This window comes from Lotus japonicus, chromosome 2 (assembly GCF_012489685.1).
Source record: "Lotus japonicus ecotype B-129 chromosome 2, LjGifu_v1.2".
NCBI classification, from domain to species: Eukaryota; Viridiplantae; Streptophyta; class Magnoliopsida; order Fabales; family Fabaceae; genus Lotus; species Lotus japonicus.
Genome location: NC_080042.1, coordinates 22,495,421 through 22,562,492, shown reverse-complemented (window position 1 = coordinate 22,562,492; position 67,072 = coordinate 22,495,421). Strand labels below are relative to the sequence as shown.

The 67,072-nt window shown below is 40.0% G+C and overlaps 1 protein-coding gene and 1 long non-coding RNA gene across 2 annotated transcripts; one reads left to right on the top strand and one right to left on the bottom strand.

Annotated features, from left to right (window-relative positions):
- Positions 1-7,276: 7,276 nt before the first annotated feature.
- LOC130736235 (putative F-box protein At1g67390) lies at positions 7,277-8,973 on the top strand. Its single transcript, XM_057588079.1, has 4 exons — positions 7,277-7,554; positions 7,630-8,233; positions 8,441-8,581; positions 8,665-8,973. The coding sequence occupies exons 1-4, from the start codon at positions 7,277-7,279 to the stop codon at positions 8,971-8,973; spliced, it is 1,332 nt and encodes a 443-aa protein (XP_057444062.1).
- Positions 8,974-29,559: 20,586 nt separating this feature from the next.
- On the bottom strand, positions 29,560-31,541 carry LOC130735308 (uncharacterized). The gene is made up of 2 exons (XR_009018378.1): positions 31,232-31,541; positions 29,560-29,816 (listed from the first exon to the last, which is right to left on the bottom strand). It is a non-coding gene; the product is annotated as an uncharacterized LOC130735308 (long non-coding RNA).
- Positions 31,542-67,072: the final 35,531 nt, after the last annotated feature.

The window sequence follows — 67,072 nt, the reverse complement described above, 5'->3', positions numbered from 1 at the left end:
ACTCCTAGACGAAACATTACATTGGAATCTAATAATCCATTAATGTCACTTCCAACTCCGTAAATATCGTCGCCCGCACCATGAAATCAATCTTCTACTTAGTCATCATTCAAATTAAAACTCGACCATGAGTCTTAATACCTTGTATATGACAAGACTCATCCCCTTTATCATCAATTCATCGACCACTCACAAGCTAATCATCCTCTTATTATCTAACAATCCATTATTGTTGTCTCCGTCCTCAAGACCTTCCTTACTCAAACCAATTTAGACTTACTGAAATTCCTAACGCTTCGCATAAATCGAGACTTATCCTCTAGAAGATCAGTTCATAACTGTACCCCAAAGGTCTTAACTAGTCATTTTATCATCCGATCCTCCAACCTTCTGAGGTTCAACTACTATCGTAACTGCTATCACCACTACATCCCTTATTCATACATGATTTTCAACTCCCTAAGTCAATCTTAATCATAGGATTCTTATTCAACTGAGCAAAATTCACTTGCTAACTCTAGCATGCATCACCGAAATCCATGACAAAGTTCCATTCACTATTAGACTCTGAGTAGCCTGTCCCAATATGATAACTTCAAGTATTCATCTTAATACTAACACTTTCCTTCTTGTAACTTGATTACCATCTCGTCGATAAACTTCTTAATCCCTCAATACTCCTTAAGTGAATATCCATTTCTTAAAACTATAACTCCTCCGCTTACCCAAACAACCTGATAAGTGTCGTCACGTTCTCACACTCATAACTGGATCTTGATATCCATAGTCATAACTTGTTATGCTAACATCATTCAAATCTTATCACATGGTTCATTATGTCCGCAGTCTCATAATCAACATCAATCGATTACCAACTTATAACCAACTTTAACACTCTACACAACTCAGAATTTCTTTACTTCAAGATCTCTCTTATACTATACCTCAAGGTCTTAATCCGCAACTCATCTTCAGATCTCCAATCTCCTACTCGTACGTGATTCTCAACTCTCAAGGTCAATCTTAACCCTAAGATTCCAATCCAACTTAGTAAATCTCACTTAGTAATCTGAGCATATTTTCTTTGAAATCCATATCAACAACCTAAAGGATTTCAACTTATGCTAAAACTTTCTTTTTCTACTTAATCATTGATTCAACACTTAGTCACTCCCGAAAACTCCTGACGATTCTCTAAGTCTTACACATTCAAGTTAAACTTCCTGGGCTTAAAATCTAAACTTTTATCTAGTTTGCATCGGTAATGTCCTTTGACCCTTTAACACTTTTCAAGTGAAAATTCATTTCTTAAGACTATAATGTCTCCACAAATTAATCATGTACTTAGCAAAACTTATTCCTCGAACTCGACTACAACAATCTAGTTCCAAGTTAATTCTTCTCCATCTTGCTACTTATCAAGCTATCATCTATAACCTGATTAAATCCAACCTATTTGGTCTCTAACAATTCCACTCTGTAATCACATAACCTATGACTTCATAACTTCCGAGAAAATACCTAATATGTTTCCAACATTAAATCTTTTGACTGAGTCTACTTCTACTTGGAGTAATCACACGAGCCAACCAATTAATGTCTATACGACAATCATCAACTTCCAAAGGTTCAATTCTTAATCTTGTACAATCAAGTGCTTAACACGAACTTTCCTCCCAAATTCAACTAATCTTCGATCAGATCAAGTTAATCTTACCAATCCTTCTATCAAAGTCCATAGCCAGCTGTGATTCCGAATATCACCCCCTCAATATTAAGTTGATCAGACCTAATACATCGAAGGTGGAAATCTAGAAAAACCTACTGGATCAGTCAATGAGTTCCTATCATCCAATAGTCACAAATATCTTGATATTAAATCCTCAATGATGTCGCTTCGGAACTACACACTCCCGACATCATAGGTATAATATCCATACGAAATCTCTCTAAGATTCATTCCTTAGCTTCTAGCTTCTGGTCAGACGCATCGGTACAAGACGACTTTCTAGGCTTAACGTGTTATCTTAAACCTCGGGTACTTCTATAGCTAAAATACGAGCTACGTTCAAATAAGGTATTAGTAGGCGTAATAACTATAAGGTCAAAGCTTAGACAGTATAAATAAGTTAGGTGTGTTTGCACACGCTACGAGAGTAATGGAATATATTATACTGAAATGAGAAAGAATGGTTAGAATGTTACCATCGTCCTTGCGCTCTCCTCTGACAAACCCCTCAGCTCTCTCACCGTCCATGGTGTAAACTCTTGCTTTAGCAGCAGAACGCTTACCACAAGCAGTGTTGACAGTTGGTTCAGCCTTGGGTGCTCTGCACCGACCGGCAGTATGCCCCATTTTGTTACAATTATAGCATTTGGGCCTCGCGTCGGGACAAGCATTGGCATAGTGCCCTGGCATCCCACATCTGAAACAGGTCACTTGTTTCCTTGCCCCTCTATCTATGGCGGAAAACTTGTCCTTCATCTTGTTATCAGACGGTCCCGCCTGGAACGTCCTACAGTTCACGACCAAATGTCCACGTTGTCTGCACTTCCAGCATTTTGTTCCAGCCACCGAGCACTGAAAGGCGTAGTGTCCAAGCTTTCCACAACGGTAGCATGACACAGCCTCCTGGCCAATGGTTGCGGTCGTCGACTTACGTGATCCCGGAATAGGGTCTCTTCCCTCAAGATGCTGGTATGGCTTCCACGGTTGGTACTCCTGAGAACCTGACCTCACTGGCCCTCCAGTTCTAGCTCGGTCCAACCTGCTTTGCTGGTGCTTGGACGCCTCGATTAGCGGTTGAGGTTGCTCACGTGCCGCCTCCTCAGCGCGTCTGTAAGCGTCCTCAGCAGCCTGATTCATCATTGCCTCAATCATGGTAGCTATTGCCATCGCCATTCGATCAGGGCTTACCATCCTACGCTTAGTCAAACAAACAGTTAGTACTCATCATAAGATAGCATTTCCATAACTATACAATATGATTAAGCAATAACTTCAATTAATTTTTAAGCGAAAAATCGCTTGCAGACAATCAATTTTCACTCTTTGCAGAGTCACACAACCTAGCACAGAAGACCTATTCCCCAACAACTCCCGAAAGACTCGACCGTGCTCTGATACCACAATGTAACACCCCGATTTCGGTGGCGTCACTTTAGTAACCAAAATAAACTTAATGCGGAAAAACGTGAATATTTTTTTTCGATAATAACTAAGACAAGACTGAATTAAATAAAACCCAACAATAACAATAATCAGAACTAATATACAATATATAAACAGCCCCCGCTGTAGTAGTAACCTCGTCACGAGTAAACCTCCAGTGACGGAAAGAAAAGTGTAACGCCCGAAGGCAAAAGGTACAATCCACAAGAAAGGTCAAGTGTCCGCAACACCATCCCTCAAAACTGAGAATAAGCTGGCCCATCGGCCTGAAGCAAGACCTCCTAAGTCCAACCAACTCTCTGTGATTCTCGTAAAGAACCACACAAAAAGCTATAGGTGGGAAACTACCCTGTCCCAAAAGAAACAAATGATGTTCAGAGCCAAGACTCTACTCCTACACTAATCCCATCTCGAGGAGCTCACACCAGCACTAAGACCTACATGCTAGCGTGGTCGTCGCCCGAATCTGAATTCAGAACGACCTAGTCTAAGTACACCATCCGTCCTCCTCTCGCTACCGCGATACGCTCCAGTTTCTGCATCTCAACCCTAGTTCCTCCCGAAGGATGAACCATCATGAATCAGCCCGCCAAAGACATCTGACAAAGGGCGTTTGTTCGCCAAAGCACACACAGAAGACGCGAGGGTCAACTCCAAAGAATTATGTAAATAATAGCACCAATAAATATAAATAAGATAATAGCCACTTAGGCTTATAACTAGGGATAACATCCTAGGGTTGCATATTTCCACAAAGAATATAACGACTGTAAATCACAGTTAACATGCATCAAGTAGAACTAACAAGTATCAAACACACTCATCATGTAGTCAGATCAGCATAAAACCCGAATAACGTCACTCTGCTTGGCGACGGAACAAACCGACAACGTCACTCTGCTTGGCGACGGAACAAAACAACAACGTCACTCTGCTTGGCGACGGAACAAAACAACAACGTCACTCTGCTTGGCGACGGAACAAAACAACAACGTCACTCTGCTTGGCTATGGAACAAAACAACAACGTCACTCTGCTTGGCGACGGGACAAACCAAAGGTATTGCCACTTATAGGCTGGGCACCTCGAGACGGTCGTAACACTAGCCTCGTGTTTAACCATTTCTGCTCGGGCGTCACTTATCACCTTTGGCTATAGTCAAGACGGTACAAACTCTACATGGTTTGACCATTTCTGCTTGCTATGCCGAACATCAACAGGCACGATACAACTCTACATGGATGATCGTTACCTCCTGTTGTGCCAGGTATAGTCAGGACCGATCCAACTCTGCATGGCTGATCGTTACTTCCTGCTATACCGAAGTACTCTGCTTGGCACTTCATCGCGTATATGCATGGGTGCAACCACTCACGATGACTCTTCGGGTCACCAATGCTCTCACGAAGTCTCACGCTTCAGTGAAGTTTCATGCTTTCCACAAGGTCTCACGCCTCAATGGAGTATCCCGCATTCACAAGGTCTCACGCCTCAGTGAAGCTTCTCGGCTCATCCCTTGGATGGCTATCAAACTGCTCAACGAGCGAAGGAGTACCAACATACTCAGAACTTACCAAACTCCTCAACACTTGGATCCGACGACACTCCTCGCTTTTCCAAAACTATGATTTGACTTCCAATGCCTTCCTTCGAGGTTGTTATCATTACTTAAAGATTTTGAGGTTATTTAAGGTCTTATGAATTTTCTTTATAAAATAGATTCCCTTTTGTCTTATCGCAAGTCTTATACATTTTGCAGGATCTCCCAATCCCAAGTCGCTTCCAGAGGATGTCTCGATCCACTAAACAAAATCAAGGCCCGAACCTCGTTCGTCCTATCAACTTTCTCAAAACTCTCAAAATAAAATCGGCATGACCTGCCCGCTATTCTCACCATTCAGAATCTCAGATTTCCAGTGTAAAGCATATTTAAATCATCACAATCAACAACATGTCATATATCAAGAAATCTCAACATTAACATTTAGCACTTAGCATATAAAGCATGCACCACACATCCTAGATTACCCACATAGCACATAGCATGTAAGTCAATCTTCAAAAACATTCAGTAGATGAATCATCTACATTGTCAGCCGAAGCCTCAGAAAACATTTTCAATCACACACAATCCAGTGCATAAACAGTAACAATGTCGAAACATCGACCCTAAGCATTAACTAGAGATTCAGTGAGAAGCCCTCACCTGCAGATTCTCCAGGATCATCTTCTAACTCTTCCTCACAAGCAAAGCGTTGCTCCTCAGGAAATTCCTCAAAAGTTCCTTTAAAGCAAAGTCACAGAAATACTATCAGAATCTATCGAGAACTAAGCTATCGATACTTACTAAGGTTACACGAAGTAATCTATACTCTAAGGTACGATAATCTAGCGCGAAAGACAAGTTTTCGGAAAAGGAAATTTTCCTCCTCCCCCTTAATAGGGCTCGGCCACTTTAGGTAATTATGGGGCTCGATTTTTCTTCGATCAAACTTGGTTCCTATGCTATCATAAGCCGTAACTAAGGGTATTCTGAACTCGGAAAAATTATCGGATCAAAAACTGTCGCAGGGGTATTTTGGTCATGATTTTTAACTTAGGATTTTCAAAACTGAAATCCCAAAAATAAAATTTTGCAGGGACGTCACCAACGACGTTTATGACAACTAATCCTACTAACACTAAGCTAAGGCGATAGTTTTTAGCCTAAAGGTTGAAGCTTTACCTCAAAAACTCCAAAAATGGGTATTTTAGGTTCAAATCGATTCCGACGGAATTCCGGCGACATAACGGAAAATCTAATCCGGCAGAAGTGATCTTGGGCACATATAGAAGAGGTTTAGAATCAGAAATGAAAGATTCAGGATAGTTTTGCAAAAACCCATAAACTATCCACTCAGAAAACTCTACAGAAAAGCTATGGAAAAAGCGATCAGAGGTAAGGATTAGCGACTATACCTCGAAGCCTTGAAGTAGCAACTGATTGATCGACGATCAAGCAAGAAATGAAGAAAATCTCTCCTCCTCCTCTCCTATGCAAACTCGCGGCCTTGAATGGGTTGAAAATGGTGGAGTTTTGTGATTTCTTCTCACTTGCTTGCTATATATAGAAAATGGTAATTCGCGGGAAAATGAAAGTTTCGCGAATCTGATTTTTCCGGCATCATTCTCCATGAATTCTAAGATAGGTTTTGGCAAAGGAATTCCTAAGCTAAGAAGATGTCTCCTTGTATTTTTGGCAACTAATGCAAAGTCGGTGCAAAGTCGGTGTAAAACTATTTTACCCGATAGGTTGCTTTTTGCATCGAATGTCGGAATGGAAAACTTCCTTCTGAAGAAAGATTGAAATCATCAAGAGAAATGGGTGTACGCGTGTAGAATATCCATTTGAAGCTCTGAATAGATAAAGTCTTCATTGTCGAGAAATTCTAGGGTTTTGAAATACCAGGGATTCGGTTTCGGCAAACTTCCGATGATTGGAATCGGACGTTCGTAGATCCTAGAGTTTCGCCTCGAAACGATTGTGATATATGGAAAAAGAGAAGTTCTAACATTTCTCTGAAGATTTTTGGAATTAACTTCCGTCGTGCCTAAAAGTGAAAATTAGCTATATACTAGGGTTTCTGACCTAGGTTTAAGCGTAAAACGTTCGTGCTATAACTTTTATCGACATCCATACGATCCTCAGACTTTTCCTGAACTTTCTCCTTCATAAATTTATTTCATTTGGTAAACTCTAGTTCAGGTTTCCCTTCACGATACATCAACCCTAATCGTGAATAAGAAGTTTATTCACTTAGCATAAGCTTAAAAACTTGGGTCTTACAAATATTTTCTCAAATTAATCCTAAACATAATAAATGAAGATATTTTAAAGTTTTATGAGTTCTTCGAAATGAAGATGAAGACAAATGACAAATATGAAAGATGCTTTTCTGCATTTTTCCCGGCATGCAAACTTGTGTCTTCATGCGCTTGTTCTATCGTTTCACCGAAGATCAGGATCTCACAAGGAAAAGCAAACCAGGAGAATCCGAAGCAACTCTCGCATTCTTCTCTTACAACCCTTGAACACAAGAGCCGGAACCCAAAAAGAGTAAAAAGATGAAAGATAGGGTATTGAAAGCTGAAGAGAAACAAGATTTTATCAGCAAGCTTCCTGATGAAATCTTGAGCATCATAATTTCTTACCTTCATGTTGATGAAGCTGTTAGATGCAATGTTCTCTCTAAGAGATGGGAAGGTATGTGGAAACTAGCTCCACACATGGAATTCGATGCAAAGCAAATGATCAAGCCATTATCCCAGCTTCTTCATAAGAGGAAATCTCACAAAGTACCTTGTTTCCATCCTGATCCATCCAAGAACAAACAAGTCTCAAGGTATGGTCTTAAGATACTCTAGCTGATGTCTCATCACTCCGGTGACATATCAAGTTGTCGTTTCGTGCACTTCAGAAAGAGTATTTTGTTTGGGGGAGTGGAGGCTTGGGTTGAGTTTCTGGTTGAAAACAAGGTAGGGTATACAAATCTGATCCTTCAGTGTGAACCTGATCACTATGGAGAAATTGCTGAAAAATGTTTCTCCAGAGATGAAATTTGTAAGCCTGATTTCTCACCCGGGGTGTTTAGTGGTTTGTGCTCACTTGAATTGGTTAATTACACAATTGATTCTTGGGCTGCATTTGAGGGCTGCATCAACCTCAAGAATCTTAAATTGGAGAGGATTTACTTGAATGATATAAGCCTAAGTGGGATTTTAGATTTTAGTTTGGTTGAGTCCACTGAGTTTCAGACACTCATCATTGTGAAATCAAGCCTTAGAGTTTTACAACTCCAAGCTTTATGTTTGGATGAGGTAGAAATTAATTGCCCCAATCTTGAAGTGTTGCAGCTTGATTCTGTAAAATGTCCACTGCAGCATTTAATTATTAATGCTCCAAGCCTGAGGACTTTTCATTCTTACTGCTACTCCATTTTTGCAAGACTTCTTCCCATTAATGAAGGTAGATATGTTCTGAAAACCCATGAAATTCTTGCACACTGCAGCAGTTCTCTTTCGGTCAGTTCCCTTCATTATAACTCTCTAATTTCTCCATTTTCATGTCAACATTTGCATATATAAATGTCGATTCAAAGTTGAGGTGTTTTAAAACGTGTGCGATTCTAGCTAGTCTGGATGGAACATGTTTGGGTTTCTACTAGTAGGATTGATTCATGCTATTAAACTGGTTTTTATACTAATTATCCATTCTTCCTTGTTCCGTAGGAATCTCCAAATGGTAATTTCCTTCAAAATTTGTCAAACATATCAATGGATTTGAATTTGAACTGCATAAGTGAAGTCATGGATCTATCTTTGGTCTTGAGATTTTGTACCAATTTACAAACACTGGAAGTTGCTCTGCCGGTATGTTATGTAATGTTTGATTGAAAATTTTATCTCAATGTTTCATTGTAAATGAATCTGTAACACAAAGTTCTACTTTACAGACTTTGACTCATAAAAACTCTGACCATGGTAGCTCTGATGATTGTGCAACACCATACCCTATATCGATGCTTTTTGAGTCGTGCCATTGTATTCATAAGATGCTGAAGTCTGTGTACATAAGAAGGTTTAGAGGGAAAGAACATGAAATGGAATTTGTGAAGTATATAATAACAAGAGCAACCATGATGAAAAAGATTACAATAGAATCAAAGAACTCAAAGAGAGAGGCTGAAAGTTTGCTATCACTTCCCAAACCTTCCCGCAATCTCTGCATCAATTTGAAGATTAATGTCAATCCTATGAAATAGTTTGTTGATGAAGGTCAAAATAGGCCATATATGTAAACAATTGTCAAGTTTATCTGTCTTGTACGTTAATGTCTAAATTGTGAGCACTGTTATGCATGTAAAATATGTTGTCAACTACTTGCAGGATCTTGCTTAGCTTAATGTGTGTAAAATATGTAGTCAACTACTTGAAGGATTATTCTTGCTCAGCTTTTCTTGAAACGTTAATGTATGGCTGAGTTTAATGTATGTTAATTTCACTTCTAGATCTGTGTGATTGATCTATTGAATAGTGTTGTGATTACTGTTTTATCCGACGATATATTTTTTGTTAGTTTTATTCACAACTTTTTTTATTGTAATAAGGTGTATTACAACTGGTAGATAGTTAGACTCTTTACGCGTTACCCACTTAATGTCATGAGTTGCGCACTGTGAGAATACATTGAAAAATCCAAACCATTTTTTTTTATTGTCGTCACACAAATATAATTTGATTGTAGAGTAGTTGCAGTACTCTTATATTTTTTAACATTTAATTTTTATAAATTTCTTCCTAATAGGCTGGTCTTCTATATCTAAATATATATAGTAAAACTTACATGAGCAATTTTATTACATACATTTCTAAACAATATATTTTTTTGAGAGCAAAAAGATATGATTAATAATTAAAGACGAGAAAAAGCCCTCTCGACAATGGGCGATACAAAGAGAACAAGAAAAGAAACAGAAAACAACAACGGAAACTCAAATAGGAAACAATATTATGTAGATAAATGAGAGATTTAATACTAATTTTCAGTCGGATAAGTTTATTGTTTTTCTGGTTGAATTTAATACGGAAAGTCAAATAGGAAAATTAAAAATCAATAATTAGTGAAAATAAAAATTTTATAATTGTGTAGATTTCAAAAAAATCTACACACAGAACTATTATGGTATTATTGAAGATTTTAACAAGTATTTAAATGGATAATTTTTATTAAATATTATTAAAATATAAGGCCTGACACTACAAGAAAATAAAAAGACAATTAGATGATTTTTCGTGGTAGGGAAATTAATGGAGGAGTTTAATTTTCCAATACTTATAATATTTATCTTAATTTTCCAATTTTAATACTAATATTCATTAATATTTAGACTTAATTACACTTTTAATTCCTGACCATCACGATTATGCGATTTCTTTTTTAAAAGCGATTAGGAAAATTAGTAGCATATCGATGTCCATTATCATAGCACCACCCTTCGCAACTACCACCATCGTTGTTGTCTTTGCCAATGTCATTGCCGCAACCACCACGCTACAACACTACCATTATCACTACAACCACTACCGTTGCCGCACTACCACAACCGAATTACCTCTTACAATTGCTTCCACTACCACAACCTACCTCCACCATTCTATCACGACCACTACTGCCACAACCACCACCCTCACCACCATCGCCACTGTCGCCATCACTTCCCTTCACCACTGCCATGCCATAGTTTCCACTACTGCCCTTTATATTATATTATCACTGCCACCACGACAAACAACTCCCTAACTCCTTAACAATCGCATCATGAACAACTATCAGTAGCACATCATTGACACAACATAAACAACAGCGGATACATGAGATCGCAAGATCATATCTATTGATTGATTCTCCTTCCTTGGTGTTGTCCATGAAACCCGAATATATTCCCCGGAACACACCCAAACAGAATAGGGTGCCAGCTCTGATACCAATTGAAATTCTGGTCCACGCTCAGGACAGATGTCAAACACAATGTCGAGGACAACGCGTACAACATATAGCACTGGATAAATCACAACAACAACAACAACAACAACATAGTAAACCCAGTAAAATAATAAAGAAGAACATAGAGAATTGGTAACCCAGTTCGGTACAACATCACCTACATCTTGAGGGTTTTCACCCAAAGAAAGGAAATCCACTATCTCAAGACTTAGGAACTACAGACACTCATAAACTCCTCAACTAATAGTTCTTTTCCTAATCTACCCAATGTATTTCTACTTAGTATTTCTCCCTACCTATGAGAGCCCCTCTCACTTTCTCTCAATCACTGTCATAGTGATTGGTAAAAACAATAAGCAACACAGGTTTGAAGAGATTACAACTCTACTAAAACAAACCAACTAAACCAGTAACAAATCTAAAGGCAATCCTCCAAAGATTTTATTGCATTACAAAACAAGCTACCATTAAACAATAGAAACAAATCTTCAATCAGAGAGTTAACTCCAGCCCAAATTAAATGCAATCACGGTACAATTGTTTGAACCGCAAGTTAACACAAAACAAATCTTCACAGAATCCTCAATATCAGGTCTCAATCCATTCACAAAACGCTTACACATGTAGCGCTCATCCACATGGTTGTTGAAGAATTGGAAGTGTTTGGCCAGAGACTCCTGTTTAGAAGCATAGTCAGGTATAGACATGCTCCCCTGACGGAGTGTCAGAAACTGTGCCTCCCGCTCATCCCGAGCACTAGTTGGAAAATACTTTTCCATAAGTGCAGTTCGAAAGGAGTTCCAATTAATCTCCTCATTATTAGCTTCCATAATTCCTCTGGTTCCTCTCCACCAGTACTCAGCATCACCAAGCAGCAGACATGTGGCCATGCCTACCTTGGCACCTCAGCAGTCTGCAGCACACCGAAAATCTTCTCAATCTCTTGGATCCAAAGATCCGCTTTATCAGGATCAGTTCCACCAGTGAACTTAGGAGGATCTTGTCTCCTAAATTCATTCAGCCCCTTGTTCTGGTCCAGAGTTACTTCTCTCTGACGCTGGTGTTGATCACGTGCTTCCTCAGCAGCACGCCTCATAGCATTGTCATTAGCCTGTGTAGTCACAGCTTGGGCCATAGTGGCCATCATCTCAACTAGTTGGTTAGAGTTCACCATGTTCTGTTAAGTCAAACAAACAGTTAGTACTCATCATAAGATAGCATCTAGCATAACTATACAATATGATTAAGTAGAAACTTCAACCAATTCAAAGCGAAAAATCGCTCGGCAGACAATCAATTTTCACTCTTTGCAGAGTCACACAACCTAGCACAGAAGACCTATTCCCCAAAGACTCCCGAAAGACTCGACAAGCTCTGATACCACAATGTTGAAGGTATGAAAAACGGTAGAAAGGGGGGGTTTGAATAACGTTTTCAGAATAAAACTTCCACCTTAAAGATTTTGACAAATCTTTCAAGAACTTAAGTGCTAAAGATAAGAGATAGAAAAGCACACAAGGATTTTATCCTGGTTCACTTGATAAATCACTCAAGCTACTCCAGTCCACCCGTTAAGGTGATTTCTTCCTTCTTAGAATGAAGGCAATCCACTAATCAGGTAAGAGTTACAACTGCACTTGAAACCTACAAGTGACTAACAATTACACTGACTTAGCTCACACTAAGATTCACTCTCTTAGTCTTCTCTAGGATCCGATCAACCTTGATCTCCTAAAGGAACTAAACAAACTGTTTATCAAAGAATTGTTTACAAGAGATTTGCTTCTAAAAAGCTAATAGTAAACTCAATGAATTTCAGATGAAAGAAAACTTAGAAGATTTTGAATATGTCTTGCGTATGTGAATGCTTCTTACTTCTTGCCGTTTCTTTCAGTCTTCAGCCTCTATATATACTCCAAGGATTAGGGTTGAGCGATGCATGGGAAATGCTACCGTTGGAGGGCAGTTCTGGAAAATCCAGCTTCTGCTGTGGCTGAGAACGTTAGGTAGGACGTCAGGAAGGTACAGTAGCTTTTGTACTTGGATAGCGACGCGACCTTTAAACCTAGGAGACTTCTAATCAGAGGAATGCTTCGTATTGGAACTTGTGAAGCCGGTTGATCAGAGTCAGAGGGAAAGCACAGATCCTCTGACCATTGTATCTTCTGATTCTGATCTCAGAGGGAAGAACATGGCCTTCAGAGTTTCTTGCTTCTGGACTTCAGATTTTCCACTATTCAGCTTCTGGATCTTCAGAGTCTTCTACACCATCAGAACATCTGAACCTTCAGTGTTTCTTGGTTGTCAGAACTTCTGGATCTTCAGAGCTTCTAGTGACTGAGTCCTCATCAGAGTTTGTATAACTTCAGAACTTCTGAAGCTTTTCCACTGTTCATGCTGAACATGGTGAATGCGAAAGCGTTGCTTGGGTCACTCTTTATACACAGTGCTTCTGATTTGTGTGAGATTGAGTTGAGGTCAGAGCCTGTAAATAGCACACTCAGAAAAACACGTTAGAGTACCACAATTGTTCATATCAAAAGGTTAACTTGTAATCATTAAAACATAGAGTTGTACTACTAGATCAAAACTTGATCTTACAATCTCCCCCTTTTTGATGATGACAAAACTAAGATTTTTGATGAACAATTCTTAAACATTAAACTGAATTCACTCAGAGTTTAGAGATATAGAATAAGACTTATCCTGATGTGAATAGTTTATCTTGCTCATTCTGAATTCAAGTCACTGCTTGATTCTGAGCTTAGCTCCCCCTGAATCTAATACTTGATGAAAACGTTAGTAAAGTCTAGATTCTGAGCTAAATAATATAAGAGTTCAGAGTGAAAAACTTATGACATAGATGAAAAACGAGTAATCAGAGCGCATAAGTAATCAGAGTCATGGACAAGGTATCAGAGTCTTGGGTATTAGAGTCAACTTATAATCACTTCAGAAGAAGTGAAATGTATTCCTTGTATTTGCCCAGTGACACATCTATGGTCATGAAAGTGGAACTCTTAAAATCTCCAAAAGAAAAATAAATCACACTAACACATCTTACACATCAAAAACTGGGTTTACTCCCCCTTTTTGTCATAAGCAAAAAGCTTGGGGTGTGAAAAACTTAGCTTGAAGTACAAGGTACTCCCCCTTAGAGAAGGTCTAAGTTTAAGGAAAATTGAAAATGATGCATGAATCAGAGTTAAGCGAAATAAATAGAAGAGTTAATGCAAGAGAAGAACGTTTACCACCGGTCAAGTGAGTAAAGAGGAGGGTCAGTTACCAAGAACTTAACCTCGAGAAACCGTAGGAGCATTAACTTTCAGAGAGAAAGTGAAGCCTATATAAAGCGTTGGAGAGAGAGGTAAGCTTCACACCTCGAACAATTTTCAGTAAAAAAAATGGCATCATACATCGTAGCACTAGAAGAGCTGAGGAAGAAGGCCTTTGAAGAGGACTTGTTCCTTAACATCAGGCATCCAGAGGGTGCAACTACCATCGCGGAGCTGACACGGACACTGCTGGAAGAGGACCTGCGTCCAGAGTTGGAGAGAGACCTGAAGGAATTTCTTGCCTTCGTGGAGGAGGTGCAAGAACTCAGCCAGCTTGAACTCAAGCTGCTGGAAGAAAAAGAAAGATTGGAAGAGAAGCTCAATACCGCAGAAGAGATTCTGGAGAGGGATGAGCTAAAGGTCAGACTCAGCAACATCCAGCATGTACTGGAGCGTCTGGAGAAAGATAGGTCAGAGCAGCGCCAGGAGTGCAGAAGAATGAGGAGGGATCCTCCATTCTAGATTTTATGATGTAAAGAAATATGATGTAAACATAGAAATATGATGAATAAAAAAGATTTTGGCAAACATGTGTGACACAAATATATATATATATAGATATGCATAGAATCACAAACGAATAAAGTAGAACAAATAAATAAAAAGAAACAGAGTTTAATTAAAACAACGTTAAGGAAAAAGAAAGGAAAAAGAAGAGATCCTAAAACTAAGGTTTGTCAGATCGTCGCAGAAGTTCCATCATCATGTGCTTCATCTCAATCAGCATGGATTCATGAATGTCAAGACGTTGTTCCATGATGTCGAGTCTGGATGAGCTTGTCTGAGTAGAACCGGAAGGAACATTCTGAGCAGCTTGAGAGTCTGGAATGGAAGCAGAAGCAGCAGGAGTAAACACAACTGGTGCAAGTGCTTGGCATCTAAGAGCTTCAGCCTCAGCTTCAAGTCGCTCTGCCTCAAGTCTGGCTTGTTCAGCTTGAGCTGCTGCGAGACGTGCAGCTTCTTCTGCTTGAGCCTTCTTTCTCTTGGCTTCTTCAATAGCTTCAAGAAGCTTATTTCTCTGTTCTTGTTCGTGAAGAGCCACCCTTCGAGCAAACCTTTGCTTTGCAGCCTCAATGCTCTGACTTCCCTCTGCATGCAGGAGCTGCATCATAATTGGAACTTGAGCCACTAGCCAAGTGCCCAGATTGTTCCACTCATCAGCCACATATTCAGCATTCTCACTGAGGTCAGTCTGACCGTGCACATTGCGGAGCCTCAAAGAGGCTTCATGATAGAAAATATTGATGCACTCAGAGAGAGATGTGGGTTGGAGGTGAGTATAGGGAATTATGGAGAGGTTGGTTTCAGGAGAGGCTGGGTGATTGCTGCTATGAGCTTCAGAGGCACCTTGTGGAGAACCAATGTTAATCAGTTAAGCATTGGGTTCAGAGGTTCCAAGGTGAGGGTCTGAAGTTTCAACCAGAGGGTGGGGTGATCTAACCGAGGATTGGTTAGACACTGAATGTTCGGGTTCAGGTTCTGGTTGAATAGGCTCTTGTTGGTCAGGGACAGGGTGAGCTTGTTGAGCCAAAGGGTCTGCCTCTTGGATAGGATTGGCCAAGATAGGTTCATCTGGGTCAACTAGACGTTCAGGTCTAGGGCCAGGATATCTCCTAGGGCTTGGACAAGTTAGGTAATATTCCTCTAAGGTAGACACCTTTTCTTTTCTAACCTCCATGAATTTTCTAATAGATTCAGAGTTATTGGAGGGAGAAGAATCAGCAACATTGGTTGGGAAACAGGTGTAAGGGCTGTTGAAGAGTCTGTATCCGTGGTTCTGGCAGCAGGACGTTCTGATGCTCTGGGAACAGAGTGATCAGACGTTCTGGGTTGTGGTTCTGTTTGATTTGGCTCTGGTTGTTCATGGATGATGGGTTCAGAAGATAATGGGTCGTACGGAATGGTGAGGAGAGAGGTTGGTTCTTCTGACCTAGAGGGTTGATTCTGAAGCAAATTCCAGAGAGGTGCTTCAGTAGGGGAAGGTTGAAAGAAAGAAGATCTTGGGGAATGTGGTGGAGAGGTGGTTTGTGCGGCTGGTTGGGATTCAGGAATAGGAGTGAGGGGATTTGAGGAGTGTTGGAGCAAGGCAGAAATAGGGAGTGCATCAAATAAATTCAAATCATCATCAGAAGCAAGTGCAGGCTTACTTGGATGTGCTGATGATCGAGTCACTCTGGCAGGAGGTTCAGTCCTTCTGACCACTTCAGCAGCTGGTTCCACCCGAGTAGGCTTCACCACGATTCTGACCTTCTTCTTCTTCTTCTTGGGAGGACCATCCTCATTGTCACTATCATCACCATCATCAGGCTTTCTCTTCTTCTTTTGGACCAGAGGGACATCGGATTCCTCAGAAGATTCGTCCAGTAGCATCTTCCTCTGAGCTTTCTTCTTGGGAGGAGAAGGAAACTCTGGAGCTGGCGGTAGTCTGCTGACGAAATCATCAAGGTCAATTTCGAATCCTTGAGCCCGGAGGTCTTCAACATAGCATCTGATGGCGTCAGGATTGTCTGCCTGAGTCCACAGAGGGTAGTCATTCAGAGGCATCCTTCTACCTCTGATCTCAGAAGATGTGTCTTCATGAGCAGGAGCAATCTTCTTCTGGACCAAACCCATCTTCTTCAGAGAGTTTGCAGTGAAGACATCACTGACTATGGTGCTCAGATCTTCTACACATCCAGCATTAACCAGATCTTGCACCAGGTTGCTTTCAATCAGAAAGTCTGAGAGCAGCCTCCCAAAGGGGATATATTTGATTGCAGACTTGATGGAGGCAGTGGTGCGAGACTTCCGGATGCATTCCTTCAAGTAGGAGAACAGGAAGTAGGGAAGGCAGATCTTCTTCTGATCTTGGATGAAGAACAACATCACCTTCTGGTTGAAGTTGATGTAGTCTGGAGAACTGCCCTTCGGTCTCTGGTTTATGCAGTGAAGCAGGATCTTGTGCCAGATCCTGAGTTTGGGGTGAAGGTCCATCACCTTGTAACTCGTCTTGCCGGGTTTGAAGGTGGTGTACAGGGCCTGGTTGATTGTATCCTTGGTGCTGGGTTTCAGCTTCGATTCCGTGAGTTGGAAACGATACCCATAAGCAGTGTCTGCACCTAGCAAGTTCACGAAGGACTTCTCCGTGATGATGATCTTTCCGCCAAGAATATGAGATACCACCTGAGTATCATCGCAGTCGGCGTGCTTCCAGAATTCCTTGACCAATCTATCATACACCGGTCCTCGAAGTCTGTTGAAGTAATTTCCCCAACCTTGAGCTTGGACTTCAGGACGAAGATCATACCCATTTGTAGCCAAGTTGTCGAGGTTGAATCTCCATTCTGCCAGGACTTGGAGTTCCTCAGGAGGATAAACACAGTGAACGGCACAGCCCCGTTCTGCAATTGGAACACTCTGTTCTTGAGCTTGAACTGGATCTGGTGTCGGATTCTCAGGGCCCCTTTGACCCGTTGCAAGACCAACTACCATGTGAGGGAACTGAGGTGCATCTGCAGTAGATCTTCTGGTTTGTCTCACCATTCTTGAAGAGGTTGAAGGTTTGAGGTAGAAGATGAAGGTTGAAAGATGAAGAGAGATCGAGAGAGAAATCGAGAAAAGGCGGTTTTGAAAAAGCAGAGAGAGCGAGAGTAAAAACCGGAAGTGAAAGAGAACGTGTGTGTATAGTGGGTTTTATCAAATAACCGTTGTTGATTCAAAAAGCACTTTAAGATCAACGGTTGAAAATTAAAGATAGATAGTCAGTAAATACACTCATCACACACAGGAGAGAAGCACATCTACACGCAATCATAACAGACTGTCACACGGGCACAAGGAACTATGCATCAGAAATACTGACACACGTGTTGTTGTCTCAGCTTCAGAGTCAGTACCAGTGGGTACACACACTCTGATTGAGTTACCTTCTGGACTAGACATCTTCTGATCAAGAAGTATCATAGTCAGAGGTTCTGATCCATCTTCACTCTGGACAAAAGTCCATGTTTAGATTTTTCAGAATAAAATTAAATCTATCCTCTGCTAAGGGCTTTGTAAAGATATCTGCCCATTGATGGTCAGTATCAACAAACTTCAGAAGAAGTACGCCCTTCTGTACATAATCTCTAATAAAGTGATACTTTACCTCAATGTGCTTTGCCCTTGAATGCAAGATAGGATTCTTACTCAATGAGATTGCAGCAGTGTTATCACAATAGATTGGGATATTGCTCTCAAGGATCTGATAATCCTCCAGCTGATGTTTCATCCAGAGCATCTGAGTGCTGCATATTGCTGCTGAGATATATTCTGCCTCTGCAGTTGATAGTGCAATGGTTGATTGCCTCTTGCTTGCCCATGAGACTAGATTGCTTCCCAGAAATTGACAATTTCCAGAAGTACTTTTTCTCTCTGTTCTATCTCCAGCATAATCAGCATCACAGTAACCTGAAAGCTTATACTCTGATGTTTTCTTATACATCAAGCCAAGGTTAGTGGTGCCTTTCAGATACCTTAGGATCCTCTTAACAGCAGTTAAGTGGGTTTCCCTTGGATCTGATTGGAAACGAGCACATAAGTGAACACTAAATAATATGTCTGGCCTAGATGCAGTTAAGTATAGAAGTGAACCTATCATGCCACGATAGAGCTTCTGACATACTTTACCACTTTTATCTTCTTTCTCCAGAATGCATGTAGGATGCATTGGAGTCTTGGCCACTGTAGATTCCAGCATATTGAACTTCTACAGAAGTTCTTTAGTGTACTTGCTCTGATGGATATATGTTCCTTCTGGTGTTTGATCAACTTGTATTCCCAGAAAGTACTTTAATTCTCCCATCATACTCATCTCAAATTCAGCCTGCATCATCTCAGAAAATTCTTTGCATAGAGATTGATTAGCAGAACCAAATATAATATCATCAACATAAATTTGCACAATTAAGATATCATCTTTATAAGTCTTGCAAAAGAGAGTTGCATCTACTTTACCCCTTACAAACTCATTCTCCAGAAGGAATGAGCTAAGTCTCTCATACCATGCTCTGGGAGCTTGCTTCAGACCGTAGAGTGATTTCTTCAATTTGAACACATGGTCTGGTTTCTTCTCATCTTCAAAACCTGGGGGTTGATGAACATAGACTTCCTCTGAGATATAACCATTTAGGAAGGCACTCTTTACGTCCATCTGATGTAGAACTATGTTGTGATTTACTGAGAAAGAGATCAACAGTCTGATTGCCTCCAGTCTTGCTACTGGAGCAAATGTTTCAGTGTAGTCTATTGACTTATAGACAATAAGTTATGTGTTAAGCCGTCTACCAATAACACATTATCAATGCATGGACTACTATCTACACAAATAGTACCAGTACCAACAATTTTACCCTTTTCATTTCCTCCAAAGCCAACTTCGCCTCCAGGCTTAAGTTTCAGCTCTCGGAACATACGCCTTTCTCCCGTCATGTGACGCGAGCATCCACTGTCCAGATACCATGATTGGTGTTTCAGTGGAGCTATCAAGGATATCTGCAACATAGATAATCTTGTCCTTAGGTACCCACTTTCTGGGTCCTCTCTTGTTAGTTACCCCAGAGGTTCTGATCACCTTGGGTGTCTCAACATGATATTTTAAAGGAATATTTGCATGATATTTAGTCATAGAGAAAGATCCCTTTTTAAGAGGATGTTTAGCAACTTTAGCAGGTACAGGATCAGGCAATATGGTACCAGAGGGAACAAAGCATTCATACAAGGATTTAGCTTTAGACACAGAGGGCTCATTTCTAATTGGTTTAGAATAGCCAATGCCATGCATTCCATTTCTTCTTACGCCATAGATCATTGAAGCCATTAAGCTTCTATCCACGCTTTTAGCTAGGAATCTTTGAAAGGACTTTTCATACTTAGATTCATTTCTACAATCAGAGGCATCACAAGCAACAATTTCTTCTAACTTAGCAATTTGGTTCTTAAGCACAGAGTTAGAATTGATCAAGGCATGATTATCATTTTTCAAATCAGAAATAATTTTCTCATGTTCAGAAGGAGTCTTGGAAACAGCAGATAAGTTCTTTTTCAGCTTCTTATGCTTAGACAATAAGGAGTTATACTTATCCATGATATCAGACAATGCATGTTTCAGTTCAGAGGTAGAGAAAGAAGCGAATACCTCATTTTCATCGTCTGAGTTAGGATCTCCTTCTGATTCTGAGTCAGAGTCAACAGCTTCCTTTGACTCTGCTTCCTTGTCTTTGACAATCGCCATGAGTCCTTGGACTTCACCATCAGAGTCAACATCCTCTGACTCTGATTCATCAAATGTCACCATCAGACTCTTCTTCGTCTTGAAGTGCTTCTTTGGCTTCTTGTCCTTCTTCAACTTTGGACAATCACTTTTGTAGTGCCCAGATTCTTTGCACTCAAAGCATGTGACTTCCTTGATTGATGACTTCTTCTGACCTGAGGATTCAGACTTTCCTCTTGCCTTTCCAGAGCCTTTGTATTTGCTCTGCCTGTGCTTCCAGATGCGATTGAGTCTCTTGGAGATCAGAGTCAGCTCATCTTCATCAGAATCTTCTGATGCTTCTTCAGATTCCTCTTCTTCAGCTTGAAGTGCTTTTGACTTCTCAACCTTAGCCTTTTTCAGATTTGGATTTCAAGGCTATGGACTTTTTCCTCAGATCTTGCATCTCTGAGCGCTTCAGCTCATGGCATTTCAAAATGCTGATGAGTTCTTCTAAACTCATATTCTCAACGTCTCTCGTGAGCTCTATTGAAGTCACCAAAGGCATCCAACTTTCAGGAAGACACCTGATGACCCTTATGACATGATCTTTTGTTGTGTAGCTCTTGTTGAGAGGTCGTATGCCAGCTACAAGCAACTGAAATCTGGAGAACATTTCTTCAATGGACTCATTTGGCTCCATGATGAACGATTCATACTTTTGGATCAAAGACAATGCCTTTGATTCTTTGACTTTCTTGTTTCCTTCATGAGACATCTTCAAAGATTCGAAAATGCCTTTTGCAAACTCACGATCTGTAATCTTCTGGTACTCTTCATAGGAAATAGCACTTAGAAGAATTGCTCTTGCTTTGTGATGTTGTGAGTACAGCTTCTTTTGATCTGCAGTCATCTCTGACCTTGGGATCTTCTTGCCATCTGCATCAACTGGACGCTCGTAGCCATCCACAATAATATCCCAGAGATCTGCATCGAAACCCAGAAAGAAACTTTCCAGTCTATCTTTCCAATATTCGAACCTTTGACCGTCGAACATACAAGGCTTTGCATTGTAACCATCTCTTCGAGTTTCACTGGTGGTGGCAGCCATTGTTTTTCACACCGGCCCGGATCACTGAACACTGTTAGGAGTGGTAATCAGAACTTGCACTCTGATACCAATTGAAGGTATGAAAAACGGTAGAAAGGGGGGGTTTGAATAACGTTTTCAGAATAAAACTTCCACCTTAAAGATTTTGACAAATCTTTCAAGAACTTAAGTGCTAAAGATAAGAGATAGAAAAGCACACAAGGATTTTATCCTGGTTCACTTGATAAATCACTCAAGCTACCCTAGTCCACCCGTTAAGGTGATTTCTTCCTTCTTAGAATGAAGGCAATCCACTAATCAGGTAAGAGTTACAACTGAACTTGAAACCTACAAGTGACTAACAATTACACTGACTTAGCTCACACTAAGATTCACTCTCTTAGTCTTCTCTAGGATCCGATCAACCTTGATCTCCTAAAGGAACTAAACAAACTGTTTATCAAAGAATTGTTTACAAGAGATTTGCTTCTAAAAAGCTAATAGTAAACTCAATGAATTTCAGATGAAAGAAAACTTAGAAGATTTTGAATATGTCTTGCGTATGTGAATGCTTCTTACTTCTTGCCGTTTCTTTCAGTCTTCAGCCTCTATATATACTCTAAGGATTAGGGTTGAGCGATGCATGGGAAATGCTACCGTTGGAGGGCAGTTCTGGAAAATCCAGCTTCTGCTGTGGCTGAGAACGTTAGGTAGGTCGTCAGGAAGGTACAGTAGATTTTGTACTTGGATAGCGACGCGACCTTTAAACCTAGGAGACTTCTGATCAGAGGAATGCTTCGTATTGGAACTTGTGAAGCCGGTTGATCAGAGTCAGAGGGAAAGCACAGATCCTCTGACCATTGTATCTTCTGATTCTGATCTCAGAGGGAAGAACATGGCCTTCAGAGTTTCTTGCTTCTGGACTTCAGATTTTCCACTATTCAGCTTCTGGATCTTCAGAGTCTTCTACACCATCAGAACATCTGAACCTTCAGTGTTTCTTGGTTGTCAGAACTTCTGGATCTTCAGAGCTTCTAGTGACTGAGTCCTCATCAGAGTTTGTATAACTTCAGAAGTTCTGAAGCTTTTCCACTGTTCATGCTGAACATGGTGAATGCGAAATCGTTGCTTGGGTCACTCTTTATACACAGTGCTTCTGATTTGTGTGAGATTGAGTTGAGGTCAGAGCCTGTAAATAGCACACTCAGAAAAACACGTTAGAGTACCACAATTGTTCATATCAAAAGGTTAACTTGTAATCATCAAAACATAGAGTTGTACTACTAGATCAAAACTTGATCTTACAAGTCAGCCCTAACACCAGCCACGGTGGGACCATTTCTGCTCGGGCGTCTCTTATACCAAACAAAATGTAGGAAGACTGTCATAGTGGGACCAGTGAATATTTTTTTTTCCATTGTTTAAATAAAAAGACTTGTCGAAATAAAGACTCCACATCGAAAGATTTACATAACTAATGTACAAATATATTTACAGTCCCCGCTGTAAGTAGCAAGCCACGTCACGAGTAACCTCTAGTGACGGGAAAGTAACAGAATGTAACTGAGAGTAGTGCCTGTGGGCAAATATGTACAAACCAAAGTAAAGGACAAGTATTCGAAATATAGTCCTCCAAACGAAAGTAGGTCAGCCCAAAACGGCCTAAACAAGACCACCTTGTCTGACCAACTCTCTGTTATTCCCATCAAGAGAACCACACAAAAAGCTAAAGGTCGGGGACCTACCCTGCCCCAAAATGAGAACATGACGACCAGAGCTGTAACTACGAAACCCCATATACTACACCCCTAACATCGACCCTCATCCGATCCAGCATGAAGTCCGGGTCCATGTCGAAGGCTCAGTAGTAGTCATTTCGCACCGGGTCCTCCTTGAACGACGAACCATCACGAATCAGTTGTTGGACGTCTGGCAGCAGGCCGGGTGCCCAAAGACAAACATACACACAAAGCCACAGCGCGAGGGTCAACTCACCAAATATAATAGACAATACAAGCAACATGTTAAGAATAAGGGGTATATATATATGTTGTATATATACATATAAGTTATGTATTGCCTACCCTAAGGTATATACATAGCATGTTTATCAACATCAAATCGTCAAGATACATATCAATGTTTATCAACATCAAATCACAAATAACAATTAGATCTTCAACACATCAACAAATATAGTTAGGTGCATGGCGTGCCAATGCAATGTCATGCTCAAAAGATGATCCGGATAAAATGTCACCATCTCGATGGATGGGACAAGCCAAGCATCTCGCTTCGCTAAAGCATCTCGCTTTTATGAAGCATCTCGCTCCTGTGAAGCAGCACGCTCCTGTGAAGCATCTCGCTTCAATGAAGCATCTCGCTCCAATGAAGTCCATTCTGAAATCGTCCTTCAGAAAGCAGCACACTTTCCAAGAAATGTATGCATGGATGCAATATGGTTAGCCAAACAACGAAACGTCCTCACCAAGGTACGCGTGTCTAGCTAGAGTACATTGTCTCTACAATACCCTAAGGTAAACAACGAAGTGCTAGTCGCACTTGGTAACTTTTCTAGTCACTTTGGCTCACCGTCTCGATGGCCAACCAAACTGCTCAACGAGCAAAAGAATGCATCTCGCACTCAGTGACCTTTCAAGTTACCCTGGCTCACCATCTCGATGGCCAAACAACTGCTCAATGATCAAGGAGAATGCTGCTCGCACTCAGTGACATATCAATTTAATCAGGCTCATCAGCTCGATGGCCGAAAGGCTGCTCAATGAGCAAAGATGGTGCACTCGCACTTGGGGACTTTCCAATCATCCCTGGCTCATCCTTTGGATGGATAGATAAACCGCTAAAGGAGCAAAAGGTGCTATCGCACTCAAGGTTTTCCTCACACTTAGATTGTCGACACTTCCCATTTTTCAAACCATTTTCAGATCCTAAGTCTTTTCCAAGAGGTTATCATCATTATTTAAAAGTGTTCTATCTTTGATTAGTGTATTATGAATTTCATTTACAAATCAAGTTCTGGATTCGTTTGTTTCAAAACTCTATAAGTCGAAAGATCCCAATAAACCCAAATAATTCCCGAGAAGGTCTCGATCCTAAAATGGCAATGGCTTAGACCTCAGGTTAGAGCCTGCCTAACATTTCCCAAACCTCGTCATTAGTAATGCATAACATCACGTTTTCCCACACTCCGAAATCATATAATCATGTACTTTCTCAAGTCAGTACAATTCAATAGAGCATATGCAAGACATCGTAAACTCAACAGAAATAATGACATATAGCTCAGTTCAATATTCAAACATAACAACAGTCAAATCATAAACACATATATCAACACATCCTATGATTAACCATATAGCACATAGCATGTGAATCAATCAACAACAATCAAAACGATAAGTAAATCCCAATCGACAATGTCAGCCGAAGCCTCAGAAAACAGAGACACACGTCTCAATTAGTTCACTCGGCCGAAGCCACCAGAAAACATTTCCCAGTCAATCAACAATCAAGTGCATAAACAATAAATTAAGTCGAATTGATTGACGCCTAAAACATTAACTAGCAAGGTAAGTTTCCCTCACCTCTAGTTCCTCCAGAATCACGGTGTAAATCAAGCTCACAAGCTTGCTCAGTCAAGCCCAAGGTTTCCACAAACGAACCTTAGAGCAAACAAAGCAAAAATCAATCAAAATAAATCGGTACAATCGAAACAATACTAACTAACGTTAGACAAAGCTCAAGTAGCTTCAGAGTACAACATTTAGGCACGAATGGAAGGCTTTCCCCGAATGGATGAGTTTTGACTCGATTCAAGTTTTGTACAAAAACACTTTATTCGCTAAAACGTGCATAACTCAAGCTACCGAACTCGGAATGACACGAAACCGACGCCAAAATTTCGACAATAGAACTCAGGTCATACCAAATAAGTTTCAGCCACTATCAAAATAGGGTTTCCCGAACTTTTTCTTCGATCGAATTCAATTCCTAGGTATTCTTAGGCGATATCTAGGTCAGGGAAACTCTCAGAAAAATTTTAGAATTCGAAATGCAACTAGGGGTATTTTGGTCAAGATTTTTAGCTCGGAAACTCAAAGTCTAAATTTCGAAAAACAAATTTGATGGGGTTGTCCCTAACGACGTTTATGACAACTAATCCTACTGGCACTAAGCTCAGTCGAGTGTTTTTAATCCAAAGAACGAAGCTTTGGTCAGAAAATGGGTATTTTCACAGAATTGAAGCTCCGCAACGATTCGGCGAGATTCGGCGAATAACAACTGGATAATCGTGCTCTTGGGTTAGTAGAGAATAGGTTTTGACAGAGAAATCAAGTTATTTGGACAGTTTTACAAAAAGATCAAACTTTGAGCACAGAAAGACATAGAGAAAAGCGACAAAATTTACGATCAGAGGTAAGGAATAGCATCAGTACCTCGAGGTCTACGCGTAGCAACGAACAGAACGACGATTAGGCAAGAATCGGTAAAAAGCTCCTTCTCCCTCCTTCTTCTTGAGCTCGCGGGTTTGGCAATGGGAATGGTGAGAAAAATTGATTTTTCTTGCTATTTATAGAAGATGGAAAACGCGGGAAAATGAAAATTTCGCGATTTCGATTTTTCCTGTGCGTTCCTCTATGAATTATAAGATAGAATCTGGCGACAGAATTCCAGAACTCGAAACAGGTCTCTTGGAATTTAAACAAACGATTCACTAACGGTGTAAAACGATTTAACCCGAAAAGTTACTTTTTGCAGTTGGTGTCGGATGAGAAAACTTTATTCTGAAGAAAGATTGGAAACATCGAAAGAAATGGGTGTACGCCAGTGGAATCTTCGTTTGAAGCTCCGAATAGAGAAAGTCTTCATCAACAGTTTACTTTAAGGTTCATGATGACCCGAATTTAGTAGTGATTTTAGTGTCATTTCTTTGCTAGTTTTGAGTCTTTTCGTGTGTCTCATGTAGTGTTTCATGCACTCTCATGCACTTTTACTTTTATTTGTGCATTTGCATTAGTTTAGTAATTTCATAGATTTTAGGGACTTTTATTGCATTTTCGGAAAGATTGGGAGTCTTAGGTAATTTCCACTTGTCTTGGAGCCTTTGTGCTAATAACCCTTTGAGTTTCTTGATATTTTTCCTTGAGCTTTGATGAGAATAAGCAGGTGAAAAACTGAAGAAAAGGGAAGGTCAAGAGGCGTGGAGTCATGAAGAAGGCATTAAAGTGGAGTTAAAATGAAGTTGAAGGGGTTTTTTGGGCGAGCACGGGCGCTCAAGCGCCCCTGTCTGGCGCCTGAGCGCCAGCTAAACAGTAGGTGTTTTATGCCAGCATCTGATGCTGGCGCTTGAGCGCCCTGGTCTGGCGCTTGAGCGCCCGTTGGCAGTAAACTCACCCCTTTTGCCTATAAATAGGTTTTTAGTGGTTTTCTTTTGTAATCTTTGATACCCATTCCATTTTTACATAAGTTTAGAAGGAGAGGAAAATCTAGGAGAGTGAGAGAAGGCTTCCAAGCTTGTAATTCAGGTTCTTAGCCAAGCATGGCTCTTACCATGCTTGGCTAATCTCTCTTCTTATGCTTTGGTTTTCATGTAAGACTTTTCATATTTGAGTTATAATCTTAAGTTCTTTCCCACATGATCTTCTTCTTTCCTTGAATCCCATTCTCTGAATTTCAATCTAAGCTTGTATGCATGCTTGCTTTATGCTTGTCTATAATCAGAATGGAAGTTTGTTATAGATTAGGGAACCGATTTGGGATTACCCCTTCAATCTTGGCTACTAGGAATAGAGGAAGGGTTGGGGTTTGTTGGCCTGAAATTGCATGATATAAAACCTCATATAAATGACTAAGTACACAATGAATTGGGCTTAGCTTTTAGTATGGGAGAATTGCTTATGTGAGGAATCAATAAGTGAGTAATTAGGCTATAGCATCAAGGAGAGATCCATGAGAACATGTGCTTAGGATGATGTGCTTAAATTGACTAGTTGAGCAAGAACCCAAAGCATGTTCTTTTCTGAGTTTTTGTTTATTTTATCTTTGCTACTTCGACATATCTTTGATTCAATAAAACAAACCTTCATACTCAAGACTTGAACTGAATTTTGTCACTCACAATCCCTGTGGTTCGATAATTAAAACCGGGTGGATTCGTACACTTGCGGATTTACCAACAAGTTTTTGGCGCCCTTGCCGGGGATTGTTTGTGGTTTTTGGTTTGAGTTACGAGTTTGAAGTATAGTCTACCTAAGACTATACTTAGGGCTGAATGGGAGACAACCCATGTTTTTTTTTTCTGTTTTACGTTTTGTTTCTTCTGTTTTTTTTTTCAGGAAATAAAAAGGATACAATGGCGCTCGAGCGGTGGCAATAAGCTCTTGAGCAACTTGTTTATCAGCATCTGAAAGACCAGAGGAGAACACTTGGAGGCACTCAATCACTAGAAAGGAGGTTCTTTTCTTACTCTGAGTTTAGTCCATGCATTTTTGCATATTTTTCTTTTATAGATTTTGTTTATCTTTTTTATCATGCATTGTTATATAGAGTCTTTTATACCTTGGTCTTTATACCCTTTACTCAATTGACATGTTCCCAAGTCTTGCTCACTCACATGATGCTGGTTTTGAAAATGTTTTTAAGTGGATACTTTGTGCTTTCTTTTGGGGAGTGATTGTATGTTTGGGAAAGAGAGGGAGAGACTTCGGTCTTCTATGTGTTGTCTTGATGATAGAGTTGAAGTGAGTCCACAAGGGTCCATCTTTGACCCTTCACTATATAAGTTCCCTGGAGGATCCTGACTCACTTGCACTTCTTGGTTCTGTGTTTCATTTCTCTAACCCTTGAGAGTAGTTCTATGAGACTTGCATTTTTGAGACTAGTAGGTTTTCTTGGAGTTCAGAATTTGTTTATAACATATTTGTCCCTAGTTGACCCTTTTGAGCCTTATGGAGAATTCTTTGTTACCTTTGTTATTTGGGCTGGTTGTTTGGTTGGATTAAATGGGGAGTTGTGGTCCTTAAATCTTAATGGAGCTAGTTTATGAAAAGTGCAATTGTCTCTTGCCCCAAAGAAAAAAAATTGAAAGAAAAAACTCAAAAGAGAAAATGAACTCCATGGCCTGGATGGAGTTCCAAAAAAAAGATAAAATGAGAAAATGAACTCCATGGTACAGATGGAGTTCCAAAAAAAAAAAGAAAAAAAGTTCTAAAATAACAAGGGGTTGAGAGACTTGTGTGCTAAGTATCAATTGATTTAAGCTCCGGTTTTCATGTAGGACCACACTCAGATTTTTGTGCAGCCATAGTCTTCCTTAGGGACCACCTACCATGTGCTTTACCTAGCCAACATTACAACCCTTTTCAAGTCTCATTGAATAATGCATTGTCAATTTTAGATGCTCTTAAGTGAATGATTCCCAGAACCTATGAACTTGCTTGTGTGCTCAGTGCACTAAATAATTTTCTCATGCTAGGATGTTAGCTCTAAATGCTTCTCATAGTGGACTCTAATTCTTCTTTTTCTAAGAGTTGCACAAGGTTGATTATTGAATCTTTCTCTTGGAACTAACTGCATTTACTTGATCCCCCGGTTTTCTGAAAATGTATCCCTCTTTTGGCATATGTGTTGGGAGTAATTCTTTGTGCTTGAGGGCAAGCTAATCTTAGTGACGCTCGAGGGCGAGCTGTCGTTGAGTATAGTGGTGTGATGACCCGGATTTAGTAGTGATTTTAGGGTCATTTCTTTGCTAGTTTTGAGTCTTTTCGTGTGTCTCATGTAGTGTTTCATGCATTCTCATGCATTTTCACTTTTATTTGTGCAGTTGCATTAGTTTAGTAATTTCATAGATTTTAGGGACTTTTATTGCATTTTAGGAAAGATTGGAAGTCTTAGGTAATTTCCACTTGTCTTGGAGCCTTTGTGCTAATTGTAACACCCCCTTTTTCCCATTGTTTTATTTAAAAACGTTTATCAGAGTTTAAAAACATATCAAGGGAGTATTACACTTCTTCACGAAAACTCAATAAAATTAACACTGATTGTGTTTGAAAATTTATAAGTTCATATGCTTTTCAAAGAATGAATTATTCCTGCCAATGAAATTTCTAAACCAGTCAGATAATCCTAAGATGCATAAAATCACTTATTTAAATAGGTTTATCTTCCATGATATTCCAATAAAATTCATCATACTCAGAACTGAATTTCATAAGCACTTCGGCCGTCAACAGTACGACATCGCCATCATTTAGAAAATTATTCAACAACTTCCATAAGAAGAGATTATAAAATCCTCTCAACATAAATGTAAAAGTAACGTAAAATATCTAACCAGTGTTACATTACAGAGCAAAACACTTATTTTATAATAATAATAATAATAATAATAACATAAACTAAGACTCTCCAAAGCTACTCCTCATGAGCCACATCTCTACCTCCAGTACCTGAGCGATGTCGCATAGAACATCATTCCAACAGAAGGGTAAGAACTTACATTGTATAAAATATAGCGTAACAAAGAGCAAGTAAACAATTCAGATCCAGCTTTATAAACTCTTCACATTGTCTTTAAAATCTGAGTGATTATAATATTTGCTTTCAAGACAGTTTCATAATTCTTATTGTTGTTTCAGAAAATTATAAGTTTTAAGAAGAATAATAATTCGACTTTACCACAACAGCAAAATAATTCACCAACGATTCACCAAACACATAAAACCACTGAAAACGTGAAACTTAGTGTGTGAGACTCTAATGTATGCATGTGGTACCAATTGTTAACCTTAGCGGTATCACCGCGTCCACTCCAGACAGTTAACCACCAATGAAGTCCACTCCAGACTTCCAGAACCACGCCAGTTCTGGGACAAATCTCAGTTTTCCGATGAAAACCGACACGTTGCCTCTTGACTAAATGAAGTGTATTTCGTGCAAAAACTCATAAATTAAAACATGCAATTTTGAGACCACTCCAGCCCCAAATATATAACATATTTTCTCACCAAATTCCATAACGGAAATCACACCAAAATTGCACAAAATAACACTTCAATACAATTATCAAAATAGCAACACAAAATCATCAAATGTCTCATATCAATTACTAGAATCAGTTTCAGAATCAATCTCAGAAATAAGCAGAAACATAGCAAACTTGCATATAATCCTGGTACTAAATGAGCAGTCCAAAAATTATGAAAATTTTACCAAACATAGCCTTATACGTTAGCTTTCATATAAAATTGGTTTCACCCAATTTGGAATTCTGTAGAGAGAGTTATGGTCTCTACAGCACAGGCTGTTAGGGTTTCTGCGAGCAGAAACAGAGTGAACTTGCAGATAATTCTGGTATTGAACCAGCAATCTAAAAATTATGATAATATTACCCAATATAGCCCTATGAGTTAGCTTTCATACAAAATTGGTTTCACTCAATGCGGAATTCTGTAGAGAGAGTTATGCTCTCTATAACACAGGCTGCTAGGGTGTCTGCGGGCAGAAACAGAATAAACTTGCAAATGATTCTGGTATTGAACCAGCAATCGAAAAATTATGAAAATATTACCCAACATAGCCCTATGAGTTAGCTTTCATACAAAATTGGTTTCACTCAATTTGGAATTCTGTAGAGAGAGTTATGCTCTCTACAACACAGACTGTTAGGGTATCTGCGGGCAAAACATAACAGAACCAAATTTTCCCCGGAACCTCAATTTCGCTCAAAATCAATTTTTCTCACCACATGTTAACACTCAACACAGTCTCTCAGTTCTGAATTTTCAAAAAAGATGAGGGTTCCTTCATGTTAAACTCAACCTCTGTTATTCTACAATTATACAAGATAAATTCAAACCCTTACCTCTTGAAGATCAAATTCTAGGTTTTTTCTTCTCTTTTCTCCCCTTCTCTCTTTCACGCTTCTTTTCTTCTCCTCTGCTAACTTCTCCAATTCTCAAATTCTGATTTCTCTCTTTCTAATTCACTCATATCCCTTAAATAGTCATACTAATGGGCCCCACTCTCAATTACTCACACAAAAACCTAACAAACTTATTTATCTAAATCTTATTCTATATCACATGAGATTTAAATTATAATCACATAATTCATCAAATTACCATATAGCATAATAATAATTAAGATAAAATAATAAATAACCTAATAACGAAAAGTGGGGTGTTACACTAATAACCCTTTGAGTTTCTTGATATTTTTCCTTGAGCTTTGATGAGAATAAGCAGGTGAAAACTGAAGAAAAGGGAAGGTCAAGAGGCTTGGAGTCATGAAGAAGGCATTAAAGTGGAGTTAAAATGAAGTTTAAGGGGTTTTTTGGGCGAACACGGGCGAACACGGGCCCACATGATCTTCTTCTTTCCTTGAATCCCATTCTCTGAATTTCAATCTAAGCTTGTATGCATGCTTGCTTTTTGCTTGTCTATAATCAGAATGGAAGTTTGTTATAGATTTGGGAACCGATTTGGGATTACCCCTTCAATCTTGGCTACTAGGAATAGAGGAAGGGTTGGGGTTTGTTGGCCTGAAATTGCATGATATAAAACCTCATATAAATGACTAAGTACACAAGGAATTGGGCTTAGCTTTTAGTATGGCAGAATTGTTTATGTGAGGAATCAATAAGTGAGTAATTAGGCTATAACATCAAGTAGAGATCCATGAGAACATGTGCTTAGAATGATGTGCTTAAATTGACTAGTTGAGCAAGAACCCAAAGCATGTTCTTTTCTGAGTTTTTGTTTATTTTATCTTTGCTACTTCGACATTTCTTTGATTCAATAAAACAAACCTTCATACTCAAGACTTGAACTGAATTTTGTCACTCACAATCCCTGTGGTTCGATAATTAAAATCGGGTGGATTCGTACACTTGCGGATTTACCAACAGTTCTTGAGCTATCAGGGATTCAGTTTCGGCAAACTTCCGAGAATTGAAATCGATCGTTTGTACATTCCAGAGTTTCGTGTCAAAACACTCGTCGTGGAAAGGAATAAGAGAAATAATTATATTCCTCTGAGTATTTTTGAATTCCGCTTCTACAGTGCTTTAAGAGCAGATTAGCCCTTTACTACCGCTTTCGCCATAAGGCGGTAGTGAATAAGACTCGTGCTACAACTTATAGCGACTTTAATATCATTCTTAGTCTTTTTCTAAACTTTCTCCTTCATAAATTTATTCCATTCGGTAAACACTTGTTCAGGTTTCCTTCACGATACATCGAAACCTAATCGTGAGTATGAGTTTAATTAATTTATTCTAAGCTTAAAAACTTGGGTCTCACACTCGGACTTCCGACGGTGAACGAATTTCATTAAAGTCCCCCAACGCCATCCAAGGATCACAACAACGAGTTCGAAATTCCCCAAGGTACACCCATTATGCAAGTCTCCTGAAGGGATTCGCAGAGGTCGTAAAAGGTTGTACAAACCCATTTCTTTCCTCTGTGTTGAACATCAATAGACATTGTTTGGTCAAACATTTCCACCACTTGAATATTGAAGTCTAGAGTTACCGAGGCCAATAGCCATATACAACCACTATGTCCCACTACCTCCACTTCGCTGATAAATTCGTAGCCAAGCTCATGCCAGAAGACGAATACACCACAAAACTCACAATGTGTCTCACAAAAAGCAAAAGTAGACGGCTGGAAGGAATGCACAAGGTCTCTCACCCTTCGATTACCTCTAGCTTATGCTCCACCCCGTATATTCCAAGAGATTACTTTGAGAGTTGTATTATCCATAGAATATCGCAAGGTAGCGTCCATTGTGCACGCATCAATTGTGTGCAACCCCCTTACACCACCATCATATCCAAGGTCGATAGGCTGACTCGATGTTGCACCACCATCCCTAAAACGAAAATTAGCCTCCCGTAGACACCATATCCATGATCGACATCGGACCTTCCCACCAATAAGTTTAGTCTTTGAGCCCTCCGTCCCTACTCCCTTCTCTGTCGCTGATGTTGGTTGGGTAGCATGAGGGAGCTTATGGAGTGCCTAAATACGCACAGGCAGTGTTGACGCCACAACTTTCCTTTCTTCCTATCTCCTGGTTCTTTTCTTTGCATTTATTTCCACATTCAAATGTTTCCTGTCATTAACTCCCTTTGCATCCTTGTCTGGTCTGTTTTTCGAATTTCTCTCTCATTCTGGTATAGTAGCTAAAATTTTGTATATGCTTCTCTTCCCCCCCTAATGACGCATTTGCTACTTCCTTATGAGGACTATTTTCCTATTTTTCCTCTATACATTAAATCACTTGCCATGACTGGCCAATGGATAGAAAATTGGTTGTTTTGGTGCGTTTTACACTACCTGTCCCTTGGACGTTACTACAACTAAATCTTGCACTAGATTTTCCATTTGCATTGAGTGCGATGTCTCAACCTTATTAATTCCCTTTAGGGTTTCCTCTTCTGCAATATCGCCTTAGCCGTCATTGGTACCTTCTCCATGGCCACCATCGTCGTAGGCATCACCGCCTTACAATTGCGCGAGATATTGCCATAGTACCCACATTTCGAACATAATAGATGAAGTCCATCGTACTCTATGTTATACCATGTTCTTCTAAGCCAAATAATGCCAACCACCGGTTTGTCCAAGTCGATCTCCATACAGATACGCGCAAAGCATCCTCGACGCATATCAGTTGTACTCATATCCACTTTGATCAGAGTTCCTAGTCTAGTAGTTAGGGTAAGGAGAAAGTCTTCATTGTAGAACTGCATGCACAGGCTTAGTATACGTATCCACACCATCATGGTATTAATTTTTTCATTCGCTGCAACGAAATCGTTATGATATTGTGTAACTGATAGATAATGATTATAAATCAACCACGACACCCCCTTGATTGCTTTCTCCCGATCTGTGTCACATTTGAACTCAACAGTAAAATATCCATGATGGATATCTGCTACCTCAAATCTTTCACTGGCTTCCAGATCAACCGCAACTTCTCACACAACATCGTGTTGGCAGAACTTCTCATTAGCCTCCTCATCTATATCAAAGCTAGGGAGTAAACGTCCCTATCAACCAATTCCTTTAGCATCACACCTTTTTTTCACCAGGCCTTGAAATTCCCTTGGCTCCTTATTTTGAGTAGCCTTTTTGCCCACTACAATCTCTTTGAAAGTAAGATTTCGGGTCCCCCCACCCCACCTCTATCATCCGGCGGTGGAGGTGGTGATAGCAGTGGTTCGGCATTGAACATGAATGTATCCTCTCCAGAGCTCCCCATATTTATCTTTAACAAATTTGTAATCTTAAAAAAGCATTTGAATGTACCATTTTAAATCATATTTAATTTTCTTATTTTTTTTTATAACAGCAACAATGAATCCATGTAAGATTTATCTCTATTAATTGTAACTAATCTATCTATATTTATTTATTTTTTAACTATATATTTACTGGAATAAATAGGAAAGAAATGAAATTGAATAGTTGATTTAATTTTGTGATCAGTACCAACCTTTACCCCTCTATTACGTTTGGCTAGTAGTGAATTAAGGGTTAATCATCAAATTTTGTCCCTGTTTTTGTGAGATTGTTTGCGTTTGGTCCATCGCTGGAAAATATTATGAATATTGTCCCCATGATTGCACCATGTTTGCCTTTGGTCCTTGCCGGAGGACGGAGCTCCGGCGAGCATGCTGAGTGTCAGGCCGGAGATGAGGTGACCTTATCCACGTCATTTTAAATTAAATTTTAATTTCCACATATTTAACTACAAAGCTAATTTGACTAAAAAATTAATTTCTAAAATTAAAAACCCAACAAACCCAGATTTAAGAACATTCACCATTCTCTTCACCCTTCTCCGTTTCTTTTCCTCTTTCTCTTCTAACGACATTTCCACTCCATTTCTTCCTCTCACCACTATTTCACAGTCCAGCCTAAATTTACGGAAGTCAAAACCTAGAAAAGACATAACAAAAATTAGAACATACACAAATTCTAACAGCTAAGGAAGGCAATAAAGGCACTATCCTCTTCCTCATACTCCCTTACTTTCCCTTTAGACACTCTATAAATTCTAATAGCTAAGAATGATCGAAAAGCTTTTATGGCAAAGGAGAGGAACTTTATGAGTGCAAATTTTGCTCTCTTGAAGGTGGCGGCTCCGGAAGAAATACCCAGACGACATTATATTTGGTTGCTCCTCAAGAATGTGCCAATCGCAGCTTGGAATGAAGATTTCTTTGTAGCTGTGGCGCAAACAATGGGTCAGTATGCGGGGATGGATGAAGCTACCAGGAATAGGGATAGAATGGATGTTGCAAGGGTACTCATTGTGTCGTCTTCTCCCTTGGTGAGCCACAAACTACTAAGGGTGAACATTGATGAAACAATCAAGGAAATTTCGATTGAACCGGAATCAAACATGGATTTCTCAATTCCCCAGAGGATAACGATGGAAGAATCATGGTATACCATGTAAGACCCGAAATTAAATAGAACGTTTATTTAATTTCCTTAATTCACGACAACAAGTATTTTGTTATTAATTATTTGTTATTTTTATATTATTCGCGCCACGACGGCGGGAAATACCTTAAGGAATATTTCACTTATAGTTAATTAATCGCGTGTTTATATGGATTATTTTTATATTATTTTCTTAACTCGAATCTAATCGCGATTCGGGAAAATTAATTAAGTAGTAATTAATTTCAATATTTTGATTTTATAAAGTTATTTAAAAGTAAGGATTTAATTATAATCATTTTTGTGTGTATTATCTTATTTTAATTTTAATAATTTCTATTCTTTAATTATCTCTTTCTTTTATGAAGAGATGACCTGCTCTAAAAGGTCACCTTTGTTATTTACCTATGTTAGCCTATCAAGCATTACAAAGGAATATTCTTTATTCATTTTTCTTCCCAACCACTCATTCAAAATATCAATATTTCCTCTCATCCTCACCACACATTCAAATTTCGGATCACACTCTCTCTCCACATGGGCCCCACCCCACACCAATCAGAATTCAATACACTCTCTCTCACCCATTCACTCTCTCACTCACGCTCTCACTCTCTCATTCTCCCCTCTCATTCGACATCTCTCTCCCTGTCTCCTCCTTCACTTCTTCTTCCTCCATCTCTGCAACAAACACTTCCCTCCATGGCTGAGCAAAACGCCGCCACCCAAGGCCAAGCCGCCACCACCGCGAGCCTTCTCCTCTCCTCACGCGAGCCAAAGCACCACCACCTTCTCTCTCACGAACCAGCACCATCAAGCCATCATCTTCCTCTTTTCCTTACCTCTGGTTCAGATACGAGCACACCACCAACGTCCAGCACCACCGCGAGCACCACCACCACCAGGATCGACCAAAAACGGCGCCAAACATAGGAGCTTGAAACCCTAACTTCAGCCACCTTCAAGCTTCGATCTCCAGCGAACCCCTTAGCTTTTGGAGAAACGAATACTACCACTGAACTCCCCTCATCACCAGCTTCAAAACCCCTAAAGAAAATTCTCCATTCCAACAACCTCCGCCGGAAACCGCCGCCAGCAGCCGCCATCCACCGTCTTCTCCGGCCATCCCTCGCCGGAGGACTTACTGAGCTCAGAACCGTGGAGCTCTCCGTCCCCTCTTGTCAAATTAATAATCAATTTTTGGTAAGGAACTCTAATTTCTTCCAATTTTGGTTTGCCCTTCCAAAACCCTAACTCTATTCCTCTAATTCATCTCCTGACTTCACTTCTTTGGGCTACATGCCATGGTTGTGCAGCTTGATGATCACACATGGAGAGGGCAGCCATGACCAGCCAACGAGAACCCTACCACTGCCTTCAACTTTGATAGGGTTGGCATTCTTATCTAGATCAATTAATTCTAGGGTCTTTATGCTCCTCTAAGTCATATATCATTGTCAATTTTGCTGTCCATGTACCTTGTAAAATTAATGAAAGAATATAGAATAGTGTATGTGTGTGTGGTGTGAGTGATAGTGTTATGGTTGTTGATTTCTGAGGGCATGAGGGTTCAGCCCTTAATGTGCTTGAAAAGCTTTTGCGAAAACTCACATAAAACTGTTGTTGTTTTCAAAAGTAGTAGCCACTGTTCTGTTAATATCGTATGTTTCGGTTAAGATTTTCGAACTGTGCTCTTCATAAAAGTTGTAGCTTTTTCCGTTAGCAAACGTTTGCCACTGGTTTCGTGTCGTTTCGATTTGTCTAGCTCAAGTTATACGCATTTTGGTGAGCACGGGTTAAGCTGTCCCGTTTCTCACGAACTGCTGTAATATTCGATTTTTCTTTAATTTTGTACTTTGAATTTAGACTTGAAAATTTATGAGGATTTACAAAACCTGTAGATGAAGCCAGGATAAAAATATTAGATTTTTCGGAGTTCATTTGACGTATTTAAAAATTAGCTAAAGTCGCTGTACAGTTTATAATCGTTTGACAAAATTAGTTATTTCAAGTGAAAAGAATTGCTTTGGGAAAAAGATGAGAAAACCTTTTATTTTAATCGATATTGCAATGCTTTGGAGTAGGAAAACATATTTTGAAACTTACTTACGTACGTTGTTTATCCATTTATAAAAATAGGGAACATTTTAGTTTTACGCACATTTATTCGTTAAAAAGCGATTGCGAAAAGTTTTAAAAGTCGAACGAGTCTTTGGAGTGTGATAGAATAAGTGTTCGAATATTACCTCGTTTGAATGGATTCTTAGGAATAACAAGATTGGATAGAGTTAGAGCAATTAAGTTTGGATTTCCGAGTGAGGAATTAGACTCCGAAAGGTATTAATTAGAATGGATTAAGTTGTGATTGCAATCTTGATGTTGGAAGATGACTTAGGATTGAATCTTGAATTTCAAGAAGTCTATGAGCTTTACCATAAATACTTGATTTTAGAAGGTCTAGATTTGAAACTTTGGAAGTTCGAGGACTTAGAAGTAATTAAGGGATTTATCGAGGACTAGAACCCGTTTCTTAGAGATTGAGGACTAATCTATAAGTTTGGGATTTTTGTAGAACCAAAGTGGAATTTCAAAGAGACTAGGGTCTTTGTCTAACGAGATATCACGAGTTTAAGTTTAAGAGAAATGATTCGATCGTTTTGAAGGAGATTATGAGTCTTGAATAAGTACATAATCATTAGATAAGAAGAGTTGTTTGCCTTTGAAGTCAACTATGGTTTATGGATTACTTGATAAGAGTTAGTGGTTTTGATAAGAATTGATAATGATACAACGTCGGCTTGAGGAATAGATAGTGAGAGCGAGTTGCGACATTAAGTTGTAAGTGACTCGATAAGTAAGTATTCTTTATTTGCTCTTTCTATTTTAACAAAGATATGAGTATTTGGTTTTAAAGCTGATTCACTAAGTCAAAAGCTTTTGAAGCATTGTTATTGTTTTGTTGTCATTATGATGACTTGTCTTAATTTCAGCGATTGATCCTAATGGTTTATAACCATTGCGAAGATTCAGTTTAACTTGTGTTTTCTTTGAGTCTTTTGCTTGAGGTTGTAGCTCTAGACTTAAGTAGTAAGTAGCGCGATTAGTGATTTCGTTCAGTATGCTTATGAAAGGTACGAAGAACGGAAGCACCTTGCATCGAAGCTACACAATGGAATAAAGCGAGTCTACACGGGGAAAGCAAATATGTGATTGGATTGGAGTTGCAACTTAGTAAGGGAGTTGGCTAAGGTGAGGGCAACTTGCTTACTAGCTATTGCTTTGTAGGCGTCGATTAATTCGACTTGATTATTGTTTTGAATATTAAATATTGCCTTGTTAGGGAATATTGCTTGGATATTGTTTATTGTCTTGAACTGGGAAATGTTTTTGGAGGCTTCGGCCGAGTGAACTAATATGAGACGTGTGTCTCCGTTTTCTGAGAGGCTTCGGCCGTTTTCTGGTTTCTGTCTTATGATTCCCGCACCGTATTATTGTTTTATCGCTTATTGGAGCATGATATTGTTGAATTGATATTGAATTGTGCGTATTGACGCGAGTTCGGAGCGATGAATCACTGAGCTGATTACTTTTGATCTTTCGGGTTGGAGGAACAACCCTAGGCAAGTCCAAACACGGGGTTTGAGACCTGGCCGTTCGTTTGTATACTTAGACTTTCCCCAGGATTTACATTTGGTGGGCTTTTGGATAACTTAGAAAGAAAATAGAATTTTGAAAACTAGAGACTTTAGGAAACTTAGACTTCAAGAAATAAACTCATAACTTGACTAATTCAATTCGAAACGTTTTAATTAACGAATAAACCATAGGGAATTCTCAATGGGAAAATGATTGCGAAAGACGGGGAAAAGTCGACTTTTGTTGTGGGTTCTGGAGAATTGCTGGACACCAGGGGGGTGAGCCACGGTGACAAGGGGAAGTTACCGAGTACTTTAGTACTCTTGTTGTTGGAGTTGTGTTGTATTGACCGACACTAAACTCTTGGGTTTTGAAATTGGGTTTTAAGCTAAACACTTGTGTTGTGAGGACGATTCGATGTTTGGCTAACCATATTGCATCATGCATCATTCGAGGTTTGTACGATCGAAAGATTGGGCCTCGGTGAAGAGCGGGAAAGCTTCATGAAGGTTGGGAAATTGCCTTCATCGAAGAACACATAGATGTATCTTCGACATAGCGGGCAGAGTGGCACGACCTAGGGTGGTTGGGGCTGATCCGACTATGCATGGGTTTGTAAGCGACACCCGAGCAGAGTTGGCGACACTAGGCCTGTGTCGTGCGGTCTCGTGGTGCCCATCCCAAATTGAACTATCCGGATCATATTGAATTGCATTTCACGCATACATTCACTCTAACTGGAATTGTGTGATATTGTCTATTGAATTGTTGATTAGAGCCTTGATAACATGCTAAGTATATACCTTAGGATATGGAGCTGAGAACGTATATAAGTATATACCCCCTTTTGTTGCATGTTGATTGTATATCTATTGTATACTGTGAGTTGACCCTCGCGCCTTGGCTTTGGTTGTATGTTTGTGTTTGGGCGGTCGGCCTGCTGCCAGACGACGAAAGTAGGTGATGTGAGCAGACGCTACTCCACGTGGAAGGACTATAGAAGACTCGAAGAATAGAGTCGGGTGTAAGGCTAGAGCCTTTGGGTAGAATAAGCTTACCGTTATTGGTTTAAGCTTGTAGGATAATTTTATGATTCGCATTTGAGGTTTTGGGTAGGTTCCGGTGCATTGCTTTCCTATGGTTACCCGGTGTGGAAATCATAGGGAGTATATCGGATCTATGGAGTCATTGCATAGTGGGTCTGTTGTTAGATCTTATTTTATTTGTCCTGTCCTTTATGTTGTGCCTTGGTCAAGGCCAGATGTAAATTATTTACGGTTAGGAGTATGCATTGCATGTTTTAGAAATGCTTCGAAAAGGAAAAAAAAAATACTCACATTTATAAATCCCTTTTGGAAAATATTGCATATTTACTTTAACATGTTACTACTGTGGCACCCGAAAATCGGGGTGTTACATTGTGGTATCAGAGCTTTGGTTGCGATAACCAGAGCTTGTTGGGGAATAGGTCTTCTGTGCTAGGTTGTGTGAACTCTGTAATCGATCAATTGGGTTTTGATGGATTGACTGAGTGTTACTTTATAGATCATTTGAATTGTTTCCTAAGGAAACAATGTGTAGTTATTAGGGCATCATTTGAGGGTTGCTTGCTGAGGGCAATCCTGTTGACTGCTTGTTTTCTTTCTTTAGCATAGTAGAAAGCTTCTTGCTTGCTATCACTGCTTTGAGCACTGACTGCTTGCTTTGACTTGGTGGTTACTGCTTCCACCAAAACTTTAACCGTTATTGTTAGTTTCCTGCACTATCATGTGGTATTTCAGGTAGAGATTGCTATTCTTCTGATAGTAATAGGGTATAAGTATGAGACCCATTCCTTCGAACGTTGTTTGTATTTAAGTATAGAAGTTATATAGGGTTTAGAGGAGTTCGTTAAGCCTTGAAGTTTGTCATAGACTGGTATGAGTTAGTAAGGAGATATAGATTCTAAGAATGAATCCCAGTGGAATGTCATATGAGTTTTAGAAGTGAGATGTAAAGGTTATGTAAGTTATAAGGTGGAATTGTTAGAGATTGAATAGATTAAGAGATGATCTCAGATTAGATGCGACTATTTGATGAGATAGACTCATTGTCCTTACTAGTGGGTTTTTTTCTGAATTTTCATCGCCAAGATATCGAGCCTGATCAACTTAATATTGAGGGGGTGATATTTGGAATTACAACTGGCATGGACTATGATAGGAGGATTGAATAGATTTGATCGATGATTAGTCAAGTTGGTAGGTAAGTTATGTTAAGCACTTGATTGTAGAGGATTAAGATTTAAATCTTTGGAAGTTGATGATTGTCGTGTAGTCATTAAATGGTTAGTCCGCGTGATTACCCTGAGTAGAAGTAGACTAAGTCAATAGATTCAACGTTGGAGAGTCTTAGGTATTCCTTCGAAAGCTATGAAGCTATAGGTTATGTGATTTTGTGCTAATTTTACTAAGAGACTAGACTTAATGGATTACCGCCTAGTTAGACTCTAGAGGTGTAAGTGTTGATCAAGCAAAGATTCTGGATGTTGGGGAAACATGTTAAGTTGGCAACTGAGAGTTACTAAGTTGAATTGAAACCTTAGGGATTAAGACTGACCTTGAGAGTTGAGGATTTGGTATGAATAAGAGATTTAATGGTTTTAGTAATAACGATAGCAATTAAATCTTAGAAGATTAAAGATCTGAAAATGAGTTTCAGGTTAAGTCCTTTGAGGTATAGTATATGGTTTGATCTTAAAGGGAATGAATTCTGAGTTGTATAGAGAGTTCAGACTTAAGAAAAGTTGTTATTTGATTCGTGACTAGGTAGAAGATTGATTGTGTTGTTTGAATGAAGATAGTTTCGAATAAGGAGATGACAATGATGGATTGTTAGATATTAAGATGATGATTTGCTTCTAAGCTGTTGATCGAATGATGTTGGATATGAGATAGTTGGCCGATGAGCCATGCGATGAGATTTGAATGGTACTAGCATGATGATTTATGGACTTTATTATGGTTCAGCTGTTTTTGTGAGAGCATGACGACACTGTCAGGTCGTTCATGTAAGCGATGGAGTTAGGATTTGGATTTTAGTGCCAAGCGCACTAGCATAAGCGAGGTATCTAGGTTTATTTGGAGATGAATGCAAGATATATAAGCGTTGTCGTTGTTTTGTATGTCACCTTCGAGGTGAATTTGTTCGACGTCTCCCAGGTTTTGGGATGCGTACTGACGCTACTTTTGAGTTTGAGGAAAAGTAAGGGAATGATATTCCTGAACCTTCTCTGACTTCGAGTTTCGAGGACGAAACTCCTTTTAGGAGGGTAGTATTGTAAGACCCGAAATTAAATAGAACGTTTAATTATTTAATTTCCTTAATTCACGACAACAAGTATTTTGTTATTAATTATTTGTTATTTTTATATTATTCGCGCCACGACGGCGGGAAATACCTTAAGGAATATTTCCCTTATAGTTAATTAATCGCGTGTTTATATTGATTATTTTTATATTATTTTCTTAACTCGAATATAATCGGGATTCGGGAAAATTAATTAAGTAGTAATTAATTTCAATATTTTGATTTTATAAAGTTATTTAAAAGTAAGGATTTAATTATAATCATTTTTGTGTGTATTATCTTATTTTAATTTTAATAATTTCTATTCTTTAATTATCTCTTTCTTTTATGAAGATATGATTTGCTCTAACAGGTCACCTTTGTTATTTACCTATGTTAGCCTATCAAGCATCACAAAGGAATATTCTTTATTCCTTTTCCTTCCCAACCACTCATTCAAAATATCTATATTACCTCTCATCCTCACCACACATTCAAATTTCTGATCACACTCTCTCTCCACATGGGCCCCACCCCACACCAATCAGAATTCAATACACTCTCTCTCACCCATTCACTCTCTCACTCACGCTCCCACTCTCTCATTCTCCCCTCTCATTCGACATCTCTCTCCCTTTCTCCTCCTTCACTTCTTCTTCCTCCATCTCTAGAGTCTAACTAGGCGGTAATCCATTAAGTCTAGTCTCTTAGTAAAACGCCGCCACCCAAGGCCAAGCCGCCACCACCGCGAGCCTTCTCCTCTCCTCACGCGAGCCAAAGCACCACCACCTTCCCTCTCACGAACTAGCACCATCAAGCCATCATCTTCCTCTTTTCCTTACCTCTTGTTCAGATACGAGCACACCACCAACGTCCAGCACCACCGCGAGCACCACCACCACCAGGATCGACCAAAAACGGCGCCAAACAGAGGATCTTGAAACCCTAACTTCAGCCACCTTCAAGCTTCGATCTCCGGCGAACCCCTTAGCTTTTGGAGAAACGAATACTACCACTGAACTCCCCTCATCACCAGCTTCAAAACCCCTAAAGAAATTCTCCATTCCAACAACCTCCGCCGGATACCGCCGCCAGCCGCCGCCATCCACCGTCTTCTCCGGCCAACCCTCGCCGGAGGACTCACTGAGCTCAGAACCGTGGAGTTCTCCGTCCCCTCTTGTCAAATTGATAATCAATTTTTGGTAAGGAACTTTAATTTCTTCCAATTTTGGTTTGCCCCTTCCAAAACCCTAACTCTATTCCTCTAATTCATCTCCTGACTTCACTTCTTTGGGCTACATGCCATGGTTGTGCAGCTTGATGATCACACATGGAGAGGGCAGCCATGACCAGCCAAAGAGAACCCTACCACTGCCTTCAACTTTGATAGGGTTGGCATTCTTATCTAGATCAATTAATTCTAGGGTCTTTATGCTCCTCTAAGTCATATATAATTGTCAATTTTGCTGTCCATGTGCCTTGTAAAATTAATGAAAGAATATAGAATAGTGTATGTGTGTGGTGTGAGTGATAGTGTTATGGTTGTTGATTTCTGAGGGCATGAGGGTTCAGCCCTTAATGTGCTTGAAAATCTTTTGCGAAAACTCACATAAAACTGTTGTTGTTTTCAAAAGTAGTAGCCGCTGTTCTGTTAATATCGTATGTTTCGGTTAAGATTTTCGAACTTTGTTCTTCATCAAAGTTGTAGCTTTTTCCGTTAGCAAACTTTTGCCACTGGTTTCGTGTCGTTTCGATTTGTCTAGCTCAAGTTATACGCATTTTGGTGAGCACGGGTTAAGCTGTCCCGTTTCTCACGAACTGCTGTAGTATTCGATTTTTCTTGAATTTTGTACTTTGAATTTAGACTTGAAAATTTATGAGGATTTACAAAACCTGTAGATGAAGCCATGATAACAATATTAGATTTTTCGGAGTTCATTTGACGTATTTAAAAATTAGCTAAAGTCGCTGTACAGTTTATAATCGTTTGACAAAATTAGTTATTTCAAGTGAAAAGAATTGCTTTGGGAAAAAGATGAGAAAACCTTTTATTTTAATCGATATTGCAATGCTTTGGAGTAGGAAAACATATTTTGAAACTTACTTACGTACGTTGTTTATCCGTTTATAAAAATAGGGAACGTTTGAGTTTTACGCACATTTATTCGTTAAAAAGCGATTGCGAAAAGTTTTAAAAGTCGAATGTAAGACCCGGATTTTCGGAACAAGTTAATTTCCGACTCACGCGTGGAATCAGTGTAAGTGTGACAGGAGTTTGATATTTGAGAAAGATTAATGAAGAAGAAAGTTCAGGAATTGCTCGAGGAATGTGGCGTTGTTTCTTTCGGAGCTAGTGCGAGTCGTCTGCACACCTGCCTTATGGCGAGCATGTCCAGAATAGGCTAATTTCATTTTTAAAGCAATGTTTAGGCGATATTTCGAATTCTTGGAAAATTTAAAGATTCTCTTTATTTTTCCTTCGACCAGCATTTCATTTCTGAACTCTGGACTGTACGCACGATAGTATTTACTTTTCGGATGTCCGCCGACGCTAATTTCTTTGCTTCGAAACCTTAGTTTTGAGCGAAGGATGAAGACTTTTTCTATTCGGGACTTCTAACGAAGATTCCGTCCGCGTGACAGACTTGTTTCGACATTTCCAATCTTTCTTCTGTTGGAAGTTTTGTCGTCTGAGCATCACAGCAAAAAGTAGTTTTTCGGGACAGACTAACTTACACCGCTTTTGGCGTTTTGGATATCGTTTTTCCTAAATCTTAGATATTTGTTTTGAGTTCTGGAATTCTGACGCCAGAATCTCTTTTAGAATTCCACGGTGATCGTGCTGCAAAAATCGGAATCGCGAAATTTTCATTTTCCCGCGATTTCGCCTGCCTATAAATAGCTCAAAAAGCAAAAATTCCTTCATTTTCTTCCTATTGTGGCTGAATTTCGTGGAGAGCAAGGGGGGAGGAGATTTTCGCGAAAACTTGACCAATCTTCGCGCAGTTCGTCCCTACTTCTAGGTATCGAGGTAACTAACACGATTCCTACCTCTGATTGTTGTTTCTGGTGCGTTTCTAAAGTCGTTTCTGTGCTCACAGTTTTGAGCTTTTTCTAAAATGGTTCGATTTCTTCGATTTCTTGGTTGGGTTATGTTCCTTACGTTCCCCTGAGTCTAAAACCTCTGTCAGTAAACGCTGATTGTGATCCAGTTGTCCAGGATCTGAAAAACTGTTTCAAAACCCTTTTTGTCTCACATTTCGAAACTTTATTGTCGAAAAGACTTAATCTGACTTCGTGCCTTTAGGATTTGTTGTCACGGATGTCATGAGGATCATTGCTGTCAAATTTGTTTTCAGAACTGATAACTTTGAAGTTTTGAGCCTTTATTTTGGACCAAAATGCCCCTGGATAGTTGTATTTCGGCCCGATTGTCCGAAAATTGTTCCGACAGTTTCTTTGCCTTAGTTTTACCCTAAAACTACCTTGTGAATTGATTTGATCGAAGAAAAAGAGCCGAAGCCCTTTTCTCCTTATGGCCGTGGGCTATTTCCTAAGGGGGGGGGGAGTTTTTCGTTTTCGAAAACTTGTCCTTTCGTACCCGATTGTCGTATTCTGAAGCTTTAATGCTTTGTCTATCGTTTATGTATTGTTTTGCGATCGAACTAATCGATTTTGTTTGGTTTCTGCTTTGTTTTCCTCCGAGGTTTTGTTGAAGGAACTTTGGAATACTCAGAGCAATTGTTTGAGGAGAACTTTGTTTGCGAAGCTGGAACAGCTCGAGGTTAGGGCAACTTGCTATATTTAGCTATGATTGCATGATAGGCGTCGATAAATTCGACTTATGCTTTATCTGATGTTGTTTATGATGATGATTTATTGTTATGATTGTTTTCATAACTTATGATATTGATGATGTGTTGAATTGAGCGTTTTGACGCAACTTCGGAGTGAAGGTTCATTGACCTGGTGATCTTTGACATTTCGGGTTGGATCAACAACCCTAGGCAAGTCCGAATGTGGGGTTTGAGACTTAGCCATTTGTTGGGATTCGTTGGAATTCCTAGACTTTCCCCGGGAAATGTATTTTGGGTGGTTGATTTTTGGAAACTTAGAATGATAGAGCTTTCGAAAAATAAAGACTTGGGAAACTTAGACTTTGAGAAATAAACTCATAATTTGACTAATTTGAATTGAAATCATTTTTATTAACGTTTAAGCATAGGAGAACTGAAGGGGAAAAATATTTACGAAAGGCGGGGAAAAGTCGACCTTTGTTGTGGGTTTGGAGAGTTATCGGAATTGGGAAAGCCACTAAGGTGAGCTATGGTGATGATTGAAAGTCACCGAGTACGTTAGTACTCTTGGGGAGTGTTGTGGAGCCGTGTTGTATTGACCGACACCTAGTGATCTTGTTGTTTGGGCTGTGTTGTATTGACCGACACTAGACCCTCGTGTAAACTTGTTGGTGGAGTTGTGTTGTATAGACCGACACTAACTCTTGGGTTGTTTTGAGTTTGGGTCGGAGCAGTTTTTGACCATCGAGATTTGATGAGTCAGATGACTCAAGAAGTCATCAAGGGTGATCGCACTCCTTTCATAATTAATTGTCTTTTGTCGCCGAATCGACATATACCTTCGGGTACAGTATATCTATATACCTTCGGGTACAGTATATACCTTCGGGTACAGTATATCTATATACCTTCGGGTACAGTATATACCTTCGGGTACAGTATATCTATATACCTTCGGGTACAGTATATACCTTCGGGTACAGTATATCTATATACCTTCGGGTACAGTATATACCTTCGGGTACAATATATCTATATACCTTCGGGTACAGTATATCTATATACCTTCGGGTACAGCATGCCTTCGGGTAACTCGGGCATTCGTTGGAGGGAAAAGTCGACCCGCAGGGTTAGGACTGATCCGACTATGTCAAGGTTGTAAGTGACACCCGAGGGTTATGGTCGGCACAATGCTAGTGCTAGGACCGACTCGATCGTGCCCAGCCTATTTCTTCCGGAACCTTCTTAATTGACGTTGCATTGACATATCATGCACTCTAACTATATCTGTTGAGATATTGATGATTTGATGTTGATAAACATCGTTATGTGTTTTGATGATTGAATTGTATTAGGGAGTTGATACAATACATAACTTATATGTATATATACAACATATATATATACCCCCTTTATCGCATGTTGATTGTATATCTATTGTATTCTGTAAGTTGACCCTAGCACCTTGGCTTTGTTTGTATGTTTGTGTTTGGGCGGTCGGCCTGCTGCCAAGCGTCTGTCAGCCGGTTCGTGATGATTCGTTGTGCGGGAAAGACCCGGAGCGAAATGTCTATTACTGAAGCTTTCGACGAGGACCCGGACTTCATGGCTGATCGAGGGAGAGTCGATAATAGTAGTGTGGGATATGGGTGGTTAGAGTCTTTTGAGTTGGTTGTCACTGTCATAGCTCTGATTCGTCTTACTTTTGGGACCGGGTAGGTTCCCGATATATGGCTTTTTGTGTGGTTCTCTTGCTGAGGATCACAGAGAGTCTGTCGGACTATAGGGGTCTTGGGTTGAGGCCATTTTGAAGCCGACTTTCTCTTGGATAGTGGTATATTTGATGCTTTTGCGTACAGTTCTGGTTTGTATATATTCGCCTACGGGCACGCTACCTTGGAGTCACTGCGTGTGCGCGTGACGGGATAGTGCAGCAGAGGCTGTACCTTTGTATATGTTGTTTATCGCTTAGTTTAGTTGTTGGGCTTTGTCTTTATTTCTTTATTGCTTTTATTAAAAGGAAACAATCAAAAAAAAAAAAAATTACCTGTTTTCCGCGTAAAGTTTATTTTTGGTTATTAAAGTGACACCTGGAAATCGGGGTGTTACATTGTGGTATCAGAGCTTAGTCGAGTCTTTTGGGAGTCTTTGGGGAATAGGTCTTCTGTGCTAGGTTGTGTGACTCTGCAAAGAGTGAAAATTGATTGTCTGCAGAGCGATTTTCGCTCTAATTGCTTGCGTTACTACTCAATCGGATTGAGTGGTTTGTCTAGTGCTACCGTATGGTTAGTACTAATCGGACGTTCGATGGGATATAGGATGGTGGATCTTAACTGGATGGCGGAGGCTACACGTGAGCATCATCAACGACTGATGGCGACAGCAATGTATCAACAAAGAGGAATGAACCGAACTGGAGCTGGGGGACCAATGAGGTCAGGTTCCCAAGGCTACAACGGAAGGAAGAGCTACCATAAGTGGGGACCATATCAGCGTTCCGAGGGAAGAAATCTTATCTCAAGAGAGTACAAACCGACGACTGCTGATACTGGGGGGGAAGCCAGTTGGTGACAAAGGAGTGACATGTTTTCGTTGCAGAAAGTTTGGGCATTTTGCTAACAAATGCTCAGTGATTGGACGGAGATGCTTCAAGTGTAACCGAGAGGGGCATCTAGCTGTGAACTGCAAGACCAAAGAAAGTCTATGCTTCAATTGCAACCAACCAGGACATTTCTCCCAAGATTGCAAGGCACTCAGGGGCGAATCATCAGGGAATGTTGGGAAAGGAAAACAACTTGCTCCAGAGGAAAGGATTCATGCCAAGGAGGGCAAGAGCTGAGGAGTTGAACGAGGAAGAACGTGGGAACGATGTAGGACCTTATTCGAGGTTGCTCGTGATTTAACTATAGAAGTTACACGAGGTTGGGAATAGCACACTAAGTCTAGAAAGTAGTCTTCCACCGATGCGTTTATGAGGAAGCTAGTAGTTGAAGAACGAATCTTAGGGAGATTCCGTATGGGTAGTATACGTGTTATGTTGAGGGTGTGTAGTTCCGTAGCGGGATCCTTAAAGGATTTAGTATCAGGATATTTGTGACTACTGGAGGATAGGAACTCATTGACTGTTCCAGTGGGTTTTTCTAAATTCCACCTTCGATGTATTAGGCCTGATCAACCTAATATTGAGGGGGTGATATTCGGAATCACAGCTGGTTATGGACTTTGATAGAAGGATGTGTAAGATGAATTTGAATTGATTGAGGATTAGTCGGATTTGGGAGGAAAGTTCGTGTTAAGCACTTGATTGTGAAAGATTAAGATTTAAATCTTTGGAATTCGATGAGTGTCGTATAGACATTGATTGGTTAGTTCGTGTGATTACTCCAAGTAGAGGTAGACTAAGTCAAGAGGTTTAATGCCGGAAAAGTATTAAGTAGTTTCTCGGAAGTTATGAAGTCATAGGTTATGTGATTACTGAGTGGAATTGTTAGAGACTAAATAAGTTGAATGTAATCAGGTTTTAGATGATAGGTTGATGGTAGCGAGATTGAGAAGAATTAACTCTGAACTAGATTGTTATAGTCGAGTTCGAGGAATAAGTTTTGCTAAGCGTTGGACTAATATGTGGAGACATTATAGTCTTAAGAGATGAATTTTCGCTTGAAAAGTGTTGAATTAATGATTAAGTTGGAGAAAGAAAGTTTTAGCATAAGTTGAATACTTGAGGTTGTTGATATGGATTCCAAAGAAATATGCTAAGATTACTAAGTGAGATTTACTAAGTTGTATTGAAATCTTAGGGTTAAGATTGAATCTTGAGAGTCGAGAATCGCGTACGAATAGGAGATCTTATGGTTGTAGGTGTGACAATAGGAGTTGAATCTTAGAAGATTGAAGACCTGAAGGTGAGCTTCGGGTTAAGACCATTGAGGTATAATATAAGAGAGATCTTGAAGTAAAGGAATTCTGGGTTGTGTGGAGTGTTAAGGTTGGTGATCGATTGATGTTGATTATGAGGTTGCGGACATAATGACCATGTGACAAGATTTGAATGATGTTAGCATAATAAGTTGTGAATGTGAAAGCATGACGCCACTGGTCAGGTCGTTTGGGTAAGTGAAGGAGTTATAGTTTTTAAGAAACGGATATTCATTTAAGAAATATTGAAGGATTAAAGGTCACTAGAGGACCAAACTTGGTGAAGGTTTAGGTTTTAAATCTATGAATGTCTGTCTAAGGTGTGTAAGACTCGAAGGTTGTCAGAATTTGATTGAGAGATTAAGAAGTTGATTGACGAGATGGTGATTGAGTCACAAAAAGGAAGGTGTTAGTATTAAGATGAATACCTGAGGTTGTTATATTTTGACGAGTTTCGTAGAGTATAAGAGTCAATGGGACTTTGTTATGGATTTTGATGATGCATATTACGGGTAACAAGTGAATTTTACTAAAGTTGAATGAGAATCCTAGGGCTAAGGTTGACCTAGTGAGCTGAGATTCATGTACACATAAGAGATTTAGTGGTGTTAGCGGCTACGATAACAGTTAAATCTCAGAATGTTGAAGGATCGGATGATAAAATGGCTAGTTAAGTCCCTTGAGGTATAGTTATGATTTAATCTTCTAGAGGATAAGTCTCGATTTGTGCGAAGTGTTAGGGATTTCAGTAAGTGTAAATAGGTTTGAGTGAGGGAAGTTTTGAGGAAGAAGACGATAATAATGGATTGTTAGGTATTAAGAGGAGGATTATCTTATAAGTTGTTGATAAATTGATGTTGAAGGGGATAAGATTAGTGAAGGACAAGAAATAAGGACATAAGTCGAGCTTTAATTCGAATAGTGACTAAGTAGAAGTGTGATTTCTTGGTGTGTGTAAAGATAGTTACGAAGTTAGAGGTGTTTTAATGGACTAGCGGTTTCCAAGGGGGAGGATTCGTCTAGGAGTTATCGAACGAACAAGTGGAGTTTTGGACTGTAGATGAAGATCACGAGGACAAGTTGAGTATCTACTTTGAGATGACAGAGAGGCACCGAGTTTAAGAAGGATTTCGGATGACCGACAGTAAAAAAAAAAACAAGTGGCTAAGATTGAGCGACTGCACGGAGTGCCAACCGGTATCATTTCAAGCAGAGATCCGACGCAAGTGATCGAGCCAGACGACATGAAGATCCGACGCAAGTGATCGAGCCAGACGACATGAAGTTGAATGATGGTTTGTCTTTTGAGACACCGACAGTTAGCAGTGGGGATAGAAGAGTGAAACAGTTAAGGGGAAAACAGCTTGCTTAAGTAAAGGTTATGAGGAACAATGACACGGGCAATGCTACATGGGAATTGGAAGACCAGATCAAGGAACTGTATTCCGGAATTTTCTCAGAACTCTGAGTTTCGAGGACGAAACTTTCTTTTTGGAGGGGAGTATTGTAAGACCCGGATTTTCGGAACAAGTTAATTTCCGACTCACGCGTGGAATCAGTGTAAGTGTGACAGGAGTTTGATATTTGAGAAAGATTAATGAAGAAGAAAGTTCAGGAATTGCACGAGGAATGTGGCGTTGTTTCTTTCGGAGCTAGTGCGAGTCGTCTGCACACCTGCCTTATGGCGAGCATGTCCAGAATAGGCTAATTTCATTTTTAAAGCAATGTTTAGGCGATATTTCGAATTCTTGGAAAATTTAAAGATTCTCTTTATTTTTCCTTCGACCAGCATTTCATTTCGGAACTCTGGACTGTACGCACGATAGTATTTACTTTTCGGATGTCCGCCGACGCTAATTTCTTTGCTTCGAAACCTTAGTTTTGAGCGAAGGATGAAGACTTTTTCTATTCGGGACTTCTAACGAAGATTCCGTCCGCATTGCCAGACTTGTTTCGACATTTCAAATCTTTCTTCTGTTGGATGTTTTGTCGTCTGAGCATCACAGCAAAAAGTAGTTTTTCGGGACAGACTAACTTACACCGCTTTTAGCGTTTTGGATATCGTTTTTCCTAAATCTTAGATATTTGTTTTCAGTTCTGGAATTCTGACGCCAGAATCTCTTTTAGAATTCCACGGTGATCGTGCTGCAAAAATCGGAATCGCGAAATTTTCATTTTCCCGCGATTTCGCCTGCCTATAAATAGCTCAAAAAGCAAAAATTCCTTCATTTTCTTCCTATTGTGGCTGAATTTCGTGGAGAGCAAGGGGGGAGGAGATTTTCGCGAAAACTTGACCAATCTTCGCGCAGTTCGTCCCTACTTCTAGGTATCGAGGTAACTAACACGATTCCTACCTCTGATTGTTGTTTCTGGTGCGTTTCTAAAGTCGTTTCTGTGCTCACAGTTTTGAGCTTTTTCTAAAATGGTTCGATTTCTTCGATTTCTTGGTTGGGTTATGTTCCTTACGTTCCCCTGAGTCTAAAACCTCTGTCAGTAAACGCTGATTGTGATCCAGTTGTCCAGGATCTGAAAAACTGTTTCAAAACCCTTTTTGTCTCACATTTCGAAACTTTATTGTCGAAAAGACTTAATCTGACTTCGTGCCTTTAGGATTTGTTGTCACGGATGTCATGAGGATCATTGCTGTCAAATTTGTTTTCAGAACTGATAACTTTGAAGTTTTGAGCCTTTATTTTGGACCAAAATGCCCCTGGATAGTTGTATTTCGGCCCGATTGTCCGAAAATTGTTCCGACAGTTTCTTTGCCTTAGTTTTACCCTAAAACTACCTTGTGAATTGATTTGATCGAAGAAAAAGAGCCGAAGCCTTTTTCTCCTTATGGCCGTGGGCTATTTCCTAAGGGGGGGGGCCGAAGCCTTATGGCCGAAGCCTTTTGTTTGGTTTCTGCTTTGTTTTCCTCCGAGGTTCAGTTGAAGGAACTTTGGAATACTCAGAGCAATTGTTTGAGGAGAACTTTGTTTGCGAAGCTGGAACAGCTCGAGGTTAGGGCAACTTGCTATATTTAGCTATGATTGCATGATAGGCGTCGATAAATTCGACTTATGCTTTATCTGATGTTGTTTATGATGATGATTTATTGTTATGATTGTTTTCATAACTTATGATATTGATGATGTGTTGAATTGAGCGTTTTGACGCAACTTCGGAGTGGAGGTTCATTGACCTGGTGATCTTTGACATTTCGGGTTGGATGAACAACCCTAGGCAAGTCCGAATGTGGGGTTTGAGACTTAGCCATTTGTTGGGATTCGTTGGAATTCCTAGACTTTCCCCGGGAAATGTATTTTGGGTGGTTGATTTTTGGAAACTTAGAATGATAGAGCTTTCGAAAAATAAAGACTTGGGAAACTTAGACTTTGAGAAATAAACTCATAATTTGACTAATTTGAATTGAAATCATTTTTATTAACGTTTAAGCATAGGAGAACTGAAGGGGAAAAATATTTACGAAAGGCGGGGAAAAGTCGACCTTTGTTGTGGGTTTGGAGAGTTATCGGAATTGGGAAAGCCACTAAGGTGAGCTATGGTGATGATTGAAAGTCACCGAGTACGTTAGTACTCTTGGGGAGTGTTGTGGAGCCGTGTTGTATTGACCGACACCTAGTGATCTTGTTGTTTGGGCTGTGTTGTATTGACCGACACTAGACCCTCGTGTAATCTTGTTGGTGGAGTTGTGTTGTATAGACCGACACTAACTCTTGGGTTGTTTTGAGTTTGGGTCGGAGCAGTTTTTGACCATCGAGATTTGATGAGTCAGATGACTCAAGAAGTCATCAAGGGTGATCGCACTCCTTTCATAATTAATTGTCTTTTGTCGCCGAATCGACATATACCTTCGGGTACAGTATATCTATATACCTTCGGGTACAGTATATACCTTCGGGTACAGTATATCTATATACCTTCGGGTACAGTATATACCTTCGGGTACAGTATATCTATATACCTTCGGGTACAGTATATACCTTCGGGTACAGTATATCTATATACCTTCGGGTACAGTATATACCTTCGGGTACAATATATCTATATACCTTCGGGTACAGTATATCTATATACCTTCGGGTACAGTATATACCTTCGGGTACAGCATGCCTTCGGGTAACTCGGGCATTCGTTGGAGGGAAAAGTCGACCCGCAGGGTTAGGACTGATCCGACTATGTCAAGGTTGTAAGTGACACCCGAGGGTTATGGTCGGCACAATGCTAGTGCTAGGACCGACTCGATCGTGCCCAGCCTATTTCTTCCGGAACCTTCTTAATTGACGTTGCATTGACATATCATGCACTCTAACTATATCTGTTGAGATATTGATGATTTGATGTTGATAAACATCGTTATGTGTTTTGATGATTGAATTGTATTAGGGAGTTGATACAATACATAACTTATATGTATATATACAACATATATATATACCCCCTTTATCGCATGTTGATTGTATATCTATTGTATTCTGTAAGTTGACCCTAGCACCTTGGCTTTGTTTGTATGTTTGTGTTTGGGCGGTCGGCCTGCTGCCAGGCGTCTGTCAGCCGGTTCGTGATGATTCGTTGTGCGGGAAAGACCCGGAGCGAAATGTCTATTACTGAAGCTTTCGACGAGGACCCGGACTTCATGGCTGATCGAGGGAGAGTCGATAATAGTAGTGTGGGATATGGGTGGTTAGAGTCTTTTGAGTTGGTTGTCACTGTCATAGCTCTGATTCGTCTTACTTTTGGGACCGGGTAGGTTCCCGATATATGGCTTTTTGTGTGGTTCTCTTGCTGAGGATCACAGAGAGTCTGTCGGACTATAGGGGTCTTGGGTTGAGGCCATTTTGAGGCCGACTTTCTCTTGGATAGTGGTATATTTGATGCTTTTGCGTACAGTTCTGGTTTGTATATATTCGCCTACGGGCACGCTACCTTGGAGTCACTGCGTGTGCGCGTGACGGGATAGTGCAGCAGAGGCTGTACCTTTGTATATGTTGTTTATCGGTTAGTTTAGTTGTTGGGCTTTGTCTTTATTTCTTTATTGCTTTTATTAAAAGGAAACAATCAAAAAAAAAAAAATTACCTGTTTTCCGCGTAAAGTTTATTTTTGGTTATTAAAGTGACACCTGGAAATCGGGGTGTTACATCGAACGTGTCTTTGGAGTGTTATAGAATAAGTGTTCGAATATTACCTTGTTTGAATGGATGCTTAGGAATAACAAGATTGGATAGAGTTAGAGAAATTAAGTTTGGAGTATATCGGATCTATGGAGTCATTGCATAGTGGGTCTGTTGTTAGATCTTATTTTATTTGTCCTGTCCTTTATGTTGTGCCTTGGTCAAGGCCTGATGTAAATTATTTACGGTTGGGAGTATGCATTGCATGTTTTAGAAATGCTTCGAAAAGGAAAAAAAAATACTCACATTTATAAATCCCTTTTGGAAAAGATTGCATATTTACTTTAACATGTTACTACCGTGGCACCCGAAAATCGGGGTATTACATACCACTTCGGCTCAGATGGGTGAAGCTGCTACCCTATCGGAGGAATCGGTGGTGGCTGGTACAGCGGAAACGGCAGAATCCGTGCCAGTTGATAGGGGACAACACACTATCGCTGACGAGCCCAGTCTGACGTCCCTTACAGTCCCAGAAGTCAATGAGTTTGATTTTTCCTCGTATGGGAATATACCCAAACTAGGGGTGGAATTAGTTTGGGGTGGACATGCCTTGAATAACCTATATTTTGTGGGTGGCCCAAGGGGTAATATTGCTGTGGACGCTTTTGGCCTTAATCTCCATTGGCAAAACCTGACATGGCAATGCTTTGTGAGAGAGTTGGTAAGGTCTATTATGGCAAATACACATCACCCAAAACCTTTTCAGATTAACAACAGGGAGGCGACAATAATTGATTCAAATCTACCAGGCCTATCATGTGCCTTGCTTACAAGCCCAACCCATCCCGCTCATACCCCTGGCCCAAAGAGGGAGGCCCAAAAAACAAAAACCATCCTTGGCTCTTCCCTCTGGGTCACTGACAAAAAGGGGTAGAAGTAGGCCTAGAAAGATAATTCTAACTAGCAAAGAGCCTGGTGCGAATTCACCGATTTCTGGTAACCTTGAACTTAGCCCTCTGAGTTCCCCGCTTGGTGTAAGACCCAAATTTCAGACTTGAATTTAAATAATTATTTTTAGTTATTTTTCCAACCCACGAGTAGAATCGGTTTAACCGCAAAAGGACCTGGTAAAGGAGAATGTTGTTTTGGATGACTTAATGAAGAAGAACGTTTAGGAAATTGCTTGGGAATAGTACTATAGTCGCTATAGATTACAGCATGAGCCTTATTCACTTCTGCATTAGGGCGAAAGCATTAGTAAAGGGCTAATCTGCTCTTAAAGCATTGTAGAAACGAAATTCAAAAATCTTCAGAGGAATATAAGAATTTATCTTATCCCTTTCCATGACAAGTGTTCCGACACGAAACCCTGGAATATACGAACGATCGATTCCAATTCTCGAAAGTTTGCCGAAACTAAATCTCTGATAGCTCAAGAACCTTAAAATAAACTGTCGATGAAGACTTTTTCTATTCGGAGTCTCAAATGAAGATTTCACACATGCTAACCGATTTCTTTCGATGTTTCTAATCTTTCTTTAGAAGGAAGTTTTCTCATCCGACATCAATTGCAAAAGGTAGTTATGTGGCATTTGAAAGCAGACTGCGTTCAAGTCATTTTCTCATTTAAAACGAATCCGAAACAAGTATCGGTCTTTTATGGATGGATACTTAGCTTAATTGCATAATATGACAACGTCATATTTGTTCTAATTGTCTAACAAATATTTTTCGCTTAATTCTTACTCACTTCTTTGTCTATGAATCATTTTAATTTGCTCAAAGTGATCTTAATTTATATTTTATCATTTCATTAAGCTCCTCATAATTTTTGATATAATAATATATCATCTTTGTATTTTTCTCTTAACTCTGAGTTAAATTTTTGATATATATAAACTAACCCGTACCGGTTTACAAAATATCTTTACAAAATATCTTCCATCCTTATCCACCAATCCCCTTATCCCTCCCTACTCATTCTCGGTCACTCTCCACAACTTTATCTGGTTTCTTTTCTTTGTGCAACAACCAAAAAGACCCATTTCCTCTTCTTCTGTTACATTAGCATCTTCCTCTCCTTTTTCTTTTCTTCTCCTTGCTGCCCAGACACACAACCATGCTTCTTATTCCCCATTTCTTTTCTTTTTTCGGCAGCTAGGAACACCATCATCACGTTCCTTCTCCTTCCTCTCATCACCGCCGTTTCTCCTCCACCATGGCAGCACCCACACAACGTCCTTCTCTTCCCCTCCACGAGACCAACCACCATCATCACCTCCTTCCTTTCTCATGGCCGAACACATCACCACGTTCCTTCCTTCTTATTTTCTTTTTCTTCTTCCTCTTGCCGCCGCAACCCACAACACGCACACCATGCCTTCTCATGCTTCTCATCACCCAAAGATGGCAGCCACACCACCACCGTCCTTGCTCTCCCCATGGCTGAGCACGCAAGCTGCCACCATGAAGCCACCTTGTTTCTCTACTTCGTGAACCACCAACCATCACCACGCAAGCTTCTCCTTCTTCACGTGAGCCGCCACCATGAGACCACCACCTCATCACCATCACGCGAGCCACACCGCCACGTACCTCCTTCCACGCGAGTCACCACCTCCTCTGGTTCAAGGTTGCAAGCAACAGCCACCAACCGAGAGCACCATGGCGAGTTCCATGAACAAGAACAGAGGAAGCAGGACGTGAAAACAGAGCATAACGACGCGCCGACGTCGCAAACTTCGACCTTCGATTCCGGTGCCCTCAGACCTCCGTTCATAGCGAGGTTAGTACCGTTGGGATCCTTGCGACATCCATAACAAAACCCATATTCCGAATCGCCGTTCTGTCGCCGTCGACCGCCGCCGCTGCAGCCTTCGGGAGCTTTTACCGGTCAACTCTGCCGACCACTGGAAAAACGGAGTGTACTGCGACGATCCTTGCCGCGAGGAGACCAATACCCTATTTTCAATTTCATATTTGGGTCATTTTATTCGATGACCCCGACGACCACCGTCGACCTTCGGCTAAACTTTTTGGGCAAACCGTCGACTCTTTGGGGAAACAGACAGCGTCGTTGAGTTCCTGGCCGCAAAAGGATGAAGGAACAACCTTCCTTTGTGTCTCCAGCGACAATTTCTCCGTCAACCCCGTGAGCCGCAGCTTTCTCTGGCGACTCTTCGCCGACAAGTTTCAGAAACTTGATTTTTGTAAGCCTTCAACTCTTGTATATGTTTTAGCCTCGAGTAAGCAAGTTTTAAAGAAAAATAAACATTTTCTTTGTTATTGTGAAAATCGAAGTTTAACAGTTGATTAGTGAAGAGTTGCGATTTATTTTACAAAATGGTTTTCATTTCAAAAAGAGATAAGTACTCTACTAATTACTGTAGTTGTTGACTAAAAAAGAGTCGTTTAACATGTGTTCGCTTCGAGTCAATTGCCTGAAGTCATAGCTCTAGACTTGAGTAGTAAGTAGCTCGATTAGTGATTTCGTTAAGTATGCTTGTGAAAGGTACGATAAACGAAAGCACCTTGCATCGAAGCTACACAAAGGAAGGAATCGAGCCGACGCAGGCAAACAAAGATGTAATCGGATCGGAGTTGCACCTTAGTATGGAAATTGGCTAAGGTGAGAGAAACTTACCTTGCTAGCTAATGTTTTAGCCGTCGATCAATTCGACTTAATTTATTGTTTATGCACTTGATTGTTGATTGACTGAGAAATGTTTTCTAGAGGCTTCAGCCGAGTGAACTAATTGAGACGTGTGTCTCCGTTTTCTGAGGCTTCGGCTGACATTGTCGATTGGGATTTACTTATCGTTTTGATTGTTGTTGATTGATTCACATGCTATGTACTATATGGTTAATCATAGGATGTGTTGATATATGTGTTTATGATTTGACTGTTGTTATGTTTGAATACTGAACTGAGCTATATGCCATTATTGCTATTGAGTTTACGATGTCTTGCATATGCTCTATTGAATTGTACTGACTTGAGATAGTACATGATTATATGATTTCGGAGTGTGGGAAAACGTGATTTTATGCATTGCTAATGACGAGGTTTGGGAAATGTTAGGCAAGCTCTAACCTGAGGTCTAAGCCATTGCCATTTTAGGATCGAGACCTTCTCGGTAATTATTTGGGTTTATTAGGTTCTTTCGACTTATAGAGTTTTGAAACAAACGAAACCAGAACTTGATTTGTAAATGAAATTCATAATACACTAATCAAAGAAAGAACACTTTTAAATAATGATGATAACCTCTTGGAAAAGACTTAGGATGTGAAAATGGTTTGGAAAACGGGAAGGGTCGATAATCTAAGTGTGAGGAAAACCTTGAGTGCGATAGCACCTTTTTCTCCTTTAGCGGTTTATCTATCCATCCAAAGGATGAGCCATGGATGATTGGAAAGTCCCCAAGTGCGAGTGCACCATCTTTGCTCATTGAGAAGCCTTTGGGCCATCGAGCTGATGAGCCTGGGTAAATTGAAATGTCACTGAGTGCGAGCAGCATTCTCCTTGATTGTTGAGCAGTTGTTTGGCCATCGAGATGGTGAGCTAGGGTAACTTGAAAGGTCACTGAGTGCGAGATGCATTCTTTTGCTCGTTGAGTAGTTTGGTTGGCCATCGAGACAGTGAGCCAAAGTGACTAGGAAAGTTACCAAGTGCGACTAGCACTTCCTTGTTTACCTTAGGGTATTGTAGAGACAATGTACTCTAGCTAGACACGCGTACCTTGGTGAGGACGTTTCGTTGTTTGGCTAACCATATTGCATTCATGCATACATTTCTTGGAAAATGTGCTGCTTTCCGAAGGACGATCTCAGATCGGACTTCATCGGAGCGAGATGCTTCACATGAGCGTGCTGCTTCATAGGAGCGAGATGCTTCATAAAAGCGAGATGCTTTAGCGGAGCGAGATGCTTGGCTCGTCCCATCCATCGAGATGGTGACATTTATCCGGATCATCTTTTGAGCATGACATTGCGTTGGCACGCCATGCACCTAACTATATTTGTTGATGTGTTGAAGATCCAATTGTCATTTGTGATTTGATGTTGATAAACATCGTTATAAATCTTGATGATTTGATGTTGATAAATATGTTATGTATATACCTTAGGGTAGGCAATACATAAATTATATGTATATATACAACATATATATACCCCCTTATTCTTCACATGTTGTTTGTATTATCTATTATATTCTGTGAGTTGACCCTCGCGCTTGGCTTTGTGTGTATGTCTGTGTTTGGGCGGTAGGTCTGCTGCCAGACGTCAAACAGATGATTTGAGATGATTCACCGCTCGGGGAGGACTCGGAGCGAAATGACTACTACTGAGCCTTCAACGTGGACCCGGACTTCGTGCAGGATCAGATGAGGGTCAATGTTAAGGGTGTAGTACATCGGGTGTCGTTGTCATAGCTCTGATTTTTATTTCTTATTTTGGGGCAGGTAGGTCCCCGACTATTAGCTTGTTGTGTGGTTCTCTTCCATGAGGATCACAGGGAGTTTGTCGGACGTAGGAGGTCTTTTGGAGGTCGTTTTGGGCTGACTTACTTTCTTGGAGGACTGTATTTATAAAACTTATGACCCTGACTATAGGTCGCACTTTTTTGCCTGTGGGCACTACTTTCAGTTAATTTCCGTCACTTGAGGACACTTGTGACGATGTTTTTAGTTACAGCGAGGGCTGTGCTTATATTGTAAATTAGTCGTTGTTAATCACGATTGGGTTGAGTCTTTATTTCGACAAGTCATTTTATTTAAACAAAACGAAAGTGCAGATCGAGACAAACAACCGGTGGTGGTAGATCCTGAATTTCGCGAACCGCGGGGGGTCTAAACTCCAGCTCGTAGTGCTCTTCTCATGGGAAAGAGACTTAGTATGACAATTGAATGCCCTGAATCAATTGCATTGAATGGGTTAGCACAACAGATAAACGCCCAGAGATCCCACTAGCCAAGAGTGGAGATATGGGGAGGAAATGGGTTTCCTGGAACGTGAAGGGATTGGGAATAGCGTCTAAGAGGTTTACTGTTAAAAGGGCTCTAAGCAAAGTCAAAGCAGAACTGATTTTGTTACAGGAAACGAAGTTAGCTGAGAACATGGATTTTGATTTTGTCCCGGCCCAGGGTTCCGCTGGTGGACTCATCACTATGTGGAGAGTGGGGGGATTACAGGTCCTACGTGTGGTAAAAAAACCCAGATTTCTGTTTCTGGTTGTCCTATTCAATAACATGAACGAACTCTGCCTAATTTACAATGTCTACGACCCAAATGATGATAAGCATCGTGGAGAGTTTTTTGCTTAAATTGGACTAGAACTGAACAATCACCAGGATGTGGTGATAATTGAGGGTGATTTCAACGCTACCCTTAATGATGGGGAAAGAAGAGGCTCAGATCCGGTGGGGACTGGATATCCATTCTTCAAACACTTTGTAGAAACCTATGGCCTTACCGACATTCCTCTCTCAAATGGGTAATTTACCTGGAATAGCACCAGAGGAAATGGTCTCTGGAGTAAGATAGACAGATGGTTACTAAATGACGACGCCTTTCTAGTGTTCAACGGGGTAACCCAAACCGCTGAAGACTAGGGATTATATGACCACATGGCAATAAACCAGGCGCTGGGATCACAGGATTTTGGTCCAAAACCCTTCAATTTCTATAATTATTGGTTGTACGAAGAGGGATTTAAAAATCTTGTTGAAGAATGATGGTGCTCCACAGTAGTTGTAGGATGGTCCAACTTTGTTCTGCAGGAGAAACTCAAAGGTCTGAAAAAAGAATCTAAGAATGGAACAAACTTAAAGGGGTATGGGGTTCTAAGAAGATTGTTTCTCTGGAAACAAGTCTACATGAAGTGGTGTCACGCATGGAATCAGAGGGGGTAGGCGCAGACCTCCGTAAGGAAAGGTTGGACACCATGAACCAACTATGGCAATCATATCGTGCTGAGGAGAGTAGGTGGCATCAAGAAACCAGAATCAGATGGCTTAAAGTGGGTGATCGGAATTCAAACTTCTTCCACCGAGTTTGTAGGGTTCTTGATGCAAAGAAGAACATCCACAATCTAGATTTTAATGGGACGCACTTGTAAGACCAAGATTTGGTCATGTAGTACAACTCTATGTTTTGATGATTACATGATAACTATTATGTATGAACAATTATGGTACTCTAACATTGTTTTCTGAGTGTTTAAATGAAAGGCTCTGACTCTGGTCAATACTCACAATTATCAGAAGCATTTAGCCCAAAGAGTAACCAATGCAACGCTTTCGCACTCACTATGTTCTGATTGAACAGTATTAAATGCTTCAGAAGTTTTGAAGATGATAAGCTCTGATGTGGATTTAGATAACTTTAAGTTTTGAAGACCAGAAGCTTTGTAGGTCCAGAGGCTCTAAAGGTCCAGAAGCTAAGAAGTGAAGATTCTGAAGTCCAAGAGTAAGCTGGCTCTGAAGACCAAGTACTTCCAACTCTGATGTCTAGAAGCAGAAGATACGAAGGTCAGAGGATCCAAGCTTCCCTTTGACTCTAATCACGAAGCTTCACAAGTTCCAACATGAAGCGTCGTCTGATCAGAAGTCAACTAGGATAAGGTTCACGTCGCTGTCCAAGTACAAAAGCAATTGTACTATCCTGACGACCTTACCTAAGATGTTCAGCCACAACAGAATCTGGAAGTTCCGGATTTTCCCTCCAACGGTAGCATTTCAAACAACGAATACAACCCTAATCCTTGGAGTATAAATAGAGGCTGAAGATGGAAGAAGAGGCTAAGAAACTTTGTACAAGCTTAAGAAACTATTCAATATTCTCTTAGAAATGTTTCTTCAATAGTTCTTACTGTGTTTACCTTAGCTTTCTCAGAAGCACTCATTGTAAACCCAAAACCTTCAAACAGTTAGTTTGATTTCCTTAAGGGACCAAGGTTGGTCAGCTCGTTGAGAAGACTAAGAGAGTGAATCTTAGTGTTTGCTAGTTCATTGTATTGTTAGTCACTAAGCAGGTTGCTAGTGCAGTTGTAACAAACATTGAATAGTGGATTGCCTTCATTCTAAGAAGGAAGATTTCACCTTAACGGGTGGACTGGATTAGCTTGAGCGATTATCAAGTGAACCAGGATAAAATACTTGTGTGCTACTCTTCATCTCTTATCTTTGCACCTTGTCTTATTTATTCGAGAGATTTTTCTAAATCTCTAGAGGGAAAAGTTTTTAGTTGAAAACGCTATTCAACCCCCCCCCTTCTATCGTTTTCATACCTTCAATTGGTATCATAGCGCAAGTTCTAATTACCACACCTAACAGTGTTCGGTGATCCGGGCCTGTGTGAAAAACTGTGATGGCTACCACCAGTGATGTGCAAAAGGATGTGTACAGTGCAAAGCCTCCTATCTTTGATGGACACAAGTTCGAGTACTGGAAAGATAGAATCGATAGCTTCTTTCTTGGCTTCGATGATGATCTTTGGGATATTATTGTGGATGGCTATACTCGTCCAGTTGATGCTGATGGCAAAAAGCTCTCAAGAGAAAATATGATGGCTGAGGAGAAGAAGAAATTCTTAGAACATCACAAAGCTAGATCTAATCTTCTCAATGTTATTTCTTTTGAAGAATATCAAAAGATAGCAGATCGTGAGTATGCTAAGTCTATCTTTGATTCCTTAAAGATGACTCATGAAGGAAACAAAGAAGTGAAAGAGACAAAGCCGTTATCTTTGATCAGGAAGTACGAAGCTTTCCAGATGGAACTTGGAGAATCCATTGAAGATATATTTTCCAGATTCCAGTTGATTATTGCTGGAATAAGACCTCTCAACAAAAGTTATACCACTGCTGATCATGTCAAGAGGATTCTTAGAGGTCTTCCTGAAAACTGGGTACCCTTGATAACTTCCTTGAAGTTTTCAAGAAATCTTGACTAGTTGAGTTTGGAAGAACTCATAAGCATGCTGAAGAGTCATGAGTTAGATTGTGAAGAGCTTCAGACTCACAAGAAGAAGTCCATAGCCTTGAAATCAAAATCTGAAAAGCCAAAAGCTCTCCAAGCAGCTGAAGAGTCTGAAGGAACCTCTGGTGATTCTGATTAAAATGAGCTAACCCTGATCTCCAGAAAGTTCAACCGCATCTGGAAGCACAGGCAGAGCAAGTACAAAGGCTCATCAAAGGACAAAGGAAAGCATGAATCTTCATCTGGCCAGAAGAAGTCCTCATCAAAAGAAGTCACTTGCTTTGAATGCAAAGAATCAGGACACTACAAGAGTGATTGTCCAAAGCTGAAAAGGGACAAAAAGCCAAAGAAGCATTTCAAAGCAAAGAAAGGCCTCATGGTGACTTCTGATGACTCAGAGTCAGAAGAAGTAGACTCTGGTGGTGAGATCGTTGAAGGACTCATTGCAATTGTCAAGAACAAATATGCAGAGTCTAAGGATGCACCTAATGTTGAATCTCCATCAGAGGAAGAGCCAGACTCTGACGATGAAAATGAGGTATTTGCTTATTTCTCAACTTCTGAACTTAAAACTTCCTTGTCTGATATTATGGATAAATATAACTCTCTTTTGACAAAGCATAAAAAGTTGAAAAAGAATTTATCTGCTGCCTCTGAAACTTCTGTTGAACATGAGAAAAAGATTTCTGAATTAAATGTGAGTAATCATGCTTTAGTTAATTCTAACTCTGTGCTCAAAAATCAAATTGCTAAATTAGAATAAGTTGTTACTTGTGATGCCTTTGATGTTAAGAATGAATCTAAATAGGAAAAGTCTTTTCAAAGATTCCTAGCTAAGAGCGTAGATAGAAGCTTAATGGCTTCAATGATCTATGGCGTAAGCAGAAATGGAATGTATGGCATTGAGTATTCTAAACCCAGTAGAAGTGAGCCTCCTATGCCTAAGGTAAAATCTTTATATGAACATTTTGTACCCTCTGGTACTACACTTCCTGAACCATTGCCTGATAAAATTGCTAACCCCCCTCTCAAAAAGGGAACTTTCTCTATGTCTAAATATCATGCTCATATTCCTTTGCATTACCATGTTGAGAAACCCAATGTCCTCAGAACCTTTGGGGTAACTAACAAGAAAGGACCCAGAAAATGGGTACCTAAGGAAAAGATCATCTATGTTGCAGATATCCTTGATCGCTCCACTGAAACACCAATCATGGTATCTGGACAGTGGATGCCCGCGACACATGACGGGAGAAAAGCGTATGTTCCAAGACCTGAAAATTAAGCCTGGAGGCGAAGTTAGTTTTGGAGGCAATGAGAAGGGTAAAATTGTTGGTTCTAGTACTATTGGTATTGATAATAGTCCATGCACTGATAATGTTCTGTTGGTAGATGGTTTAACACATAACTTATTGTCAATAAGTTAATTAGCTGACAAGGGTTATGATGTTATTTTCAATCAAAAGTCTTGCAGGGCTGTAAGTCAGATCGATGGCTCCACTCTGTTTAACAGCAAGAGACGGAACAACACTTATAAGATCAGATTATCTGAGTTTGAATCTCAGAAAGTAAAGTGCCTTCTTTCTGTTAATGAAGAGCAATGGGTATGGCATAGACGGTTAGGGCAGGCCAGTATGAGAAAGATTTCTCAGCTGTGTAAGCTTGACCATGTCAGGGGCTTACCCACTATGAAGTTCTCTTCAGACGCTCTTTGTGAAGCACGTCAGAAAGGAAAATTTACAAAAGTCCATTTCAAGGCAAAGAATGTTGTTTCCACCTCCAGGCCGTTGGAACTTCTGCATATCGACCTATTTAGACCAGTGAAAACTGAGTCTATATGTGTCAAGAGATATAGGATGGTCATTGTTGACGACTTCAGCCGCTGGACATGGGTAAAATTCGCAAGGATGAGTATCATTCTGTGTTCTCTACCTTCATTGCCCAAGTGCAAAACGAGAAGGGTTGCAGGATTGTGCGTGTCAGAAGTAATCATGGTGGAGAGTTTGAAAATGACATGATTTCACATGATTTCTCTTATCCTAGAACTCCTCAACATAATGGTGTTGTTGAGAGGAAAAATAGAACTCTCCAAGAGATGGCTAGAACCATGCTCCAAGAAACTGACATGGCAAAGCACTTCTGGGCAGAGGCAGTAAACACAGCATGTTACATTCAGAACAGGATCTCTATCAGACCAATTCTGAATAAGACTCCTTATGAATTGTGGAAGAATATAAAGCCCAACATTTCTTATTTTCATCCTTTTGGTTGTGTCTGCTATGTTTTGAATATTAAGGATAGATTGCATAAATTTGATTCTAAATCTGCTAAATGTCTATTACTTGGCTACTTTGGTCGCTCTAAAGGTTTTAGATTTTATAATACTGAAGCTAAAACTATTGAGGAATCTATTCATGTTAGATTTGATGATAAGCTTGACTCTGACAAGTCAAAGCTAGCTGAG

What these genes read in the sequence shown, in the direction of transcription:
- LOC130736235 (XM_057588079.1), top strand. Translation starts at nt 7,277, where the DNA reads ATGAAAGATAGGGTATTGAAAGCTGAAGAGAAACAAGATTTTATCAGC. An exon ending in AAGAACAAACAAGTCTCAAG is followed by an intron (nt 7,555 to 7,629) that starts GTATGGTCTTAA and finishes CGTGCACTTCAG; the next exon opens with AAAGAGTATTTTGTTTGGGG. An exon ending in ACTGCAGCAGTTCTCTTTCG is followed by an intron (nt 8,234 to 8,440) that starts GTCAGTTCCCTT and finishes CTTGTTCCGTAG; the next exon opens with GAATCTCCAAATGGTAATTT.